At 45.3% G+C, this 60,948-nt stretch overlaps 2 protein-coding genes across 31 annotated transcripts in view; one reads left to right on the forward strand and one right to left on the reverse strand.

The window, feature by feature from the left end:
- Positions 1–19,183, forward strand: part of Palm2akap2 (PALM2 and AKAP2 fusion) — a 461,068-nt gene extending 441,885 nt beyond the window's left edge. For 11 of the 30 annotated variants that reach the window (XM_087547946.1, XM_087547939.1, XM_087547940.1 and 8 more), the window contains one exon: positions 15,035–19,183. In XM_087547946.1, the coding sequence (XP_087404072.1) occupies positions 15,035–15,057 (23 nt within the window). In that variant the 3' untranslated portion in view covers positions 15,058–19,183. 30 annotated transcript variants of the gene reach the window in all.
- A 12,049-nt stretch (positions 19,184–31,232) lies between these two features.
- C5h9orf152 (similar to human chromosome 9 open reading frame 152) lies at positions 31,233–38,581 on the reverse strand. Its single transcript, NM_001400939.1, is given in 2 exon segments — positions 31,233–33,679; positions 37,891–38,581. Coding segments are annotated over 2 exon segments (705 nt in total). The 5' UTR covers positions 38,090–38,581; the 3' UTR covers positions 31,233–33,173.
- Between the last annotated feature and the right edge of the window lie 22,367 nt (positions 38,582–60,948).

The following is a 60,948-nucleotide window of genomic DNA, read 5'->3' on the forward strand; positions in this document are numbered from 1 at the left end:
TGCCATTGAGCTACATACTCAGCCCGCCCTTCCTGCCTGCCTGCAGCCCGCCCTTCCTGCCTGCCTGCCTGCCTGCCTGCCTGCCTGCCTGCCTGCCTGCCTGCTTCCCTCCCTCCCTCCTCCTCCTCCCCCACCTTCTTTTAGATAAATTCTTACTTTGTTAGCCCGGTTAGTTCAAGCTGACCTTGAACTTGAGATCTTTCTGCTTCACCCTAGTACTAGGATTACAAGAATTTACCACCACACCCAACTTAAGCACTTTCAAGTCCACTTTGGGGAACTGCTTTTCCTCATTTCCCCTTAAAAATTCCTCTAAATTCCAGAGGTTAAAACATGGTTGGTAGTGACTAAATAATACTCCATCCCTAAATGACTAGTCTCCCATAGGCAGAGAAGTTGGTTTAAATATGAAAAAGAAAAACGAGGGGGCTGGAGAGATGGCTCAGTGGTTAAGAGCACTGACTGTTCTTCCACAGGTCCTGAGTTCAATTCCCGGCAACCACATGGTGGCTCACAACCATCTGTAACGGGATCTGATGCCCTCTTCTGTTGTGTCTGAGGACAGCAACAGTGTAGTCATATACATAATAAATCACTCTTTAAATAGAAAAAGGGAACGAGGAGATTCTGGCATACAGCTTTATAGCTTTATGCCTTTGTTTAGATATTGGCTGAACCTGAGCTTTCTTGGGAGCAGTATGGGTCAAGCAATATGCATTAGGCGATTGATTTATTGAGCCATTTTCCTTGTGATATTAATAGGAATCCCCTGCAACAGGCTTCTCCTGTTGGATGATTTTGAGTGATCTGCATTCCCGCTCATGTGTTCAAGGCTCACAGCCATACCAACACCGAAGCCGAGTCTTCTCATGAAGGCTCTCCCACACACCAACACACCTTTTGAATTATTTATTACATTTATTTATTTGCATAGATATGTGTATACATTGTCTTAGGTTACTATTGCTATAAAGAGACACCGTGACCAAAACAACTCTTATTAAAAAAAATTTTTAATTGGGGCCTGGCTTACAGTTTCAGAAGCGTAATCCATTATCAGTCATGGCAGGAAGCAGACGCCAGAGCAACAGAGAGAGAGAGAGAGAGAGAGACAGACAGACAGACAGACAGACATGCTGGGCTTGGCATGGGCTTTTGAAACCTCAAAGCCCATCCCCAGTGACACACCTCCTTCAACAAGGACACACCTTTTAATTTTTCTAATTCCTTCAAATACTACCACTTCCTGGTAACTGATCATTCAAATATATGAGCCTATGTGAGCAATTCTTGTTCAAACTCCCACATTTATGGTGTGTGGGTGTAGGTGGGTGCAAGTGTGCTCAGGCCTTGATGCGCCTGTGGAGGTCAGGGAACCGTTTGCAGGAGTCAGCTATCCCAGGCACTGAACCCAGGTCATTGGGTTTGACAGCAAATACCTTTACCCTCTGAGCCACCTTGCTGGCCCATACACAACTTAAAAAAAAAAAAACAAAAACTATTGTTTGACAAGTTTGTTTGTGTAATGCTGCTTGTAGCACTAAGGATTATTTCACACAGCCAAAATTATAGAGGATCAACCCAGCCATGTGGGGCTGCCTGCCCTCATCCATCTTCAAAACATGAGTTACAACTTTACTCCATTATTTTAGACAGGACTGTGTTTATGAAATAAGTTGAAAATGTTTCCTTTCCTCTACTCAGAACTGCAGGCTGATTTTTGTCCTGTTGGTTTCTTTGTGAAGGTTGCATAATATTATACCTGTCCCATGCTCTGTAAATGCCAACCCCAGCCTTCGGCCTAAACCAACACAGGCCTACCCTGAGCTCTGCCTGGCATGGTTTGCTCTTGTCTCCCAGGGATGCAGACATTCTGTGAGAAGGCCCTCTCTCCAGTCCAGGGAGAGTCTGATTAGCAGGATGCTAATCACTGAATAGGGAGGCCATTTTCAGTTACTCATCATTCACCGAGTGAATAGACAAATTCAAGGAGGGAAGGTTTGATGGACCAACCTGGGATGAAAGCCAAGGACATGGGAGCCATGATATGCACATAACACCCAGGATAATCCACAGTTTGTGAATTCTTCTGGGGTACGTCCTCTAGGTCACAGAACTTGTAGGGCTTTCATGAGGCCATAGATTGAGGTGACTGGACTATTCAGACGCATGCATTTCATTCTTGTACTGTCCCCATGGTCAGTGTACTGCTGTTGGGAGAGCACCTCAAGTTTCCCATCATCCTGTGAGAAGTCTCTGACTCTGAACTCAGGACCCTGAGGAAGGAGTCAGGTGTGGATCAGTCCCTCTTCAGCTTTTCAGTGGCTCGTGTGACTCCTAAGGTGGGGCATGGAGTAGAGTTCTAAGGCATGACTTGTACCCTACTGTAGGGAGGTCTTAGGGCACAGCATAGAAAGCTGAACGAGTTAGCCTCCTGTGACAACGTCAAGGCGAATGGCCAGAAGTTTGTGGATCAGAAACAGTTTTTCCTTTGTCTCTGGGGCCTGTGACAGCCCTCCCTTAGGTTTTGGATATCCAAAATCTCTTTGCCAGTTACCTCTTTGGAGACTGCTCCTCCAGCCCTGCTAAGCCAGCCTTGCTTTCTGCAACCTCTAGTGGCTGTCGCCGGTATTGCTTCCCGCTCCAGGGATGGGTTTTCTTCTGCTAGACTGCGGAATTGGTGGGCATTGTCTTTTCTGATGGCTGACTTGCTTCTCTATAGGAACTTTCTCATTCCATCGTATTGGAATTGGTTATAATTCCAGACTAACTCTGACCATTGTTCTCAGATGTGATGCTGGCTGGAATTAGCACTGGGCTTTCATGATCTGAGCCATAATTATCCAGTCTGTCTAGCCATCTACCCACTCACTCATGTAAGAATTGAATGACATGGGGGTTGTGAAGGACTTGCTGTAAGGACACCCTCAGTGTCACTCCTGAGCTGTTGAGTCCTGTAGTCTGTGGCTCCAGAGCCTCTTTGTTTATTTGTTCGTGTTTGCTTGCTTTGGAGACAGAATCACACTCTGTAGTCCAGGTTGGCCTGGAACTTATTGTCAAGCACAGGCTGCTTTGAACTCATGAACATTCTCCTGCCTCTGACTCCCAACTGTTGGGAGGGAAAGGCCTTTGACCTCTTTCCTGGGATTCTCTGGCAGTCGGGGAGTGTTGGTCCCAGCACACGAGTGTTTTCTAAAGTCATTGTGTGCATTCTACAATAAACGTATTGGCTTATTGTGTACACACCGACTCTCAACCTTGTGTCTTACTCTGCTGGGATCCAGGAGTCAGGCAGATGGACACCCCATTGTGACAGGCTCCTCACTGAAACGAGCGAAAAGGATTTATAGAGGACTGGAATGATCTGTGTCTTCCTGTGATTTTGCAGCTTCTTCCAGATGACAGGCACTTCAGTAGCCAGAGATGATACAGGGCACTGTAAGAGAATGGCTTTCACAGACCTTAAAATAAAGTCTTGTCTGGCAAAGACATCCGTGTGAAAACTAGAAGCTAAGCACGAACAGTTTACTCTGCTTCCTAGACATTTACTGTTGGAAGAAGAGTTGATGGGAGATGGTCTGGATATTTGAGAGGGAGGGTGGCAACAGTCATCAACTTGGCAACATGGGAAACAATGTTTCTGGCTTTCCAGACTTGCAGGAATAGTATGTAGAATGCCCAAGGGATTGCACAGTCTCACCCCATCCCCACGGTTTCATTATTTCCAGATTCAAGTCAAATAGCAGCTACAATCATTGGATGCTTTCTGTTCTGGATGCTACCAAGTGGCTATTACCACTTACCAGTGTTAACTTAGTCTTTACAGCAACCATATAATACTAACAGTAAGGAACTGGCCCAGAGCTATAGTGGGTTCAAACTCCAGCATACTGGCTCTAGACTCAAGCATGCAGGCTCACCACCCTTCTGTACTGTTTCTCCAAGCTTCAGCTTAAAAGACCACTGTGACTCTGGGGTTGTGGCCTGGTTGGTAGAGGTTTGCCTGGCGTACATGAGGCCCAGAGTTTGGTCCTCGGTACGACTTAAAGCTAGATATGGTGGCATATGCCTGTGATTTCAGCATTCAAGAGGAGTATAAGTTCAAGATTATCTTTAGCTACCTACTGAGTTCAAGGCCAGCATAGGCTACAGGAAATTCCGTTGAGCACCCCTCCTGGTCCCCTGAAGCACTGGGTCTCTCAGTGTAGATCTGTCTGTCTCTGCCTCTGCCTCTCAAGTGCTCCGATTAAAGGGTTATAAGAAAACTGCTCACTACTGCTCCTTCTCAGAGGTGCATTTGAGACTCTGTGGCACTAAAATCCAACCACACATGCCTTGACGATCCAGAAGTGAAGACCAGGATTTGAGAAGTGGGGTCTCTGAGCTTAGGGGCTCAGTAGGTAGAGCTTGCTGGGATTCAGTCACCAGCACTGCATGAAGCAGACATTGTAGCTAAGTTTATAATGCTAGCACCTGGGAGGTAGAGGCAGAAGCCAGTCTGGGCTATATAATGAGTTCAAGGCCATCCTTCACAACATGAGATACTGTCTTAAGAAACAAAGTGAATCTCCAAGGTGCCAGCTCCTCCTGACAGCCTACTGTTGGGATCTGTGTTAGAACGCGTGTCCCCTGGATATTGGGAGCCAGGGTCTAACTGTCTGACCTATGTTCAAAGGATGCTGATAGTTTTAGAGAATATGCCTAGAGGCCCCATGCCTCTAGGTTGAATTAACCATTGCTGTAATCTCCCCACCTGGCAACTGCTGAGGGGCGATCTCAAGAGCTAAATCTTACCCTCCTAACTCTGTTGTCACTCATTCCAGAAGGTCTAGGAGTGTCTTTGGGACGTTAGCAGGTAAGGTAAATGAAAGAAGCTGGCCAATTAAGATTGGTGTCTCCTGGGAAACTGGAGTCTCATTCTCATTCAAAGACTTCTAGATACCAGGGCAGGTCAGCTAATAGCCGGTTACCTCTGATGCAGAGAGCAGAGGATACTGGGAGTGCTGGGGACCGTTGTTGGCTTCAGGTGGCCTTTGTAGAATCTCAGTTTCCTCACCTGTGAGAAGTTGGACTCCACAGTGCTGCAACTCTGACAGCTTTATGATACGATCTGAGAGAATTAGTCTCCACTACCATGGAACTAATGTCTGTCTGTCTGTCTGTCTGTCTGTCTGTCTGTCTGTCTTTCTGTCTGTCTGCCTGCCTGACATGTTGCAAAGTGCCTGCCAGGGTATTTGAGTGAACTGGTTCTTTAGCTCTGGTGTCGCTGAGGTGTGCGTTGAACAGGCTTTTGCACTCTGTTCCTGTAACGAAACCCTGTGACTTAACCATGACTCTGCTCTGCCCTTGATTTTGCAAGTGTGTGTGCATGCGAGTGCGACAGTTTTTCCTCCTCCTAAAAGCAGTGCGTGCTGAGCAGATGAGCTTAGAAAGGGTGTTCTCTTCGTGTTGTTTCAGGGAAAATAGAGAAAGTCAAACCTCCTCCATCCCCCACAACTGAAGGTCCCAGCTTGCAGCCTGACTTAGCCCCTGAAGAGGCTGCCGGAGCCCAGCGGCCCAAGAACCTGATGCAGACCCTCATGGAAGACTATGAGACACACAAATCTAAAAGGCGCGAGAGAATGGATGATAGTAGTGTAAGTTTTTCCTCCTTTCCTTTCTCTTTTCTGAGGGTGACCTTCCGTGTGGCGTGCCTGTGTCCTGGTTCAGACCTGGATGTGTGTGTGATGTATCTGCCTGTCTTGCCTCATGACTCTGAAACCTACTTTCAAACGAGTGGTTTGATGTGCCTTGGGGAACGAAGTATCTATTGTCAAGAGCTGGTTGTTTGACACCTAAGCCAAGCTTGAGGTGGTGGGCAAGGCTGGTCCATGAGATGGGGTTTGGGGGTGGGGGAGGAAGATGATGTGCCCGGGCAATACAGCAGAGAGTGCGCTCACTCTGGAAGTGCCCTCAGGTGTCAACATCTACACTGTGATCAATCCTTGTCTGCTCAAGAGACTAAGTCTGTCTAGGGTTCTTTGTGTGCATAGTTGGACAGGAAAGACGCATTTTAAACGACAGCTAAAAGCCACACAACGAACCCTCTCCCTTCAACCCTCCTAACTCTATCCAGGTTGGTTGTGTGCCCCATGAAAGGAAGTCGTCTGCTGTGGTTTCCTTGTCCAGTAAGAGATTTAAGAGGTGTTCTGAATGGTCCCTGCAAGCCTCGGGGGGCAGCCCCAGGTTATGTGCAAACAGCCTAGAGTCTCTGGCATTAGTCTTTTCTCTTTTACCAAAGTACACTTCCCCATTACACTCAGGTCAAAAATAGCTTGGATTGGTAAACTACGTAGTTTCTGCCTGTTGGCCTGTGTGTTTATGACAGCATCACTCTTCCAAGTTTGGAAAGGCTATGCAGTTACCCTCAGTTCAAATGCTCCAAGGTTCACAGTAGGAAGTCCCTGCCAACTCAGTGACTTTCATGTCCTGGCTGGATAATCCCAAGTTAGAGTTTCCCGGGATGAATGCCAGATGCTGAAGTTAGAGGGATAAGGAAGACACACACACACACACACACACACACACACACACACACACACACACCCCTCTTCTTAATCATGAAGGAACGTTCACTTAACTCTGCTGTGAGGCCAAGGGCTTCTCTGTGGATGGAGCCCTGGCCTAGGTAGCTGCTGCAGACAGTTCTACTGGGTTCCCTGGGCAGTGCCAGCAGTAGCTTAATGTCTACTAAATCACGTTAGCAGCCCCTTTGGGGTGTAGAGTCCCCCTTTAGGTTTTGTTAGTTGCAGTCTGAAGTGCAGTCGAAGCATATGGTTTTCTTCTCTCCCCTTGATTCAACAGTGACTCTCAGCAGCTTTGCTGAACTCTAGCCGAAGAGCCATGGCCATTCAGTCGTGCCCCACGTAAATGCTTTCCAAGTGCATTCTGTGTTGGTTGTGTGTGCTTTTTTGCACTGGAGTGCAGATGTTAAGGGGGGGGGGGTAACTTCCAGGCCTGGTGTACAGGCCTGTAATTCTGGACACAGGGAAGCTGAAGTAGGAAGATAATATGGTCAAAGCTGCCTGGGACATAGTGGAAGGAGGCACTCATGTCATGGGCAGAAAACTCAGGAATGCCACTCTGACACTCAGGAATGCCAACCGGGCCCAGTTTTCTCCAAGTGCTAATGGCTTCTTGTTTCTATTTCACCCAAGTAAATAAACATGTTGGCTAAGGAAGAAACCTACTAGTAAATCAATTTGTTTTTATTTTTATTTTTATTTGAAGGATGGGTATTTTGAACTTTTCCTAGAATCACCATAGAACAAAATCTGCCAATTGCTGAAGAGCTTTAGAGATAGGACAAACTCCAATCCCCTATATCCCTACCCACACCTTTCCAATAGAGACCTAAATCTCAAAATCCCACACTCATATTGCTCCTTGAGAAATTATATGGACAGAAATGATTCCAAGCCACCTGCTAGCCTGTCTCCCAGCCCTTTTAATATAGGGTTCCACGGCTCTGTGTAGAGAACAAGCTTCGTTTCCCCCAGCTGTCCCTAGCCCTGTCTCCATTTCCCCTGTCTCTGATACCAGAAGGATAAGAAGAAGAGGATGGGTTGCTTGGTGGTGGTTATGGAGTTGGCCTCCCCATCCCTAAAAGCTAAAAGTGATTGTCTTCAGGCCATGCAATTATGGTCTCCTGAGCCATTCGTACTCATTGCTTTTAGGGTGACACATGGCCTCTTGGATTTTCTGTACTCTAAGGGCCTCCTATGGCTCATGTCACCTTCATTTGTCAACTGGCTTGGTGACAAAAAACAGAAAAAAAACACTCGCTTTTCAAAAGTGCCTCCCTCTTAGAACTTGGGCAAACTGCTCCCTGACCTCTCTACCACTCTTCACCGCTGGGACCAGCTACCTTGTTCTGTGTTCTCTCCAGCAAGCGGACCTAGGAACTTACAACATTCCGTTTCCGAGGTACCCACCCTAATCCTAAATGATCATCCAAGGACCGTCCCAAGCTTGGAGTCCTAGCCGGATGCACAGGTTCCAATGAGGGAGGCTGTGGTCTCCTTCACTGACAGTGCCGTCCTTAGGTCTGTTTTAGAGAAACTGCCTCCACAGGACCTGGTCCTTCCCCCCTTTCTCCTCCCCCATTCCCTCCCTCCCCTTTCCCTTTATGTCTTCCTCTCTTCGTTCTACTATTGGAGTCTTACCGTAATGACTCAATGGGGTACAGGACTGTTTAAGGCTCAGAGAAGCCCACAGGAAAAGAATCCATCAAATCCAGAACGGCCATCCGGCCATCCGGGTCCTTGGTGGTGGGCAACTGTTTAGACAACGGGGGAGAATAAATCTTGTTAATTCAACAGAAAATGAAAACAAGATCTTGAATTAACACAGCCGGGCTTATCTGATATTTTTATTAACGAGCAAGAGGGTATCTACTTTGCCTCAATAGATACTGACTTTCAAACGAACAAATATCAGATGAAGCCATACCGAGGTCGTTTAATGATTCTCCCTGCCCCAAGCCTCCTCCCCTTCTACTCGCTTCTGGCATGGTGCCAGAGCCCAGCCGCTGGGGGCAGGGGAGCCTGTGAATGTGCCTCTGCCATGTACTAACCCTAATCTTTTCCCTCTCTGCCAGTACACCTCTAAGTTACTGTCTTGCAAGGTGACTTCCGAGGTACTTTTCAAACTTGTCTGTCTGTGTCCCGATGCATGCTTGATCCTGGTGCACGAGGTTGTGGTTTGCTGTCTCCTGCTGTACTCAAAAAGAATGGCAAGGGGAAGGCCTCCTCTCCATGTGCATTTTCTGCCTGACCTTTCTGAATTGGGGAGCTGACTCAAATATTGGCATCCACGTGATAGCGAACATTGACTGCTGTGCTGTGCTGTGCTGTGCTGTGCTGGGAGGTGGGGTTGGAGAAGACCGTGGTCACCCAAGAATCTGGAAGATGTTGAACTTGAGGGCTCCTATTGGGAGACTGTGTGAATTCTTCCAGTCTCTTCAGGCACAAGTAGCAAATATATTCCAGTCCGGTTAGCGAACAGTGCCACGCCCACAGGCTAATCTTGTGATTTTGACTAGTCCTTTATTAACCTTATTACGAGTCCCAGAGAGTTCTCCACTATGTATTTAGGACAGCCTATTTCTAAGGCAAACCATCCCAGTCTCTCCTCTCTCCCTCCAGTCTTGGGACCTGTATTTTTGTTCTGGAAGCTCAGCTAAGCAGTGGTCTTTCCCCAAATCTTCTCCTTCCCCATACAAACTCCTTTAACACAGATTTCACAAGTAAATGCACTCCAAAAATGCAGTACTAGCGGGGCTGGAGAGACGGCTCCACAGTTAAGAATGCTAGCTGTTCCTGCCGAGACCAGGGGAGCTGGGTCCTGAGCACGAACAGCTGGTGTGTTACAGTCACCTGTGACGTTAGCTCCAAAGGTCCTGAATGCCCTCTTCTGCCTCTGCAGGCACCCGATGAATAGGTACTCGGTGCGCATGCATGCACACACACACACACACACACACACACAGACACACACACACACACACACACACACACACACACACACACACACACACACACACACACACACACACACACAGAGGATTGAATCCAGAACACATATATTTAAAAAGTTGTTTTAAATGTTAAGCCAGGCATGGTGGCACATGACTTTTTATCCCAGCACTCAGGAGGAAGAGACAGAGGCAGAGGCAGGAGGATTTCTGTGAGTTCTGCATAAAGACTGGTCTGCATAGAGACTTTCCAGACAGCCAGAGCTACACAGAGAAATCCTATCTTTAAAGTGCTATATATGTATACATGCATTAATGCATGCATGCATACAATTCATACATGCATACAATGCATGCATACATACATATATACATACATACATGCATGCTTGCCTAGGACTGAATCCAGGGAAATGTCAGGCAAGACTCTTTCTATAGTTCTAGTTCTTTTTTTATTCCTTTTCTTAAAGTTTTTCCTTTTTTTTTCAATTTTTTTTCTGTAAGAAAGCACAGCACTTTATATTTTCATTTCTACTGTACTGAATTTGCATTTCAAAAGAATTGTTTCAGGTGTCCAAAATTGTAGAGAAAACCATTCATCCGCACAGTTCATAGTTTACGGAGAATCAGCCCTGTATGGGGTACTAGAGCAGAGCTTGAGGAGGTAGCAGGCACATACTCCGGAAGGCATGGAGACAGCCTGCAGCTTCCCTCGCCTTAGTACGACAGCATCTGCCTCTCTCACTGCCCCATGCCTGTAGTTTCATAGTATTGGAGAGATGTTTTCCAGAGAGTTCAATGTGGCAAATCCTATTAAAGCCCTCTTGTCGCTTTTCCCAGCTCCCACTCCTCCATATCTGTCACTTTTTATCTCCTCTAAGGGGTCTCAATTAATGCAGTGGTGGTCATGTTTGTGCATGGTTTTATACTACGTATATATTATATATGTATAATACTACATATATATAACCACACATATATATGGGAAAACTTAGGCTTTTTTGCATGTTTTAAAAGTTTTTTAAACTGCAAGTCACATGATAGTATCCTCTTTTTTTAATGTCTTTCTTATATTTATTTATTTTAAATTTTATTCTTTTTTTTTTTTTATGTGTGTGAGGTTTGGGCTGCATGTATGTCTGTGCACTATGTACATGCAGTGCCCTTGAAGGCCAGAAGAGGGCCTTGGCTTAAAACTAGGGTTAAATGCTTGTAAGCTGCCATGTGGGTATTGGGAATCGAATCTGGGTCCTCTGAAAAACAGACAGTTCTCTGAAGCACTGAGCCTTCTCTCCAGCTCCTGTTTCACCATTTTTAGATGTGTTCCTGTGTACATGTGGTTCTAGTATATGCACTAGCATTGCTGAGCAGCGTTCTGTAAATCGTTAGTCACTTTCCTGTGTGGGCAATGTAGAGCAAGTTATTTTTGGTGAACTTTCTGGGGTTTTGCTTGTCTCTCTGTTTTATGGTGCTGGGGATTGAACTCAGGTCCTCTTGCATGGTAGGCAAGCACTAATGAACATTGCCACACATTTCCCCATGTATCTAAGAAGCAATTTCTGTACCTACAACGTACACACTTGCATTTATTTACCAGCTCTTGCAAATCGTTTTCTGCATGAGTTATGCCAACCTCCAGCACCATATGTATTTTGGATCTGGCTCATTCTTAGCAAAATAACTTATACTTTATAGCTGTAGACTTAATCTGCCAATGGCTGGTGTTTATATGATTTAAAGTGAATGTAAAGAGTACCATGGCATGGACCTTCCTCATTGCCTGACTCTGGCTCTCATTTAGAGAGTAGCTCCTGGAGAGGCAGGCTCCACTCCCCTATCCTCCCTGAGTCAGTATGGCTTGGAACAGAGAAACTCTGGTCAAGGATGTGCAAGGAAGATAGCGTTGGGCCCCATCAATCTCTAGTGAAGAAGCAGCAGGAGGATCACGTGTTAGCATGGATCTTAATGGAGTCACTCAGAGTTTAATCCATTTGCCCTTGCTTCACAGCCCTTATCCGACAACTGCTTAAAAGTTGAACAACTAGCTAGATGTCTCCAAGCATCAGAGAATGGATGGTTTTTCTTCCATCAGACCTCAAACTGAATTCGTTGGTGAAAACAATAACCATTGTGGAGAGTGCTTGCTGCTCCTGGTCTATCCTTGTCTACCACAGCTGTTGAGCAGCCAAGAGGCTTGATATCTCAAGCAGTGACTCCACCCCTGGAGAGCTGAGTTTAAACCTTGGCTTTTCTTCTACTGACTAAATGCTGGGCAAGTTACTCGCCCTCCCCGAGTGTCAGCCATAGTACTTGGGATTGAGACGCATGCACTTTGGGCCCAGAAAAGGGATTAGAAAGTAAAGTTAATGTATTGAGTACAGAGTTTACTAGTGACTTAGACACACACCCTCATCCGCATCTGAATGAACTGTAAAATGAACGAGAGCCCATTCATACCTTCCCTGAGGGTTGCCCTTTGAACTTTCCCAAGGCTTATTACAGGACTTTACTCCAAGTCCTCAGTCCTCAACTTCAGAAGCCCAAGGAGAGCTGTTCACTGAGGTTCCCAGCCATCTCAGTTCTGGTTCACTCGTCTTCTTCTCTGTGTCTTTACTGAGGGATTTTGATCTCAACAGAAACTCGGGATCATGGGAAAAGGACATTCAAATTAGAGGGAGCTCATTATTACACATAGTTATTTGAGCTCTTGATCAATAGATGTTTAAACCCAAGCTATGATGTTTCTATAACTAGAATTTATATATATATATATATATATATATATATATATATATATATATATATATATATAATTTTCCTGCCTGCTACACCTTTTATGATGAATTCTGAGGAAAGAAACTCTCATATCTCCCTCTCCCACTGTGCCCATGACTTGTTGGGGGTCCAGTCAATGTAAGTAAGGTGAGCAGATAGACAGATTTTAACTTGGGCTTCTGAAGATTAGAGCAAGGAAATTTGGCTGAGATTTATTATGCATTGAAATGAGACTTAAAGCCAGGCGAGGTACCCACATGCCATTAATCTCAGATCTCTGGGGGCTGAGGTAGGTGGATTGGGAGTTCTTGGATAGCCTGGGCTACATGACAAGAACCTGTCTAAAATGAAAAAGAAAAGAGGGCACTGGAGAGATGGCCCAGTGGTTAAGGGCACCAGTTCCTCTTTTAGAGGACCTGGGTTCAGTTCTCAACACCCACATGGCAGCTTACAACTGTCTGTAACTTCAGGTCCCGGTTCCTTCAGTTCAGTTCCTCTTCAAGATTCTGTATGCGGGGTTGGGGATTTAGCTCAGTGGTAGAGCGCTTGCCTAGTCAAGTGCAAGGCCCTGGGTTCGGTCCCCAGCTCCGGAAAAAAAAAAAAGACTCTGCATGCACCAAGTGTGCATGGGGAACACAACCATTTATGAAGGCAAAACACTCATCCATATAAAAATAAATAAATCTTTTAAAGAGAGAGAAAGGAAGGTAATAAAAAAGTCTAACAGCAAGACAAGAACCATAATAATATAATTAATAATAATATTTTAATAATAATTATTAATTTAAAGAAATCCTTTTCAGAACCCTGGCTTCACGTTCATACCCCCGAGAGTGTCTCAGTTTGTTTCTGGAAGGCCAGCATGAGCACTTTACACAACACATAGCTCACTGTGGAATCCATGTTTTTATTCCACTCCAGGGTCTGTAACCCTTTCAGATGCTGGGAGGAATTATTCGAGGACAGTCCTGTGCACTAGAACTGCCTGTCCCTTGGGCAGACTATACGCTGTGGCTTTTATTATGCCCATTTGACATGGGGATAGACAGGCACTGGAGTTGGTGACTTTTGCAAGGTCACACTGTCACGACAATTTAAAATCTGGATCTTGTTGAGCTGCAGAGGCTGAACTGCCTCCTGAGAAAGCCTTGGTGTTGGGACAAGGGCGAGAAGATGAGCAAGAGGCAAGGGTGAAGCACGAGGTTCGGGCATTACTACCCATGCAGAATTGTCAACCATTCCTCTGCTATCGCACATTGGCCAGAACACCCCTGTTTAGCTCCCAGGCCTGGAAACATGCGTTCTTGTGTTGTGTATGTCCGCAATGTGCACAGAGCTGGTCCTGCCATGGATATGGTTCTTAACACTGTATCATTCACACAGCAAAGGAGGCTGGCTGCATCCTGCCTGTAGCCCTTGCATTTGACCCAGAAGCAAAGAGCATGCTGGCATGGACCTCAGTCCTTCAGCCCAGCCCAGCACGTGCTTCCGAATGGCATCTTCCTACCTCTCTGGAGTGGGCAACATCACTGCCCAATGCCTAAATAATAATTTTTAGAAGAAACCACAGTGTTCAGTTGTGGCTCGGAAAAACCAACCAGGACTTTCCTCTGAAGTTAGAGACTCTGTGCCCTAAGTGAATGCCAGAGTGCCTGGCGTGCATGAGCTTGCACTTGTTCCAGTGGCTGACTGGAACCGTCTCATGTCTGGCCTCTTCTGTGCCTTTCATCTAGATCCATCCTATCCGAACTAAAACTGGGACTGGCGGCCTGACTGTCTCCTGACTGGTCTTCTCTCAGGAGCCCACAGACGTCTGTAATAGACGGGGGAGGGGTGTCCCACCTTCTGGGCGTGAGCCTACCTGGCCTCAATGTTGCCCCCTTTAATTTATTAGTTTAATTTATTAGTAGTGTTCATGACCTCGATGACGCACACACCAGAGCGACGGCGGCTTTTCACTGTCCTAAAAGCTTCCCCGTTCCCTCACTTGGTGGCCGTTTGTGTTTCATTCCACTGTGGTAGATTCTTGTGATATAAATATTTTCCCAGTGTCATGTGGGTTTGCAGACCTGCTGCATCATCAGCTCCACACTGGCCCATGGTTTGACACTCCTTCCCCATCTTTAGTTAAGAGGCAGCTAAGGGGGTCCGTAGTTGTGCTGTTCAAAACGGTGGTTGCTAGCCTCAGGAGGGGAGCTATTTAAATTTAAATTAAAATTCACTAAAATGGAACGTTTCTCAGCTGTCTGACTGCAAACTTCAAAGGCCTACTGGCCACATGTGGAGAGCGGCTGCCATTTTGGGTGGCACAGCGTAACAGGACCGGGCAGCTTGGAGAGAGAGAGTGTGACTTTAGAATATTCAGCTGTGGGATACGGGTGGAACTCAGCTGTAGTGTGTTTGTCCAGCATGCTCAATGCTCCGGGTTCAGCCTCCAGCACTGCAAAGCCAAAACCAAAGACACCTGAGGCAGAGTCAAGTCTCGTTTAAAGAAACTTGTAAACCTGTGAGAGAGAAAAAGGACATTGGAAATCATGCACCAGGTAGTATGTGGATTTTGGCTTTGAAATGAAGTCACCTGTCCCGCCCCTTTGTCCGGTCTCTGCTACTCATCACCTACCCCCAGCAATACGAGAGCCTGTGTCACCGTTGTCAGGGTGTTGAATGAGCGAATAGAGCAGAGGGAAGAAACAGAAGTTGGTTCATGTGGACTCTGTGCTAATTTTCCTCCCCATCTCTTTTCAGGTCCTGGAGGCCACTCGGGTTAATCGAAGGAAGAGTGCTCTGGCCTTGCGCTGGGAGGCAGGGATTTATGCCAACCAGGAGGAGGAGGACAATGAATAAACTTCCTTCAGCCCAGGAAACTCCTTGGCCAAAGAGTTTCCGCAAAGAAACCAAGAAATTATTGAATCAGACGCATTTTAATAGACTACTTATTAAAGTGCATACAAACTCAATAACCCTCATGTAGACCAGAAGCTGCAATACACAATGATAATAAAACAAAACGAAACACAAAAAAGCAAAGCGAAGCGAACAGGAAGTTCACCCATCAAACTCTGAGACGGGGCAGAGGAGAAAGGGTGTCTTTGTGACTCAAAGAAAGCCTTGGCTTTGGACCATTCCACAACTGATCCAAAGGGACACAGACGGGACAAGCAAGTCCACGTAGTTGCTGCAGGCAGAACTGAAGCCAGCCTCGGCTGGGCATTACGGAGGAGCAAACAGGCCATTCCAAGGCAACCAACAGGCCCCAGCCTGGTGCAGCCTACAGCACACAGGCTACCCCTCCACCAGCTTCCCACCCCTTTCTCCGTCAAGGCATCAGAAGTGTTGGGTTGACTCCATTTTCTCCAGCAGCCATAAAAACAAATGGTGTTCCTTTCCATAGTTGCCCCAAAAGGAGGCAACAAGGATTCGATCTCTCTTATATGTAATCATTTGAAATTGGGAGCACCTAATGGTCACAATATATATAAAGTCTGTATTTTTAAGGCAATATCTCTTCACGTTGCAGACGCAATCTATCCTACAGCAGGAGGTTGAGGACGGTGGGGGAGAGAGCCAAACCAAAAGGGTTATTAGCTTTAGGACCTTGTCTGCTTTTATCGTTGACTGATCAGTTTAGGGAAACACACTTTCACGGTTACGTTTCTTCATATGAAAAGTATATTTAGTGAGCAATGACTATTTTTATGATGGGATGGGGGAACAGGGACACGGGATAAAAGCTGTACACATTTGAACGGCTTGGTTCAAGATGGTAGGGGTATTTTTAGAATGGCAATAATTGAAAATAAAAGGGGGCAGACTCTGCCTTCAGGAAGGTAGATGACCAGAAATAAGGTGTTTGTAACTATTTTCTATTTTAAAGTGGGCCTTAGAGGTGGCTGTGGCATAGGATGAGCTGTTTTGGATCTGAGAAAGGCAACCTTAAACGCATGGAGATAGGAAGAGAAAGGGGCGAGAGAGACAAAGAATGGGAAAGGAAGGAAGGAAGGGAGATTATTTTTGCTGAACAACCAGTGTTTTCCAGGACGACAGAGAGAAAAATATAGCATAGAAATTTAAGTACACATGTGGAATCAGCTACAAATCCTAAAGATGGTGTGTATGCCTTTGTGTGCTTGTATAAGGCATGTATGTTGGTGAGTAAATATATGCCAGCGTGGGGTGTGTGTGTGTGTGTGTGTGTGTGTGTGTGTGTGTGGTGTGTTGACCGTGACACATGGGTGTACAGTATTTCCTCTGTAGCTGCCTGTCGACTTCAGGAGTGAGTGACAGTTTTCTTTTTTTATGAAAAGGCACAGGGAAGACACAGGGCTGATGCAGTATTCCTGATGTCAAGCTGACTGAACTATGGCATTTGCATGAGTGACAGTCGTGAAGTTTCCAGCAGTTTTGTATTGATAATTTGACATTTAGTACACACCCTATTTATTCTCATGCTTTCTGTCCGTGCCTCGTGTACCACAGAGGACACCGGCTTCATTCTTTCTGTCATTTCAAGCAATATGATAAGGACGTTCACTAATCGGGTGCCCTGAGTTTCTGAATGAGAAAATGTTTCATTTCTGGCCAGGAAGGGGAGGTGGGAGGAGGGGGAGAAGGCATGGAAGGGGAAGGAGGAAGAAAAAGAAGAACTAACCAGCCTTCATTATTTTTCCTTTATTTTTAAGCTATTTCTTACAAGCAATAATTAAATCATACCTTGCTAAAATTCATTTTTGTTTTTATGTTATTATGTTATAAGATCTAATATGTTATTCTAATGAGTAGCGACTCCACAATACTTATATGCACACTCCACACACTATCTTGGCTTTTTTGTTTTGTTTTGTTTTGTTTTCTTTAAATTAGGCTAGTGTGACTTTAGGGAAAAGCTTACTCACTAGTAAGTAGTGGGCACAAGGTAAAAAGATGGAGTTGTCTCATGGCTTATAGGGATGCTTAAAAACTACCAAGGGAACGTGTAACTCCAAGACAGATTCTGCAGTCGCTAGCCAAAATCGTACGCCGGAAGTGCGCGCCGTCTTTAGATGGTTCATTCTTTTAGACATAATGTTATTAAAAATGCTAGCCACTGAGGACAGAAAGCAAAGGCAGAGAACTGTGCTGCAAGGAATTTGCTCTTCAGTAAGGGAGGTGGGCCCAGAAGCAAATGTTCCGGAACAGAACGTGACATCCATGCCAGATTAGAAGTCCTGCTAGGTAGATGGGCACACGGGAGAAGGGCCATTTTTGTCGAAGGACTTCCCGCCGGAGGCTGTTTACACGGTGAGATGAAGGCTCCTTCCTTAGGGACACACAGGAATCAGGACTCGTGGGGGGCGGGGAGGAGAGGGGTAGCTGCAGTGTCCTGGGACCTCCGCCCCACTCTGGAGAGCAGGGTAGTACTGTGAGTGCTACAGAAAGCAAGCTCCTTCATGATTTCTGGTATGTGCTAGCGACTGTGGAAGCATCACAGACCAACTCGCCCATTTTTCACAAAGGGAAACCGTCCCCTTGGCTTCCTTAAATTTCTTGTCCTGTTTAGAAGGGAAATGTGGACCCTCGTGGAGGGTACACTGAGGAAAGACTTGGCAGCCAGAGCCCACGCACTCCTTGGAGTTCCTTCGGTAGCAGATGAAGTGGTCTTTTGACTGCAGTAGATTGGATAGGAAGTTCGAACGCTGAGGGATTAGGCTTGTCAGTAGGTGAGGAGACACAAGTCTCTTCCTGCTCACAGGGCTTTTATCACTGGCCTCTCCATTTCCAAGTTTTGCTGGTTTCCCTGAGCTGCCTCTAAAGACTGCCATCTGTTTCCTTGCTCCCCTCGATGACAGTTCTAGTGTATTTTGTTAGGATAGAAACCGCATCTCCATCAGAGAGAGGTATTTTTTGTTCTGTGTTCTTTGGGGTATTTTTTTTTTATTTGGGGTAGGGTGGGGTGATTTATTCGTTTTCTCATTCAGGAAACATTTGAGCCATTGCTTTGGACATATCACTGTGCTAGGCTCTAGGATCCCACGTGGGCCCCTGTCACCTTCCCAGTATGGAGCAGATCCCTGGAGGAAAAGTCTTTTCTGCCCCATAAGCCTGAGATGAAGAGGCTCCTGGTTACTTTTGCCTCGGATGCTCGGCTCTACCCTGCACCAGTACACAAGCTTGTTAGTCTCAGCTGTAAGAAATGTTTAGCTTCTGTAGATGTTAAAAACCTTCCTGAAGGAATTCCACACTGCAGTGTTTATACTCGCACTTCCCTCCAGAGCCTATGACTTGACAGCCTTGGCTTTCTCATCTAGAAATGAGGGATGCAGGGTCTGTCATCTGTGGCAGAGGCTGGGCGGCACTTGGATGACATAGTGCATGTCCCTTCCTCTTACCCATGCATGCTGCCCACCCTAGGCAATGGCATAGAAGCAGTATATAGATCAGTGTCCACACACACACACACACACACACACACACACACACACACAAACAAGGAACACCAAAACAGTGTTGATTGTTGTGTTTAAAGACATGTTTTTTTTTTCACCTGAAGAACGGACTTAAACTATGTATTGAAAAAAAATAGCCTAAGTGTTAGAAATGGTGAATGTATCCAGTTTCAGTTACAAAAACGATTTCCTGAATTTTAAGCATTCAGTGAGCTGCCAATTTTGATTTTGTGTTGCTCTTTATCCAAATGGCTTTTTCTTTTCTTCTTTCTTCTTTTTATAAATTGGAGGAAGTGGGGGTGGGGCGGGGAGCAGCAATATTGTGTTTGACAAATTATACTCTGTACCTGGCTTTCCTGTGTTCTGTTAACCACCGAGATGTTTCTATTCCGTTTTGGTTTTATAGTGTCTGTGAGGCACTCGATGCAACCATACAGTTATTTTCTCATTAAAACTCAGCGTGTGCAGTGTTTTTCTTTTTTTCCCCTTCTCCTTCTTTTTCCTTGAGGGAAGGATTGATGTTTGCTTTATTGTAGCGGGAAGTTGGGAGATTGGTTGCTAAGCTCTGAGGGGCCTTGATCCCTGTCTCCCCCATGTGCTGAACCGGAAGAAGCAATCGTATCTGGTAAAATACCCCAACGACGCTGCCGTTCATTGTCCGGCCGCCCTGCGTCAGGATCCACAGAAATGACTCGGTGTCTGCTGGTGAGGGTGCTGGACTTCAAAGTAAAAGTGTCTACTCAGAAAACAGAACGACCCCTCAGGCCATGCCTCAGGTACAGCCTGCAGCTTGAACGCGTGCACACTCCTGTGTATGTGAAAGCTGGAGGTCGGCTTCAGTGGTTGAACCTCAGGAGCTATTTTATGAGTCGGGGTTACTCCCTGACTGGAGCTGGTTAAGTAGTCTCACCTGGCCCTGCTCCACCTCACTGTCACTGGGTTCATGTGTGTGTGTGTGTGTGTGTGTGTGTGTGTGTGTGTGTGTGTGTGTGTGTATGTGTGTGTGTGGTGTCACCATGTCATCCTTTTCCTGTGGGTTCTGGGAATTGAACCCAAGTCCTTACATTTGCCCAAAGTGCTTGCTTAAGCACTTTACCAACTGAGCAAATTCCCCAGCGCTTGGTGCTAATCCTTATTACATTCCCAGCCTGCATCTGTACTTGGCTCTCCTTTAGGAAAGTCTGAGGAACCTAGGAGTTCTTCAGGAAGCCCCCTTCCTGTTCTATACCCACCTGCCCCTCTTCCTTCCCATCTGCTCCAGGTACTCATCTCCCCCCCCCCCCAGCCCCAGCACTCCCTGAACCCTATCCCCCAGTTTCCTGTGGCCCCCTCGACCTCCACCTCTTCCTCCTGCTTTCCAGCTGCCTCTCCATTTTCTCCTGACTTAGGACTCTTCAGTCTTTTCATCCCGTCCTGTCCTGTCAGATCCTTTTATCCTGAATATCTGGGAATCTCCTAGGGTACCCAGGGGCATCGACAGCATCTCCCCAGCTTTATGTGTTGAGAGTTCTGAATTTGGATGGGAAACTTGGCTGGGAATATGGCTGAGTGATACAGTTACTGCTTACTTAGTGTAAGTACCTGTTTCAGTTCTCAGCACTGCAAACACAAACAACAAAACAAGTCCATTAAGGCTGGGCCTGTTGTCACAAGCACTCAGGAGACTCAGGTAGGTAGATAGTCACATGTTCAAGGCAGCCTGGTATTCTAAGTCAAATACGGTTATAGCCAACCTATTTCAAAGAAGCAGCACCACCAAAATAACAAAAAAAATCTACAAGCCATGGGTGATAGTGAATACCTACGTGGAGGCAGGAGGCCTTGGCTACATAATTCATTTGAGATCAATCTGGGCTACAAGAGATCATGTCTCAGATCACAATACAAACAATATATTTTTTAAGAACAGAAAAACTGGGGTAGTGACTTCTGACATGTGCTTAAGACACAGTGGGTTCTGGGGAGCTTTAAATATTGCTGGGAGCTTTTGTGCATGGTTAACATCTGTGGGTTCACCATTCTCCTGCCTTGGTAAAGCTGCTTTGAGGTGCTACCTGGATTCTCAAGGGAAGGCCTCTAACCAAAGACAGCAGATTAAGAAGGAAAGAAAAATAAAAGGAAGAAATCATTGGATACATATATGTTCAGATTTTAATTTCAGGACAAGATAAAGGAGTTTGTTCAAACAGAAGAAATTTTTATTTTGTGGAGTAGTAGCAATATTAAGCAGCTTAACATAAAGATTCAACAGTGGGGACTGGAGAGATGGCTCAGTGGTTAAGAGCACTGGCTGCTCTTCCAGAGGTCCTGAGTTCAAATCCCAGCGGTTCATGGCTATCTGTAAGGGGATCTGATGCCCTCTTCTGGCATGCAGCAGATCATTTGAAAACAAGCAAACAAACAAAAATCTTTTTAAAAAAACCAAAACAACAACAACAGTGGGCTGAAGAGATGGCTCAGTGGTTAGGGGTGCATACTGATCTTACAGAAGACTGTAAGTTTCTAAGACTTCAGTTTCTAAAACCGAAATCAGACACTCACAATTGCCTGTAACTTCAGCTCCAGGGCTCGCCTATTCTGGCCTGTGGGAGCACCTGCACACATGTGTACTTTCCCATACACACACACACACACACACACACACACACACACACACACACGTACATGTAATTTTCAAAAATAAACTTTTTCCCTGCCAATAGATTTCTGATGCCCAGCACAGATGTAACATCTAGGTCTTCATGTGGGACTCCTGACAGCTGAACGCTTGGACCAAATTCTGACCCCATTCTTTAATATCTGGTCTTTTTAAATCATCGGATGAAGTCTATTTAATTTTTTGGCATTACTGTGGATTTGTTATCTCAGGAAGAGCACCCAGTCATTGTATGAAGTCAGGCAGGCCGACAGTGACAAAAACAGCCTGGGGAAATAATCATATCTGTACCTGAGAGTCACAGGTCTGAAAGGTGTCCCTGGGCAAATAAATCGAATGTGCAAGCCTGAGTTAGTGTGCAGACCTGTGTCTCCAGCTACGTGAGAGGCCGAGGCAGGAGGATCGCAGATTCAAGGCCAGCTTGAGCAACTTAGTAAGACCCTGTCTCAAAAAGCAATCGGAGGGCTAGGGATATATCTCGGTGGTACTCCGTTGGTGTCACACAGAAGGCCCTTAACCCAGTGGTTCTCAACCTGTGAGTCACCTCCCCTTTGGGGGTTGAACAGCCCTTCTACAGAGTCACCTAAGACAATGGGAAAACATAATTACATCATGACTCATAACAACATCAAAATTACAGTTATTAAATAGCAATGAAAATATTTTTATTTTTAATAATTAATTAAGCTACTTACATCCTGACAGAAGTTTCCCCTCCCTCCCCCCCAGTCCTTCCTCCCCACCTACTTCTCCCCCCATTTACTCCTTTTCTCTTTCTCTTCAGAAATGGGGAGGCCTCCCATGAATATCAACCAGTCTTGGCAGTAAGTTGCAGTAAGACTCAATAGACTTCTCCTACTGAGGCTAGAAAGAGGCACCCCAGTCAGGGGAGAGGGTCCCACAGACAGGCAACAGAGGCAGAGATGGCCCCTGCTCCTGCTGTCAACATGAAACCTAGATGCATGACTGTTAATGTGTGTGCAGTTGGCCTAGGTCGGTTCCATGTATGCTCTCTGGTTGGCAAGTCAGTCTCTGTGACCCCCTTGTGGACCCAGTCTAGTTGGTTCTGTAGGTTTTCTCGTGGTGTCCTTGATCCCTTTGGCTCCTACAATCAATCCCTCCTCCCCAAGCTCTGCCCAATGTTTGGCTGTGGGTCTCTGCCTCTGTTTCCATCAGCTGCTGGGTGAAGCCTCTCTGAGGATGCTTATGCTAGACTCCTATGTGTAAGCATGGCAGATTATCATTAGCGGTGTCGGGTGGACTCCCTCTCATGGCATAGGTCTCAAGCTGGACCAGTCCTTGGTTGGCCATTCCCTCCCTCAATTTCTGTTCAGTCTTTATCCCTGCACATTTGTAGGCAGGACAGATTGTGGGTCTAAGGCTTTTTGGGCTGGGCTGGTGTCCCGATCCCTCCATTGGAAGTCTCACCTGGTTACAGGGAATGGCCAGCTCAGGCACCATATCTCCCATTGCTAGGAGTCTCAGCTAGCTAGGGTCACCCTCATAGATTCCTGGAGTTTCCAATGTCCCTAACGGCTTCTAACTTGTCCCAGAGATGACCCCACACTCCATTTGTCTCTCTCAGTACTCTCTCCTCTCCCCACATGATCCCTCCTGTTCCTACCCCCATCTCCTCCCCCAGACAGTCTTCCCAACCCCATTCAACCCATGAAATCTATACTATTTCCCTTCTCAGTGAGATTCAAGTTCCCCACCGCCACCCCAGCCTTCCTTGTTACTTAGCTCCTACAATTCACAGACCCAGTGAAAATAATTTTATGGTCAGGCGACACCACAATTTGAGAAGCCACATGTATTAAAGTGTCACAGCGCAGGAAGTCAGAGTGATAAAGGGAAGGGTGGAAGTCTGTTGGTTTTGGTTAATGTTAGAAGCTCGCCTTTGCCTGCAAATGGCCACACGGTGGCAGTGGTGTTAAAGTAAAAGCAGCCCCTAGCCAAGAGCCTTCCGTGGAGTTTCCCACCCTTCAGAATAGACAGGACTTCTTCAAAAACCTCACGATAAAACCAGCTTTGGCCACTCAGTAACCCAGTACTTAACCTGTGTGGTAGACACAGGAAGGTGACCGCAGGTTCAAAACCACCCTGCCTACATAGTGAGTTTCAGGGTAGCCTGGGCTACATAGATACTGTCTCAAAAATAAAACAAGCAGTTGAGAAGATGACTCAGCAGTTACGAGCTCTTACTGCTCTTAAAGAGGCTCTGGTTTCAATTCCCACACCTAAGACCGATATCCTTTAGTCCAAAATATGTAAGTTACTAAGTCAGTTTGTAAAAATGGTATACTCTCTTCACAACTAATGAGCACTTTTCCTCTGTCTTTGTCAAAGTGCTAGGGACACTGATACCATGTGTTTTGCTTAGAGTGACTTAAAAATCTAGCAGATGTGACAAATCTATACTGATCATTGGAGATGGCATAGACTACATTCCAGACACTGGGTCTCTGTAACCCAGGCTGGCCTTGAACTTGCAGTCCTCTTGCCTCAGCCTCCAGACTGACGGAATAATAAACCTGAACCACTCTGCCCGGCCATAGTGGTCCTTACCCTGAGCTTGTCTCAGAGCATCTTGGGAGGCTTGCCGAGACAGGCAACTGGGACTCAACTCCCAGAGCTTTTGGAGTCTGTAGGTATGGATAAAACTCAGAGAATTTCCCATTCCCAGGTAATCCTGATGTGCCTGGGCTACAGAACATAACTTAGAGAGACCAAGCAAGCTGCAGTCTAAGACACTTAATGGGGATCCACTGGTGATGTCCAAGCCACTCTGAAATTAATCACTTGGCCTCCCCCTTCATCGCTGGTTGAGCACTGCAGCTTTCCAGGAGCTTCTAGGGATTTCCAGGTTCTCCCCGATTGACCTCCGCACACCACACTGTTAGTGCATTGGATAACAACGCTAGCTGAAGCTAGAATAGAAGCACAGGCCTGTAATCTCAGTAATTGGGAAGCCAAGGGGCTGAGGCAGGAGGATGAAGAATCTGAGGTCAGTTTGCTCCACACAGCCAGAGGAAGGCACTAACAAAGCACTGACAGTGAAATGGAGACATCTTCCAACACACCCAGTTCTCAGTGTGCTTCTGGGATGCCATTAGGACGGACAGTGGCCCCGATGAGGAAATTCAGAGATTTTTCTAGTCCTGTTACTGCACCACAAAAGAAAGTCCATGGAAATGGGTCCCTAAAGCAAAGCAGGGGCTCCCGTCATGACCTACGTGTTGGTGGGAGGAACTCAAGCCTCTTCAATTGGCTTTTGTCCAAGTGGACAACTTCCAGATCATTCTGCCTACAGAGCCAATGTAATGAAATAAGATTAAGGCTGGCCCCTTAAACGAATCTCCCCAGCCTTGGAAACCCAGGTCAATAAAAGTGAGACCCAAAGGTCCGTGGGGCCCCTGACAAGATGTCATCAACCTTGGAGTCCTAGCTTCCTCCTCCAGAACTAAACCAGATGTGGCAGCACACGCCTATAATCCCAGCACCCAGAGACACAAAGATCAGAAGTTCCAGGTCATTCTTAACATCATAGCAAGTTCAGGGCCAGCCTGGGTTTAATGAGACCTTGTCTCAAAAAATTAAGACTAACACAAAAATACAGTCGTGCTCAAGTGAAGCCAATCCATGCAGACAGCACATAACAAGAATCAAGTCAAGCCTGGTAGAGCATGACTACAATACCAGAACTCTGTGGAGACAGGAAAATCAGTAGTTCAAGGCTAGCCTGGGCTACAAGTGAGGTGTTTGTTTGTTTTTGTTTTTTGTTTTTTTCAACAAAAAGAAAAAGGATTAGAAATGTCCTCTGTGTATAGTTTGTGTAGCAGAGGCCACAGCTTCTCCCCACAGCCAGTATTTTCTTTCTCTTGTTTCTCAGCTGGGGCCAAGGGTCCTTGCAAGCTATCAGGCCTTGATTATGAACCTCAGTTTAGGGAATTCAGGGGTGGGTTCAAACGTAGCCTGGTGAGGGAGTCATCAGGATACAGACAAAGGAGAGATGAAAGGATGAATGGTACCCAGTAGATGAATCATCTTTCTGGTTGGAAACTATAGGGGAAACTTCATGTAAATGCTATTAAACCCAAGGTCGAGAACTAAAATCACTGATTCGGTTTCCTTGAATGCTGTATCAAGGAACTGTACTCACGTGCCTGAAAAACCTTCATAGCCATCAAAAAGTCTCCAGGAAATACAGCACTAAAAGTGATCAAGGTGGGCTAAAGGGATGTTAGGAGAGATCAGAGATGGTTCAGAGGCTGGACTGAAGGAAGGAGTGTTCACAAGACATCCCGTGGTCTTCTTTGGCTTCTAGTTAGCAGCCTGGATCTCACTATTGTTTGTTCCAGTTTAAAAAAAATGCCTGAAAGAGGCTGATGTGGTGCCTTTAACCCCAGCAAGACAGAGGCAGGAGGATCTCTGTGACTTTGAGGCCAGCCCGGTCTACATAGTGAGGACAGCCAGGACTATGTAAAGAGACCAAGAGACCAAGCCATGGTCATATAGCAAAACCAGAGAGAGAGAGAGAGAGAGAGAGAGAGAGAGAGAGAGAGAGAGAGAGAGATATTTTTCCAGCTATGACAGAATAGAACTAAGAAGAAGGAAAGGATCAGAAAGAAATAGTGGGCTGGAGAGATGGCTCAGTGGCTAAGAGCTCTGTCTGCCATTTCGGAGGACCTAGGTTCTATTCCCAGCACCCAGGTGGCAGCTCACAACTGTCTGTAACTCTAGATCCAAGGGATCCAACACCCTAATACAGACACACATGCAGGCAAAACATCAATATATAAACAACAACAACAACTAAGCAGGTAGCCAGAGAGAATAAAGCAGAGTTCAGCCAGGCGCGGTGACGCACACTTGCAATCCCAGCCCTGGGAAGGCCGAGGCAGGAACTTCACTCCCAGTTTGAAGCCAGCCTGGTCCGTATAGTTAGTTCGGGACCAGCCTATAGCTACGTGCTGTCAGGCCTGGCTTACTGCTGTCCCTTATCATGGGTTCCGAGAGATTGAGCTTGCACAGCCAGCACTTTACTGAGACGTACCCCCAGCCCTGGTTTTTGAGACAGGATCTAGTGGGATTAGGTTGGCCTCAAACTCACTATGTAGCCCAGGCTAGCCCAGGCTAGCCTTGAACTACTGATTTTCCTGCCTCCACCTCTGGAGTTCTGGTATTGTAGTCACGCTCTACCAGGCTTGACTTGATTTTTGTTTTGTGCTTGCATTGATTAACAGCTCACTTCTGAGAGTAAAATTTCCCTTTCACCTGGAGGTCCACTGCAGAGTTAAATTCTTACTGGAAAGTGAGAGGGGCTGTGTGTGTGTGTGTGTGTGTGTGTGTGTGTGTGTGTGCGCGTGTGTGTGTGTGTGCGTGTGCGTGTGTGTGTGTACACCTCTCACTGAGCAGAGGCACAGTCAGAATAATGTCATGGTCTTTAATCTCTGCCCACAGCTCTCTCCGTCTCTCAGCCTAACCCTGGATAGGGTGGAGGTACACCACTACTACTGTACCTGAGTACTGAAAAACTACTGTAACCAGGAAGGTTTTTGCCAATGAGAGTTTCCCTCTTTTCCTCAAAACAGTCCCTATAATTCACCACTGCAAATGAAAGTCTCAAAAACAAAACAAAACAAAACAAAACAAAACCCTACATTCTGAAAATTGCCTGTTTTGGCCACGTTCCCAAGAACAGTAGCTCTCGGTGTGGTTCCCAGGTCAAAAAAACAAAACGAAGCAAACAAACAAAACAACAACAACAACAAAAACAACCAAACAACAGCAACAACAAAAACTGATTAAGGTCACTTGGGAACTGGCTACAAACGTAAATCGCCACATTCCCCCTCCCCCACCTTACCCCCCAACCCCGCCCAAATTTCAGCCCGGCTGCTCTGATGGCAGAGGCCTGCGATCCTTTAACAAGCCTTCCAGGTGGGCCCAGGGCATGCCAAATGCTAGCGCTTACTTGGGGTTTCACTGAAAGCACAGGTATGTGCCAAATCAGCCGGTTTGAAAAGGAGTTTTAAATTCAAGTCTTAAGAGTTGGGTGCCAGATGTGTTGGCTCACGTCTTTCATCCCAGCACTCGACAGGCTGAGATAGGCAAATCTGTGTGTTTGAAGCCAGCCTGGTCTACATAGTGAGTTCCAAGACAGCTAGTGCTTTGTAAAGAGACGGTGTCTCAAAACAAAAGAAAACCAAAAGAGAATACACAACCTCACTACGGGACAGTCCGAAGTTGGGCGCTCTGACGGAGACGTGGGGAGCCTGCCCCCTAGTGGGGAAAGATAGGTCGGCTTCTGCTTCACAGGCAACTCTTAACGATTTTGGATTTTCGTTGCTGTTGTTATTATTTTTTTGTTTCGTTTTAGACATTTGTTTCTAGCTTAGGGAAAACTCCCTTCTCCCACCGTTCCAGAAATCTTATCACCTCCAATTAATTAGAATTGGGAAAACCGTCTCAGTAAGGGTCACCGGGTTTCCAGCCCCAGAGAGATTGGAACCCCAACTCCCTGCTCTGAGCCCCGGAAGTTGGAAGCCTGTGGCAGTACCGACATGAGGAAGTCGTGGAATTGGCAGACAAGGATCCCCTGAGTGTAGGTTGCTCGCCTCGTGCAGAGTACAGAGTACAGAGAGGTGGTGGTTTCCTACCTTGGGAAAGCCTTCTGCTAATTGAGAAGAGTACAAATGGGCTTCTCCCAGTTCTGACCAGCACAAAAAACAAACAAAAAAGCAAAAGAAAAAACCAACCAACCAAAAAAAGAACAAAAACAAACCACTCAGAGAAAAAGCGGTGGGGTGTGCATTTGCGTGTACGAGTGCATGGACGTGACGACGGCTTAGCAGTAATCTGAGCCCTGTGCTTGGAGCAGGTTTGAAAGCCCAAGACTCGGTGTGTGAGTGGCATGCTTCTGCTCTACTGTTCTTAGCTAAAGCAGCCATGTAAGGAAGAAGGGGATGGACACAAAGATCAGCCCTCCCCCTCCCTCTCCCTCAGAACTCAATCCTCAGCTCCCTTCTAACACAGGAATGCAGCCCCAGGCAAAGCCAGACTTCCGTAGGCCTTGGTGGCACGCTGGAGCCCAGATAGTGAAGGGCAGACGTAAACTGACTTAAACTGAGACCATTTAGCTATGTATACCTTTTGCCTCTAAATGTAAACCTCGTGTTCCCACCCTGAAGATGGATCTGAGGAGCCATTGTTCTTCCTTCGAATGTGGCCACCTAGAATAAATCTTTTTTTTCCACATTTTGCCGTCACTGGTTTCCGTGATTGAAGATGCATGGAAGAGCCTTGCTTGGAGGGCCCAGGCTCTGGCCCTGACATTTCCGGTCATGTTTCTATTTCTTCATGTCTCTATTTCATTCACACAGGGTGACTATACTTATGCACATGGTGGGTAACTGTGTGGCTGACTTGGACAATGAAATGTGAGCAAAAGTGATTTACGAGCCAGCACAGGACTAAGAATACACTGCCTTCTGCTAGGGAACAAGTAGTGATTCAGTGCTAGCACATGGCTGGGGACAACACTGTTCATGGAAGAGAGTTCTGTGCACAGTGGAGTGAAAAATTAGCCTCTGTGTTGAGATCTGTGGTTGCTTGTTAACACAGCAAATCCTGATGGATGGACTTCCAGTCTGTTCCCACCCTTCTGTACTGTGTTTGGGTCACCTGGTCTCTTAGCTCCTAAACACATCGCCATCTACTGTCCTTACGTCCAGAGAAATTTTACTGCTGCCCTAGCAGGAAACACAGAAGGAAAAATAAGTCTGGAAGAGTCTTTGAATTAAAGGCTGAGGAGAGTTAGCCGAGTGGGAGGGGCTAAAGGGATGTGGCACACATTTCCTTACTCGTCCAACAGGTCCACGGGTGCAGAGCACACACAGTCTTTACTGAGTGCTGGCTCCATGTACCAAACTGTATTCAATGGACTTGGACAATAAGATAAATCAGATATGAAGGAGCTAATAAATCACAGGAGGGGAAGGAGGAGGAAGAAGAGGAAGAAGAGGAAGAAGAGGAGGAGGAGGTGGAGGTTGTTCAAGAAATTAAGGGCAAACACCATGGATGCTGCCGGGGAAAGAGCTGCAACATTTAGAAGAATGGATTGAATTTGATTAGGGGGTGTGGCTAAAGGCCGTCCATCTTCAGAGCAGAGGCCAGTCAGTGTGTCTGAGGAGGAGGATGCTGGAGAGGAAACTTAAGGAGAGAGATGTAACGAGCCTTAAAGCATGGAAGCCATTCCTCTTACTGAGAATGTACACTATTCTCAGCCCTTCCAAAAGGTATTGTGTCTCTCACTTCACAGATGATTGAAGCCAAATGGAGGGGTTGAGTAACCTGCCCCGAATCTTACATCTAGAACAGCTGGATTAAGACCCAGATTGCTAACTCTGTATACCACATGTTCTTCATTGACTTGTAAGCAGGACATGAGTTGACAGATGTGCTTTGGAACATAGGCATGGGGTGGGGGAGGCAGGTGTTTTAAAGCTGTACAAAAAGTAGTTAACTTGTTTAAAATGAAAGCAAAGCATCTGGGGGGGGGGACAGCTCAGTGGATAGAGGCTCACTGTGCCGGTCTGAGCAGGCAGGAATAAGGCCCCAGATGGTGAGGCTTTGAGTGGGAGGACCAGGGCTGAGAACACAGAAGCTGGGACTCGGAGGTCTTGCACGAGCTGATGACTCATTCTTATTAAGAAGCACAGCATCTAAGCTGGACAGGATGGCCCACCTTTAATCCCAGCACTGGGAGGCAGAGGCAGGTGGGTCTCTGAGTTTCAGGCCAGCCTGGTCTACAGAGTGAATCCAGGACAGCCAGGGCTATGCAGAGAAACCCTGACTGGAAAAACAAAATAAACAAATGAAATAGAAGTACAGCACCTTATACACTATCTGAAGTGGGAGAGTGGACCAAGGTCAGCAGAGAGCTAAATGGACCAGTGTTGGCTAAGAGAACACAAGATACCAGACACACAGCCGCCTGAGGACTGACAACCACAGCCCTTTAAGGGAGAAACCTGGCTTACCCCAGCTGGCTTAACCCGGGAACAGAAACCTTAACTCCTTTGAGGACCAGACCCCAGTCCCAGACCAGACCTTGCCTAGTCTGTCTCTGGGCAAGGACACAGAACTAGGTTTCCTTTGTCCCTTTTGCCTGGGTCTCTGAGAAAGCCATGGGTCAGCCTGGCTCCCAACACAGTGAAAGCATGAGGGCCTAAGTTCAGATCCCTCGCACTCACAAGAAAATCTGAGCTGGGTAGCACTTGCTTTTCATCCCAGAGATGGGGAAGCAGGGATCAGGGGATCCTGTAGTTTTGCTAGCCAGCCAGTCTAGCCTAATGGGTCCCAGAGAGAGACCTTGTCTCAAAGAACAAGGCTGCGGCTGAAGATGCGGCTCAGTGGTTAAGAGCACTTGCTGTATAAGCCGGAGGACCTGAGTTTGAATCCCCAGCACCCATGTGAAAAGGCCACGCACACGCATAATCCCAGCTCTGTGGGGATCATTGGTCCTGCCAGTCTAGTTCTAGGTTTAGTAAAAGACACAGTCTTCAAGGAGCAAGGCAGAGAGGGATAGAAAAGGACCCCTGGCCTCCTCCTCTGGTCTCAGTGCACATGCACAGGTACACAACTGCCACACTTGCCCCAGCACACGCTGATGTACACAAAACAGAAAACCAAAAGCCACCAAAACCCCAAAGTGGACAACTCTGGAGGGATGATACCTGAAGTTGACCTTCAACTTCCACACACATGTGCACGCGCTTGTACATGAAACACATAATACCAGCATTAGGAAACCATTACATGTGAATGAGAAGCAAAAAAATTAAGACGGAAAGACAGAGACTTTTTTTTTCAGAAAGTGTTCTTGAATTTTATTAGACTATTTAAAAAATAGTATCTAATTCACTGTTCAGCAAAGGAACGGAAGTGACTTCCTAAAGCTAAGCGGATCTCCAGAGGCCTCGGAGCTTGGAGATACAGAATCTGATTCGAGGGAAAGGTGCCTGCGGTGCTAAAGGTAAACCGGAAAGAATGGTCCCCTCCCCCAACACACACATTCAAGAACGGAGACTCCACTTTGTTTAAAAATGCATATTTTTCATCCTGGCGGGGGGTGGGGGTGTTGGACTCTGGGTTGGGGTTCACAGAAGACTTTCCTTTCCACAGCCACTGGCGAACCCCTTTCAGGTTGAGTTGGATCATAAATCTGTTTGAGACTCCAGGAAAGAACTATGAATTCACATACCAGACGGACACTGCCCAAGTTAGGGCCATCCTCAGCCTCTTTATCTCCACAGTTGATTCAGGAATCCCCGCTGCCACAGGGAGAGACAGGTGCCCCACCTCCACACTGTGGAAGGGGGCCATGAGGCTGTAACCGAACTCCCCAAGTGCCTAGATTCCAGGTGAATCACAGGCGCCATTCTCATTTCCTAAGGAAGTTCTTGGAGTAGGTTGCCAGTTTTGGGGACACCAGAGGCTACCTGTGGTGACACATCTGCCCATCATAGATACACCTCAACTAGATGTGTCCCTTCCTCCTCAAATCTTCAGAGTCCCACATTCCTACTCCAGAATGCCCTCCCCTCCCCATGCCAGCCACGAATCAGAGAGAGACTGACCACGTGACCTGCCGCTTCCTCTGAGATCCACAAGATAGGGGCACCAGCCCTGGTTCCTGTGCTTGTGACCCCTTCAAGAGCCTCACCTGCTCCTGCCTGTCTATCCGTCTGTGGTTTTATCTTGGACTCCAGATGCTAGGCCTTTCAGGAGGGAGCTGAGTGAGCCACCAGGCTGCAAAGGAAGTAGTTTGTGGAAATACCTATCTCCCGAGCATGAGGCTCCTCCCTCAGGCCGCGATTACCATGTGTTTTCAACACTGGCCGCTATTTGGGTTTGTTCGCTGTTTAGCTGGAGACAGGGTCTCACGTAAGCCAGGTGTGAACTCCCAGTTGTCTTTCCCTCAGCTACCAGTGGCTGGGATTCAACATATTTGCCACCACTCCTGGCTAATGGATTTTAAGAAGAAGTTAATCAACAGAACGGAACACACGGGTACAAAGAGTGGAAAGAAAAAAAAAAAAAAAACCAGAGAAGGAAAGGCTGACCGGAAGTAGATCTGAAATGACGCTGGGATGTACCATATCAGTGACTGGTGAAAGAAAGAAGCCATCCATTCCCAAGGACTCCTTGAGCCCACAGGAAGGTAGGAGGGACTGTCACGCCCTTTTTACCCAGGCTGACCACTGTCTGGGAGTTGCAGATGGGAGGACCACTACTATTGAATTGTCTCTTAAGTCCCCCGGACAGAGGAACTAGAAAGGAAGGTGCTAAATTCTCGGAGACCCTCCCAGCATATACAAAAAACCAGAAAGTATTGGGGGAGGGGGAGGAGAGCTCCTCTAATCATTGACTCCCAGTCAAGATAACCCACTGGCTAAAGGTCCTGCTTTGCTTCTGGGACCAAGTGTTGTACTGGTCCTAGCCACAGAGGAGCATCTAGGGTTACTAGATTAAAATTGGGTTGGTGGTTAAGAGAGCATTTTCATCCTGACTTGGGTAATCTCTTGAGTTTAGAAGGGAAAAACAAAAAACAAAAACAAAACAAAACAAAACAAAACAAACAAACAAAAAAAAACCATTAAGAAACTCATTTCCCATGATTCCAAAATCGAGGTGCTCCAACTGTTGCTCGTTGTTCCAGGCTCTGGTTGTGGCTTTGTGTGGTTCCATGATGAGTCAACAGGTGGCCACATGGATGAGATGTCTGGCTGAGTGGAAAGCTTCAAGGTGGGCCGTATAAGCCCAGGTTCCGGGCAGCTTGGGAGATCCTGGGAGGTTTCCTCTGGGGAAATGGATAGTGAGCTGGTTTTCCAGACCTGTGTAGGTTCTTTGTGGAAGCAAGGCCCTGCGCACTGGAGCCTGCTACCTGTAGTGGGGCACGGTCCCCCTGACCTTGCCGCTGAGCTACCTCTGAGATTTTGATTTCCTGATGTGTCTTCTGACTGCTTTTCAGAACATCAGTGTCTCCCTCCGGAGACAACCTTGGTTCCGGCTCCACAAGGTATCCCTTGGGGTTGCCTTGGTGACCGGCTTCCAGATGGAAGGTTTGAACCAAGCGATGCAGCTCAAGGTATGTGTGCCATGGAGCCTGACGGCAGCTTCTGTCCGCTTCCTCCAGCATCCCCTCAGCCTCAGAGTCGGTCTCCTCTGGTGACAGTGAGCTCCTTCTCTCCTTGTTAATCCAAACAGTACTGGTCATCAATTCTGCTGGAGCAGGCATGATCCCTTCTAAGAAGAGAAGGCACAGCAGTGTCATCGGGTGTGGGAGGTCTCTGGATGGCTCCCTTTGAGGAAAACTCATAGCTTTCAGATTAAAGGAAGACCAGACCCTGAAAGCCAAGGGGATCAGATACCCAGAACATTGCATATGTGAACCCACACATGCAAACACACATGACCTGACACGTGAACTCTCCCCCAATATATAATTCTAACTATTCATAATTCAACAAACATTTACCAAACACTATGTCCAGGGCATTGTTTTGTTTTGTTTTGTTTTTTGTTTTTTTTGTTTGTTTGTTTGTTTTTGTATTTATTTTTGTTTTGGAGCTGGGAGCCTTGTGCTTGCTAGGCAAGGGCTCTACCACTGAGCTAAATCCCTAACCCCTCAAGGGCATTGTTTATTCGAAGTTCCATATATAGCAGTGAGAATACTCACAACCTTATGAATGGGTCCTAATAGAGGAGAAAGGCAGCAAACAAATAAATATATTAAAAATCCAGGTGCTAGCTGGAACACGTGCAGAGAGTGAGAGATTTTTGTCACTCATTTTTGACATGGATGTCGTCGTCCCGGCCCTCTCAGGCTCAGAGAGCTGTGTAGAAGAGGAGTGTGGAAGATTATAAGAGCTGGGGGAGACAGATGACTCCAAGGAATCAGCATCCTCCAGACACAACAGGGCTCTGATGCACACGTGAACTCACAGAGATCATGGCAGCGCGCACAGGTTCAAGTCAGACAGGGTCCCAGAACGGAGAGAGGGAGGCAGACATGGGCCCCCACTCCTAACCAAGAAGCTATCTGCAATTGGTACACGAGTGCATAGGAAATCTTAGTCTTGTCCAGTGATGTCTTATTGGGTATATTAACCACATTTCAGGGCAGGCCCCAGGCCCACAGTAGATCGCCAACACAAAGGAGCTCAGTGGTGGTTATGTAGACATTTGTCTCATGTTGCTTTGTTTGGGATTTTGTTGTTGTTTGTTTGTTTGTTTGTTTGTCTTACTGGTCTTTTGCTTATATATTTTTGTTTCCACTTTTATGTTTCTGTGAGGTTTTCTTCTTTTGTGTGTTTTCTTGTTTGTATTTTAAAGAAAGAAAGAAAGAAAGAAAGAAAGAAAGAAAGAAAGAAAGGCATGGAGTTGAGAAAGGGAAAAAGATGATCAGAATGTATTGTATGAAAATAAATTTTTCAATAAAAAAACTGAATTCAATTGCTATCCAGTTTTATTGAAAAAACTAAAGCATAAATGAAGGACAAAAACCTTCAGTGAGGGAACTGGAGATTTGGCTTGGTCATTAAGAGACTGCTCTTCCAGAGGACACAGGTTCCATTCCCAGCACCCACATGTCAGCTCACAACTTTCTGTAATTCCAGTTCCAGGTAATCTGACTCCCTCACACAGACATACATATAAGCAAAACAACAATGTACATAAAATAAAATACACTTTTTAAAAAAAGTGCTTTGGTTCTAGGAGAGTCTTAGTGTCATTTCTATTAAAAACAAAAAACAAACAAACGAACAAAAAACAAACAATGACCAAATAAAACTTTAGTGAGAGTGTGTGAACTCTGTCTGGGAACAAGTGAGAGTTAGTATTTAAATATGGCAAGAATTGGGGTTGGGGATTTAGCTCAGTGGTAGAGTGCTTGCCTAGCAATCGCAAGGCCCTGGGTTCGGTCCCCAGCTCCGAAAAATAGAAAAGAAAAAAAATGGCAAGAATTGCCAGGAGGTGATGGTGCACACCTTGGCCAGCACCGGGGAGACAGAAGTAGGCAGATCTCTATGAGCTGGAAGTCAGCCTGGTCTATGGACAGCTAAGTTCCAGGACAGCCAGAGCTACACAAAGAAAACTTGTCACCAAAAACCAAAATCCAAAAGCAAAAACAAAACAAAAAAATTGGCAAGGATCAAGGATATACACACAAAAGGATAGACACACACACACACACACGCACACACACACATGCACACACACACACACGCGCGCACACACACTGCCGTGATTTAGATCTTAAATGTCCTAAAAGTTCTTTGCTAAGAGCTTGGTCCCAGGATTAGGATGAGCGTCTTTAGGAGCTTATGGAAGCTTTGCCTACTCAAAGGACGTTGGCTTCACAGACGTGTGTTATCTAAGGGGGTACTGGGATTCCAGCACCTTGCCCTACTTTTTGTTTCCTGGTCACCAGGAGGAGAGCACCATCTGTCACCACATGCTCCTACAGGATGGAAGTGCTGGCAAAGATCCAGAACAAGAGATGCAAGTGGCCCTGGAATGACAGCCCTGAGAGCATGAGCCACAGTAAACCTTTCCTCTTCTGAAGTTTATTCCTCTGACACTTTGTCTCAACACACGGAGCTGACTAACAGACCCCCCTCTGAATGTCGTCCTTAGCTTATGGGGTTTGTGTCCTAGGCTTCTGGTAATGGACAGAGGAGAGAGCCCATGGTCACTTTATTGAGATGTTTGCAGTGTCTCTTTCTTCTCTGGACGGGCTTCTAAGCTGAAGATGCAGATGGATGCCTTTTCCTTCTCAAGGGTTTTTTTTCCCATTTGGTGGGATATGAAGCTCACTGTGAACTTTTAGAACATCAGGAATTGTTTACCTACAGAAACCAGAGATCCATGCTGAGCCTGGAATCCCGACCTGGCACTTGTTAGTACCCTCATTGCATCAAAGTAGACTGGGGCGGGGGGGGGTGATGGTACTACAGGAATGATGTCATCAGGAAGCCCCTCTGAGTCCCTGCTTGAAAAATGAGAAGAACAGATGCAGCCAGGCCAGTTCTGCACACAGGTGGCAGTTCTGCACACAGGTGGCAGTTTTGCACACAGGTACCAGGTCTGCAAACAGGTGTGGCCATTTCAGCACACAGGTGCAACCAGTTCTGCACACAGGTGCCAGTTGTGCACACAGGTGCAGCCATTTCTGCACACAGATGCAGTCTTCCACGTGGCCCCAGGTAAGAGTGATGGTCTGTTTTGGTCATACTTTCACTACGCTTTTAGCATAGCAAGCACACTAGTCTTCACAGAGCTCGGATACTCTTCAGGAATTGGAGAACAAGAAAAGAGGAGAGGAAAACATAGGAACCCTCTCTCATCCTGAGTCTACCAAGAGAGGGCTTTGGAGGCCTGGGGGGGGGGGTAGTCGAAGGGTCAGGCAGGTCTTCAGAGCAGGACCTCTTAACTTTCAGTTCTAGTCTATGGTCCATACAGGATAAAGAGAAAGAGAGAAACACACACACACACACACACACACACACACACACACACACACAAAGGGAGGGAGGGTGGGAGGGGGGCTGATGCCCCTAGCCAAATGGAACCTTCTGCTAGGGCCCCGGACTGCAAAGACTTTAAAATAGGGTCTTCCTTCTATCTTCAAGCAAAAGAGAATATTCAAGAACACAGAGAAGTTAGTTGTACACTGAAAGAAAAGCTTTTCAAGATTAATTTTATTTTTACCTGTAGAAATGTTTTTGCCTGCATGTACATATGTGCATCTTATGCATGCCCAGTGCCTGTGGAGGTAAGAAAAGGAGTAGAACTGGAGTGGGAGGGTTGTGAGCCACCCTGTAGGTGCTGGAATGGACCCCAGGTCCTCTGCAAGAGCCACAAATGCTCCTATCCACAGCCTCCCATGTTTTTTCTTTCCATCTGCTTTGGTTTAATTTGGTCTGGAGGGGGATGGGGAAGGTAAAGTCAGGCTTTGTCCCAAGCCTGTGTACATAACCACTCCATCCTAAGGTGTGGTGCGATACCTACCACTGTAGAATGTAGAACTTTGCCTGCCTGAGCCCTGAGTCCTGGCCCCGTCAGCTGCCATCACATTGGGAGTCCCCATCTTTCTTCTCCAAAGCCATTCTCTCTGTTTTGCCTGTGGATCCAGTCAGGACGCTTACCCTCCATCATCCTACTTAGCCTAGCGATGGTGCCAAGCCTGCTCACCTGACCGACCAGTCAAGCCAGATCAGAACTAGGAGAAAAAAGGCACAGAGACCAGGAATGGTGGCCGCTAGCCAAACGCCTGGCAGGGGCCTCTGTTCCTTTGACTAAGGGACAGGCTGGGCACAGTCACCCTGATCAAGCTTCCCTGTCTCAGTGCTGACTGGGTCAGCAAACAGCTCTTTTCTTCCTCTCCTTGGCCGTTCAGTCACCCGGTTCCACCCACAGAAGTTCCCTCCTCCCCAGCATTTGCCCAGTCCTACCTTTAGGGAACACCATTAGGTGAGCCTGGGTCCTCTGCTGTCTCTTCAGCCCTTCATACTGGGCACGAAGAAATTGGATGTTTATAGGAGGCCCTTGACCTGACGCCTGAGCTCGGGAACCCTCAGCCATTAAGCTGGTCCCCAGTTCCAAGAACTTGGGTAGGGCAGGGCACGGGCAAGCCAACCCTTTCATCCGCATCCGGGAGAAAAGCAAACACTGAGGGCTGAGGCAGGGGGAAGGGAGGAGAAAAGAAGGGTAGGTGGTAGAGTGAAAGATTGAGAGACCAACAGGGAACCCGGGAGCAAGGAGAGAAGCTGGCAAGATAAAGGGAGAGAGAAGGAGAAAGGAGAAGGTTGGGGAGAGGAAATCTGAGGAGCAGGAAAGGTTGGTTCTTAGCTACAGAGGAAGATTCGGGGAGGGCCCGAAAAAGGGAGAGCAGAGAGAGAAGGAAAGAATGAAGTGAGAACTGGTTTAGAGCGGAGGAGGAGATGGGGAAGGAGTGGGTTGAAGAGCTGCAGGTAGGAGTCTAGTGAGCCGGTGGCGGGGCGAGCTCAGCTGCTGCGCTCTTTCTCAGTCCAGGGAGCTTTTATTCCAGCCGGCTTCCTTGAGCGATGGTCAAGCTTAGAATGCAGTTCCAAGAGCTACAGTGAGATTCCAGCTTCCTGGCAGAGCCGAGCTGCTCTGAGGAGTGCCAGGTGCCTTGCCTGTTCAGTTCACATATTTTGAACTTGACTTAGCAGGTCATCAAAACCTGCTGCTTTAATGAGCAGCCACCACAAAAAGAAACAGCTTCAGCAACTTCAAAAGCTGGGTCTCGATGTGTACAGGATCACCCTAAGGTCTCCATGTGGCTCCCTGCACACCTCCCAGATAAAAACTCTGTCGCAAAGTCTGCTATAGCAAGCAATAGAGTCCAGGGGAGCCCTGGATTCCCGCCAGCCCCACCTCTTTGACATTTGAGCAGCCTTTGCGATCTTGGCTTTTCCAACTAAGCAACAAGTGGGTGTTTATTTTGCCCACAGCTACATGCACCCTCACCCCCTTTATGCCAGCCCTACCATTTCTGCGAATGGCAGACACTGCCTCTTCTTACACTAACCTTGACCTATTCTTGCTCTGCTTGCTCAAGTAAGTCCAATTCTTTCTCCTAAGGCAATGCTTAACCAGCTGGCCACCTGCCCAGTACTCTTGCAGAGCAATGGGTGGGGAGATGGGGGAGGGTAAATCTTCAATGAGTAGTGAAGGGAGTTCACAGGGGCTGCTATAACAAAGTCTCACAAACTGGGTGGTTTAAACAACAGATGTTGTTCTGTTTGTTTCAGAGACTATAAATCCAAGATCAAGTGTGAGCAGAGTCGGTACTTCTAGGGTCTGTGTGGGAGAGTCTGTTCTATGAACCTTGACTAGCTTCTGCTGACTTGCTTTTGCTACCTGGTGGCTTTGTTTTTATGAAGGAATCACTTCACCTTTGTCTCGTCATGATCTTCTCATGTACGACTGTTGAAATGTTCCCCTTTTATAAGGACGCCAGTCATTGGAATAGTGCTTAAACTGATAACCTTATCTTAATTTAACTAATTAAACTGGCAGTAAATCTACTTCCAAGTAGGGCACATTGTAGGCTCCAGATTTAAGATTGCAGCAAGTGAACTGGGGTTGGGGTGGCATGAGTTAGCTCTCATTGGGTAGAGCTATTTGGGGGGGGGGAGAGAAGAGACCGGGGGAGGGGCAACAGGGGACTAGTTTTAGATGCTACAGTTGGGGTGTCTTTGATCTTTCTGGCAGCAGGCGGGAGCCAGGTGCTTGGTGGGGAAATCTCATTTGAAAATGCCATTGGTTTTGAAAATGATAATTTATTATTGGAAAATTTTTATTGTTAGGAATATATAGAATCAAGAGGTGATTCTAGCTTGATCTCTTCCTCCCTCCCTCCCTTACTTTTAGGAGTTATATGTACAGATGCACATGTGTGTGTACGCATGTGTACATGGAAGTCAAAGGTTGATGGCAGAGGTCTTCAACCCTCTCTCCATTGCCTCTGAGACAGTCTCCTGCTGATCTTCAAATACTCCAATTTGGCTAGGCTTGCTGGCCAATGAGTTCCAAGGACCTACAGGTTTTATGCTCCCAGTGTTGGGCATATAGACCTGTCACCTGGCCATGCCTTTATGCTAAGCCAGGGATCTACATTTGGCTCCTCATGCCTGCACACAAGCACTTAAGTAGCTGAGGCATCTCCCCTCCCTCTATCCCTCCCCCCTCCTTCTGCTTCCCCTGAGTTCCTTCTTTCCTTCTTTTCCTTTGCCTTGTTTTTCTAATTTTTGTTTTTTAGACACTTTCACTTTGTAGACAAAACTGGTCAGGAACTCCTGGCTATCCTCCTGTTTCAGACCCCCATCCCCATAGTGAGTAGGAATTATAGGCACACCGCCAAGCCTGGCTTTCCTTCTTGTTAGTTTCCCATTAGCACATGTTGGTATTCTGTCTAAACTCCACCCCCACAGCTATCAGGCAACAGCCAGGTATGCTCCGCCCCACAGTTGCCTGGCAACGGCCAGCTGTGCCTGAGACTATGTAAGGGGCTCCTTGGCCCCTCCTCTCTCTCTTGCGCTTTGCTCTTTGCTCTCTTCCCTTCTCTTCCCCTTTGTCCCTTCTCTCCCCATCCCCACCTCCTTCCCTCCACGTGCTCATGGCCCTCCTTTACTTCTCTCCTCTTCTACTCTTCTTCTCTCATTAAACCTCTCCACACGGAACCATGTTGGCTTGATGTGCTTTGTCCGGACGCGAGCCGAGACTTAAACCCCAACAGCACACCGTGTTCACATTTAGCACACAGAGACGCCCTCCTTTATACTCTCCTATTTTCTTCCTCTGCCTCTCCTATCTCAGGTCTTCCTTCTCAGGCTTTGTTCACATTAAGGCACATCAGGAAGCAGAGAGGAACGGGAACCAAGGGTGGGTATAGCCTCCAATAATCATCATCTCCCCTAACAACCAATCCCCAAAGACTCTGGAACATAACCTCATCTGTTTTTGTTTTTGTTTGTTTGTTTCTTTTCAGACAGGGACTCATTATGTAGCCCTGGCTGTCCATGGAACTTACTCTGTAGACCAGGCTGGACTCAGTGGCATAAGCTGGAGACCATGCATTAAAGCATGAGCCTTCAGGGGACAATTCAGATTCAAATCTTAAGTGATGGACAGAGACAGGGAGCGCCGACCTCCTTATACCGCACCCAAGCCTTCTAGGTAGCAGATGGTTATCTCCCTAGTGGCTTGTAAGAACTGCGCTGTTGAGTGCCTCCCCTGGGCATTCTGATTCAGTTAGTCTGGGGTAGTATGTGGTGTACACTCCTAAAGCTTCCTGCGCTACAGGGAGCTCACCAGAGATGAGTACTCAGACACAGCCTATAGCCAATAGGTCTTTGTTCCAACCAGCTAGGGCCACTCTCAAGGGTCTCTGGACCCGAGTTTAGCCTCAAGTGTCCAAACCGTGTTTTTTGTTTTTTAGAGACTGTGTCCTGATATCTCGCTCAGGTGGCAGCTGCAGGGGAGCTTAGCAGAAGTAAGCAGTGTAAGGGAGCCAAGATAAGTTAGCTAGGACATCCCGAGCTTTAGTTCCTAGAGTGGAGTTGGGTAATTTTCTGTGGGATTCTCTATGAAGGAGATAAGGGTCTAGTTAAACCTGAACTGGCCACAGCGAGAATACAAGATGGAGGAGGTTCTGTATGGTCTTGGTCATCAGGCTTGATGTCCTGGAGAAGCATTTACCCTGTTTCCTGGCTTCCTGAGACTCTAGTTAAAGGACGGGGGTAGGAGAGGACACCAAAGCTTCATTATTCCTATTTCTCTCTATCTCTTTTTAAAGTGTGGTTTCTGGTAGCCCAGGTTAGCCTCAAACTTGGTAGGCAGTCAAGGCTGGCTTGAACTCCCAATCCTTTTGTGTCCACTGAAGAAGCAGTTGAATGTTAATCCACTCTAAATTCCTGTGTGTGCCTCCTCTACACCCACCCAAAAGCTTTGGATTCACACACACACACACACACACACACACACACACACACACACACACACACACACACACAGCCTTATTTTTAATATTCCCTAAGCAGCCGAACAGCTAGACCACTCCCACACCCCCCTGTAGCTAACACACTCTCCCCTCTGATACTCCTGAGTTATTACTTTCTAAAATCCAAATTTCATCTCAGCTACCACAGACCCAATAGGGGCAGTGGCCCTTGGGGCTACCTTTCCCTGACTCTTACCTGGCTGGTTCTGTCTTCCACAGCTCTCAGGCTTGCATCCTATTCCTTTCCTGGCATGGTGATTCTACCCCCTCCCCCTTCCAGGACCTAAAGTCCTGCCTGGGTCTCCCTGCCCAACCATTGACCACTGGCAACTTTATTTACCAATTAGAACCAGCTCAGGGCAGGGACCGCCGGTGTCTCACAGGTGATTTTGGGAGCCAGCTTAACACAAATAGCATTAAGAACCAATCCACAACAGTCTATCTTCCAAGTGCTGGGATAGCCATCATTTACTACAGACCCAGCCTTGTTCCTGTCTTTCTTTTACCAGCCAAATCCTTAACTTATACCCTGTAGATAATTTTCTAACTGCCACACTATTGCTTACTGAATGAACTTCCTTTTCCCCATGGCTTGTGTGGAAAAAAGGGGGGTTGAGGGTCATATACTTCTCAGGAGTCTTTAGAAATACATGACAAGCTAGGACAGAGGCAGGTGACCTTCCAGCAAAGTTGCAGGACTGCTGCCCCCCCCCCCCAGCAGGGTGCCCTTCATTGTCCCAGCAGACCCTACAGCAAACCAGGAAATATGGTCAAAGCTGCTGGGGTGTTAGGCCTGCAGGAGGAATGAGATGACATGCTCTTTGATTAAACATCTTTTCCTGTGTGAGTTTAAAGTCTATTGAACCTGAGCTGGACTTACTGATTAGGGTAAACATAGTTAGGCATCATGGTCCTCCTAAGAGGACACCCATTCCCATAGCTATAGCACTGGTATTTATAGTAAAGACAATTAGTCACTACCTCCCCCTTCTCCCAGGTCTCAGGGCCACTCTTTGGAAATGAATTCAGCTATTAAGTGAGGTGTGGGTAGCAACTGATGTCCCTCACCACTGGGGACCTTCTACAGAGAGAATGATTGCTATGGCTGGCATGGAAAGGTCAGCCTCAGTGGGTGGAGGAGGGTCACAGGCTTGAAGAGGAAGCCCTTAGGGAAGCTGGTGTGATGGACAGCCAGAATTTCTGCGGGCATGGTGTGTAGACCCTGCCCTGCAAAAGGACTTCATCTTTGATGTTTCACTGGAGACCTCGGGAAAATTCAACAACTCTGATTTTAGCTTTTCCTCTCCCTATAGCAACTTTATCTGATATAATCCCATTCCTGCAGTACAGTGAGGTAGCCTTAAAGAACCCCAAAGGGCAGGATCATGAGGCAAGGAAGGCCTCCCTTGGTCCTGGTTCCAGTGAGGAAGGGGGTCCTCATCCTCTGGTGGACTGTGGGTCTCTGAGGTAAAAGGCAGGGTCTACAGGAATGTTAGTTGTGATATGGAAAGACTCAGCTGTCAAGAAGTACACCAGAGCTGACAACCTCTAAATGACAAGTTCTCAGTCTTCCAGAATAAGGCAGATAGATGTCTCTGCGATGAGGATACAGCTGAGCACACATGGGAAGACAATGGCCATGTGCACTGAGCTCAAATATGCATTCCTCACTCGGGGTTCACAAACTGTTGTTGTGGGAACATGTGCATAGAGATTTAAGTGTGTGTGTGTGCATGTGGGTGTGTGTGCATGTGGGTGTGTGTACATGTGTGTGTGTGTGTGTGTTTGCGTGTGCATGTGTGTAGGAGAGGGAGGGGATGGCACACACCACAGATGGAAGCCAGATGGTGGATTTTCCAGAGTGGATTCTCTTCTGCCTTTTTTTTTTTCTGAGGCAGGGTCCCTTTGGCTGTTTCTGTCATCATGTTGTGTACCCTAGGCTAGCCCCTACCGATTCTCCTATCTCATCCTCCTATGGAAACACAGGAGTGCTGGAGTTACAGAGTAACGCTGCTGAATCGAGCTTTTAAATGGATTCTGGGGACAGAACTCAAGTGATCAGACTCGCAGGACTGGTGCTTTCTCTGTTGAGTCAACCTCTTCTTTTCCTGTGTGTGTTTAAACTCTATCGAACCTGCGATGGACAAACATTGTTAATTGCTTTATACATAGTATGTTGTCTCAGAATATCGATTGCTGTGATAAAAACACCAAGACCAAAACCAAGTTCAGAAGTAAAGGGCTTATTTGGCATACACTTCCTCATTGTAGTCCATCACTAAAATAAGTCAAGAGAAGAACTCAAGCAGGGCAGGAGCCTGCAGGCGGGAGGGGTGCTGCTTACTGGTTTGCTCATCATGGCTTTCTCAGCCTGATTTCTTATAGAACCCAGGACCACCAGCCCAGGGATGGCCCTACCCACAATGGGTTGGGCCTTCCTCCATCAATCACTAACTACGGAAATGCCTTACAGGCTTCCCTACAACTCGGTCTTATGGGAGCATATTTTTTAATTGAGGTTCCCTCCTCTCAGATGACTTTACATTGTGTCAAGTGGACATGAATCTATCTAGGACATGTATATTTCAAAGGTGTTAAATATATTCACAGCATCACACCTTTTAAAACACAGAATAATAGTCAATTGTGTGAGCATACCATATCTCATTTATCCATACATGAATTGATAGATATTGTATTGTTAACATCTTTTGGGAATTATGAATGATGATCTATGAACACTAATACACTGGCATCCATTTGAGTCTTTGTACTCAATTCTTTTGGATATTCTGGATCAGAATTCTATATTTATGGTAATTTCTATATCTAACTTTATGAGGAAATATACAAATTAAATTTAATTTTCAGTAAGAACACTGTGAGATCCAAGCAGTTGATCTGGGTTCAATTCCTGGGCAATGTACCAAAACCAAACCAAAGCAAACCAAAGCAAACCAAAGCAAGCCAACCAACCAACCAACCAACCAACCAACCAACCAACCAACCAACTAACCAACCAACCAACCAACCAACTAACCAAAATAACAAAACAGTTTTCCTTCCTTCCTTCCTTCCTTCCTTCCTTCCTTCCTTCCTTCCTTCCTTTTTTTCTTCCTTCCTTCCTTCCTTCCTTTTTTTCTTCCTTCCTTCCTTCCTTCCTTCCATCCTTCCTTCCTTCCTTCCTTCCTTCCTTCCTTCCTTCCTTCCTTCTTTCTTCCTTCCTTCTTTTCAAGATAGAGTTTCATGTATCCCAGGCTGGCCTTGAATGTCTATGTAGAAAAGAATGCCTTTGAATTTATTTATCTTTTTATTATTATTTTTTAAATTTTTTTCTTTTTTTCGGAGCTGGGGACCGAACCCAGGGCCTTGCGCTTGCTAGGCAAGCGCTCTACCACTGAGCTAAATCCCCAACCCCTATTTTTTAATTTTTATAGGATTTTTATTTACATTTCAAATAGTATTTCCTTTCCACCACCCAACCACTTACCCCTTTCCGTCTCCCCACTCTGACAATCCCCTACATGTGGGGTCCAGCCTTGTCAGGACCAAGGGCTTCTCTCCTTCCTTTGGTGCCCAACAAGGCCATCCTCTGCTACATATGCAGCTGGAGTCATGGGTTTGTCCATGTGTTCTCTTTGGATGGTGGTTTAGTCTCTGGGAACTCTGGTTGGTTGGTATTGTTGTTGTTTTTTTTTTTTTTTCTTTTTTCTTTTTTCGGAGCTGGGGACTGAACCCAGGGCCTTGCGCTTGCTAGGCAAGCGCTCTACTACTGAGCCAAATCCCCAACCCCGGTATTGTTGTTCTTATGGGGTTGGAAATCTCTTCACCTCCTTCAATCCTTTCTCTAACTCCTCCAATGGGGACCCCACTTTCAATTCAATGATTGGCTGCGAGTATTTAACTCTGTATTTGTCATGCTCTGGCAGAGCCTCTCAGGAGACAGTTGTATCAGGCTTCTGTCAGCATGCACTTCTTAGCATCAGCAATATTGTCTGGGTTAGGTGGCTGTATCCCAAGGTGGAGCAGGCTCTCAATGGCTAGTCCTTCAGTCTCTGCCCCAAACTTTGTCTTCATATCTCCTCCTATGAATATGTTTGATCCTCCTCCTAAGAAGGACTGCAGCATACACACTTTGGTCATCCTTCTTGAGCTTCATGTGGTCTGTGGATTGCATCTTGGGTAATCCGAGCTTTTGGGCTAACATCCACTTATCAATGAGTGCATACTATGTGTGTTTTTCTGCGATTGGGTTACCTCACTCAGAATGATATTTTCCAGTTCCATCCATTTGTCTATGAATTTCATGAATCATTGTTTTTGATAGATGAGTAGTCCTCCATTGTGTAGATGTCCCATATTTTCTGTATCCATTCCTCTGTTGAAGGACATCTGGGTTCTTTCCAGCTTCTGGCTATAAGACTGCTATGAACATGGTGGAGCACGTGTCCTTGATATATGTTGGAGCATCTTTTGGGTTTGTGCCCAGAAAAATTGGGTATGTCCAATTTTCTGACAAACTCCAGACTGATTGTACCAACTTGCAATCCTACTAGCATTGGAGGAGTGTTCCTCTTTCTCCACATCCTTGTCAGCATCTGCTGTCACCTGAGTTTTTGATCTTAGCCATTCTGACCGGTGTGAGGTGGAATCTCAGGGTTGTTTTGATTTGCATTTCCCTGATGACTAAGGATGTTGAACATTTCTTTAGGTGCTTCTCAGCCATTTGAAATTCCCTAGCTGAGAATTCTTTCTTTAGCTCTGTACCCCATTTTTAAATAGGGTTATTTGACTCTCTGGAGTCTACTAACTTCTAGCCCTGTATTGGATGTAGGACTGGTAAAGATTTTTTTCTGAATCTGTTGGTTGATATTTTGTCCTAATGACAGTGTCCTTTGCCTTACAGAAGCTTTGCAATTTTGTGAGGTCCCATTTGTGGATTCCTGATCTTAGAGCATAAGCCATTGGTGTTCTGTTCAGGAAAATTTCCCCGGTGCCCATGTGTTCCAGGCTCTTCCCCACTTTTTCTTCTATTAGTTTGAGTGTATCTGGTTTGATGTGGAGGTCCTTGATCCACTTGGACTTGAGATTTGTACAGGGTGATAAGAATGGATTGATTTTCATTTTTCTATATGCTGACCTCCAGTTGAACCAGCACCATTTGTTGAAAATGCTATCTTTTTTCCACGGGATGGTTTTAGCTCCTTTGCCAAAGATCCAGTGACCATAAGTGTGTGGGTTCATTTCTGGGTCTTCAATTCTATTCTATTGATCTACCTGCCTTCTCTGTTCCAACACCATACAGTTGTTTTTATCACTATTGCTCTGTAATACTGCTTGAGGTCAGGGACAGGGCTTCCCCCAGAAGTTCTTTTGTTGGTGAGGATAGTTTTCACTTTCCTGGGTTTTTTGTTATTCTAAATGAATTTGCAAATTGCTCTTCCTAACTATTTGAAGAATTGAGTTGCAATTTTGATGGGGATTGCATTGAAACTGTAGATTCCTTTTGGCAAGATGGCCATTTTTATAATTTAATCCTGCCAATCCCTGAGCATGGGAGATCTTCCCATCTTCTGAGATCTTCTTCAATTTCTTTCTTCAGAAACTTGAAGTTCTTGTCATACAGATCTTTCACTTGCTTGGTTAGAGTCACACCGAGGTATTTTATATTATTCGTGACTATTGTGAAGGGTGTTGTTTCCTTAATTTCTTTCTCGACCTGTTTATCCTTTGAGTAGAAGAAGGCTACTGATTTGTTTGAGTTAATTTTATACCCAGCCACTTTGCTGAAGTTGTTTATCAGGTTTAGGAGTTCTCTGGTGGGGCTTTTGGGATCACTTAAGTATACTATCATATCATCTGCAAATAGTGATATTTTGACTTCTTTCCGATCTGTATCCCCTTGACCTCCTTTTGTTGTCTGATTGCTCTGGCTAGGACTTCGAGAACTATATTGAATAAGTAGGGGGAGAGTGGGCAGCCTTGTCTAGTCCCTGATTTTAGTGGGATTGCTTCAAGTTTCTCTCCATTTAGCTTTATGTTAGCTACTGGTTTGCTGTATATAGCTTTTACTATGTTTAGGTTTGGACCTTGAATTCCTGATCTTTCCAAGACTTTTTTTTTGGAGCTGGGGACCGAACCCAGGGCCTTGGGCTTGCTAGGCAAGCGCTCTACCACTGAACTAAATCCCAACCCCTCCAAGACTTTTAATATGAAGGGTGTTAAATTTTGTCAAATGCTTTCTCAGCTTTCTCATCTAATGAAATGATCATGTGGTTTTTTCCTCGAGTTTGTTTATATAGAGGATTACATTGATGGATTTCTATATGTTGAACCATTACTGCATCCCTGGGATGAAGCCTACTTAATCATGATGGATAATCGTTTGATGTACTCTTGGATTCGGTTTGTGAGAATTTTATTGAATATTTTTGCGTCAATATTCATAAGGGATATTGTTCTGAAATTCTCTTTCTTTCTTGGGTCTTTGTGTGGTTTAGGTATAAGTGTAATTGTGACTTCATAGAAGGAATTGGGTAGTGTTTCTTCTGTTTCTATTTTGTGGAATAGTTTGGATATTATTGGAATGAGGTCTTCTATGAAGGTCTGATAGAATTCTCCACTAAACCCATCTGGTCATGGGCTCTTTTTTGATGGGCGACTTTTAATAACTGCTTCTATTTCTTTAAGAGTTATGGCATTGTTTAGATGGTTTATCTGATCCTGATTTAACTTTGGTATCTGGTATCTGTCTAGAAAATTGGCCATTTCCTCCAGATTTTCCGGTTTTGTTGAATATAGGCTTTTGTAGTAGTATCTGATGATTTTTTTTTTAATTTCCTCAGATTCTGTTGTTGTCTCCCTTTTCATTTCTGATTTTCTTAATTTGGATACACTCTTTGTGTTAGTCTGGCTAAGGGTTTATCTATCTTGTTGATTTTCTCAAAGAACCGGCTCCTGGTTCTATTGATTCTTTCTATGGTCCTTTTTGTTTCTACTTGGTTGATTTCAGCTCTGAGTTTGATTATTTCCTGCTTTCTACTCCTCCTGGGTGTATTTCCTTCTTTTTGTTCTAGAGCTTTTAGGTGTGCTGTCAAGCTGCTGACATATGCTCTCTCCTGTTTCTTTCTGCAGGCACACAGCGCTATGAGTTTTCCTCTTAGCCCCGCTTTCACTGTGTCCCATAAGTTTGCATATGTTGTACCTTCATTTTCACTAAATTCTAAAAAGTCTTTAATTTCTTTCTTTATTTGTTCCTTTACCAGGTTATCATTGAGTAGAGCATTGTTCAACTTCCATGTATATATGGACTTTTCTGTCATTTTCTTTTTTTTGTTATTGAAGACCAGCCTTAGTCTGTGTTGATCTAATAGAACACATGGAATTATTTCAATCTTCTTGTATCTGTTGAGGCCTGTTTTTGTGACCAATTATATGGTCAATTTTGGAGAAGGTACCATGAGGTGCTGAGAAGAAGGTATATTCTTTTGTTTTAGGATAAAATGTTCTAAAGATGTCTGTTAAATCCATTTGGTTCATGACTTCTCTTAGTCTGTCTATGTCTCTGTTTAATTTCAGTTTCCATGATCTGTCCATTGATGAGAGTGGGGTGTTGAAATGTCCTACTATTATTGTGTGAGGTGCAATGTGTGCTTTGAGCATTAGTAAGGTTTCTTTTATGAATGTAGGTGCCCTTGCATTTGGAGCATAGATATTTAGGATTGATAGTTCATCTTAGTGGATTTTTCCTTTGATGAAAATGAAGTATCCTTCCTTATCTTTTTTGATAATTTTTGGTTGAAAGTTGATTTTATTGGATATTAGAGTGGCTACTCCAGCTTGTTTCTTGGGACCATTTTCTTGGCAAATTGTTTTCCAGCCTTTTACTCTGAGTTAGTGTTGGCATTCTGTCTAAGCTCCACCCCCACAGTTACCTGGCAGAAATCAGGTATGCTCCACCCCACAGTTGCCTAGCAACAGCCAGCCATGCCTGGCTATATAAGGGGCACCTTGCCCCTCCTCTTTCTCTTACCCCCTCTTACTCTTTGTTTTTCTCTGTTCTTGCCCCCTTCCCCATTCCCTTCACTGCCCATGGCCAGCTGCCTCTCCTCTCCTCTCCTCTTCTTCTCTCATCAAACCTGTCCACGTGGAACCATGTTGTCTTGGTGTGTTCTGTTCGGGCACCAGCCAAGATTTAAACAACATTGGCCCTTCAATCAGATATGCAGAATTTCAAGGAACTTTCTGTTACAGGATTACCAGCTGCTGTTCATTGAGGTGCCTGATGCGAACGTCTACCAAGTGGGCCCTGATGGTGAAAGTCAGCTGTACCCCGACATTGACAATGCCCCAAGACAGCAGGAAGTAGTAGCCTAAGAAACATGGCACCCCATCCCCCTTTCACCATCAGCTTCCCCCTCCCCTTTTCCCTTCTTTTTATGATAAGAAAAAGGGAGGTATGTTGAATTGCCTTCAGCAGTGGCACCATTTGATTACTGTTGCCATGGCAACGGCCAGACCTTCCCAGTATTCCTTTGGTTCGATTTCCAACTCCACCTGGGAGCAGTTATGTCATATTCCAAATAAAAGGCAGACATCTTCTGCACTCTCTCTTTTTCTCCTCTTTTTCCTCTTCTTCTTCTCTCTCTCGTTCCTTTCCCTTGTCTCCATTGATGTTAAGAGGTATTAAGAAATAGTAATTGTTGTTTCCTGTTATTTTTGTTGCTAGAGGTGGAATTATGTTTGTGTGGCTCTCTTCTTTTGGGTTTGTTGCAAGATTACTTTCTTGCTTTTTTCTAGGGTATAGTTTCCCTCCTTGTATTGGAGTTTCCCATCTATTATCCTTTGTAGGGCTGGATTTGTGGAAAGATATTGTGTAAATTTGGTTTTGTCATGGAATATCTTGGTTTCTCCATCTATGTTTATTGAGAGTTTCACTGGATATAGTAGCCTGGGCTGTCATTTGTGTTCTCTTAGGGTCTGTATGACATCTGTCCAGGATCTTCTGGCTTTCATAATCTCTGTTGAGAACTCTGGTGTGATTCTGATAGGTCTGCCCTTATATGTTACTTTACCTTTTTCCCTTACTGCTTTTAATATTCTTTCTTTATTTTGTGCATTTGGTGTTTTGACTATTATGTGACGGGAGGAGTTTCTTTTCTGGTCCAATCTATATAGAGTTCTGTAGGCTTCTTATATGTTTATGGGCATCTCTTTCTTTAGGTTAGGGAAGTTTTCTTCTATGATTTTGTTGGAGATATTTACTGGCCCTTTAAGTTGGGAATCTTCACTCTCATCTATACCTATTATCCTTCGGTTTGATCTTCTCATTCTGTGCTGGATTTCCTGGGTGTTTTGGGTTAGGAGATTTTTGCGTTTTACATTTTCTTTGACTGTTGTGTCAATGTTTTCTATGATATGTTCTGCCCCTGAGATTCTCTCTTCTATCTCTTGTATTCTGTTGGTGATGCTTGCATTTATGACTCCTGGTTTTTTCCTTAGGTTTTCTATCACCAGGATTGTCTCTCTTTGTGATTTCTTTAATGTTTCTATTTCCATTTTTTTTTTAGATCCTGGATGGTTTTGTTCAGTTCCTTCTTCTATTTGGTTGTGTTTTCCTATAATTATTTAAAGGATTTTTATGTTTCCTTTTTAAGGGTTTCTACTTTTTTACCTGTGTTATCCTGTATTTCTTTTCTTTTCTTTCTTTTTTTTTTTTTGGTTCTTTTTTTTGGAGCTGGGGACTGAACCCAGGGCCTTGCGCTTCCTAGGTAAGCGCTCTACCACTGAGCTAAATCCCCAGCCCCCCATCCTGTATTTCTTTAAGGGAGTTATTTATGTCCTTCTTAAAGTCCTCTATCATCATCATGAGATGTGATTTTTCAATCAAAATCTTGCTTTTCTGGTGTGTTGGGATATTTAGTGTTTGTTTTGGTGGGAGAACTGAGCTCTGATGATGCCAGGTAGTCCTGGTTTCTGTTGCTTAGGTTCCTGTGCTTACCTTTCACCATCTGGTTGTCTCCGGTGTTAGGTGGTCTTGCTGCCTCTGACAGTGGTTTGACCCTCCTATCAGCCTGTGTGTCAGGACTTCTGGAGACCAGCTCTCTCCTGGTGGGATATGGATACAGAGAGCTGTGTCCCAGGGTCAGCTTTGGTCACAGGCAGAAACCAGAAGGATCCTGTCCCAGACTTCTCCTCGGTTCCTGTGTCCAGAGGGCTCCAGGTGGGTTCCTCTTGAACCAGGAATGTGAGCAGAAGATCTCCCCTGTGCTCTCAGGATTGTCTGCACTTCTGAGAGTTCTGTTTTCTTCCCAAGGGATCTGGGTACAGAGAGCTGTGAGACTGGGTCAGCTCCGGGGAGAGGCAGAAGCCAGAAGCTTCTCTGATCTTTCTGTACAGGCCTAAATGCCAGGTTTATAATATGTGTGCTATGCCTGTTTTATGTGGTGCTGGAGATAGGGAGCTGTGGGATTTGCTCATGCTAGGCAAGCTCTCTACCAACTGTGCTACAGCCCCAGACTCTCTAGAATACATAATAAACCCATCACTTCTACCTCAGCCCAACCCTCAGCAGCATTTGTATCTACAACTCCTGAATTGGCTCCTTGGCTAGGTTCTTACTTTCCTCTCCTGTCCTTTCCCAACTGTTCTCTTCAAACAGGTCGGTGTTCCTGGGAGATACAAGGCAAACAGAACTTACAGCTCTCCCTGTTTTAAAAAACTCCTGGGGTTGGGGATTTAGCTCAGTGGTAGAGCGCTTACCTAGGAAGCACAAGGCCCTGGGTTCGGTCCCCAGCTCCGAAAAAAAAGAACCAAAAAAAAAAAAAAAAAAAAAAAAAAAACCAAAAAACAAGAAACAAAAACAAAAACAAAAACAAAAACAAAAACAAAAAAAACCTCCTGCGGCCTCTCAATACACTCAAACTGGCATCCAAGTCCTCTGGCCAATGAAGTGGGACTTTCAGTGCGTTTGTCTCACCTGCCGGACTCCATGGCAACCTGTTTAAAGATTTCCTAAATGGGGGTTGGGGATTTAGCTCAGTGGTAGAGCGCTTGCCTAGGAAGCGCAAGGCCCTGGGTTCGGTCCCCAGCTCCGGAAAAAAAAAAAAAAAAGATTTCCTAAATGGGTTACAAACCTGCCCAAGATTAAGAGTCACAGACCTGGGGTCAGGTGTCTCCAGCCCCAAACAGCTCATTCACTTGCTGTGGCCAACCACACAAATTGTATTGTGTTTTAAGTGCACGGGGAGGACAAAGAGACAAAGGAGGATATTCTCTTCCTGCTTCTGCAACACACACACACACACACACACACACACACACACACACACACACTCATCTCTCAGATTCTAGATAAGATATGTCAGGGTTAAGACTGTGGGTTAAGCAAGACAAGGTGAGTGGGCTTGTAGTTGATCTTCCGTACTCTTAATAAGATACTCTGAGTGAACTGCTTCACTTCTTTGCACCTGAGGAAAATGCAGTCCCCAAAGAAAAGGGTAGCAGCTGAGGTTGAGCAAGCAAGTGGGCTAGATCTTACTGAGCACTGAGGTTCTAGGACAACTAGCACAGTCTAATGAATGTACCATTATTGGTGAACAGAGTAACCATTGTCAAGAAACTTTAGGGCAACCTCTGGCCCATCAACCATATGGAATCATGAGCCACACCCACCGAGTGGGTGCCTACATCCTGTCTCTGTGTCCACAAAATTTTACCAAAGTATATTTTATTTGTCAAGCTAGGTGTCCAGTATCTTTGTTTCGAGGAAGTCTGAGAAATGCATTTTTCAAAAGTTTCACAGAAGCTGGTGTAGTGACACATGCCTTTAATCCCAGCATTCAGGAAGCAGAGGCAGGTGGATTTCTGCGAGTTCGAGGGCATCCTGCTCTACATAGTGAGTTCCAGGAAAGTTGGAGCTATGCAGTGAGACTTCATCTAAAACAAAACAAAACAACAAAACAAAACAACAAAACAAAACAAGACAACAACTTGAAAACAAACAAACAAAACCCCACAGATTTTAAAACATTTACTTTATTTTAAATCATGCATCTCTCTGTGTGTGGGTATGTATGCACAAGTACAGGTAAACAAGGCATCAGATCCCCTGGAATTAGAGCTATAGGCAGTTGTGAGCCACCCTACATGAGTGCTGGGAACCCAACTCTTCCAGAGCAATAAGGAGCCTTCTCTCTAGCTCCAGCATCATGGCTTTTAGAAGATAAAAGAGGACAGAAATAAATAATGAGGGGATAAATGCATCCCTTGAGCCGCCCACCCTGCTTGACTCAAGAAAACTCAAGAGCGGCCATGGTGGGGAGGGACCGTGCGGCCCTCTAAACCTCTCATCTCAGCACTTGAGAGGTGAAGGAAAGAGGATTTGGAGTTTAAGGTTTTTCCTTCCCTGCGTGGCAAGTTCAAGGCCAGCCTACCCTATGCAAGTCCCTGTCTCAAATAAAAGAAAAAGAAACGTAGGAGAGTGTTTTAAGATACCAGAGTGGTGCATGCTTTTAGTACCAACACTCGGGAAGCAGAGGCAGGCAGATCTCTGTGAGTTGGAGGCCAGCCGGGTCTACAGAGCGGGTTCCAGGACAGCCAGGGCTACACAGAGAAACCCTGTCTTGAAAACAAATAACGATACCATGGCACATAACTAACTGCCCCCAAAGTGACTTTTTCTCATTTCAGGTCTTTAGCGGCACATTTTATCACAGGAAGTTACTATAATGTTCAAAGAACTCTTGTCAGTGTCCGTATGAATATCCATATCTGATCGGAGAGCTTTTGATCCTTGTTGTCTTTTCGGCAAACACAAAGAACAATAACACTTCAATGACTGGTGACGAAGTCTTTGTAAGCTGGATCCATCATGTATGAAAACAGAATGGTTTCGAGTCTTAAAAGGAAGGTGAATTTTATTTTTAAGTGTACTTATCTCCTGCATCTTTGTACAGACACAAGTTTATATTCTTTTTTTTTTTAATTAACTTGAGTATTTCTTATATACATTTCGAGTGTTATTCCCTTTCCCGGTATCCGGGCAAACATCCCCCTCCCCCCTCCCCTTCCCTTATGGGTGTTCCCCTCCCAACCCTCCCCCCATTGCCGCCCTCCCACCACCAGTCTAGTTCACTGGGGGTTCAGTCTTAGCAGGACCCAGGGCTTCTCCTTCCACTGGTGCTCTTACTAGGCTATTCATTGCTACCTATGAGGTCAGAGTCCAGGGTCAGTCCATGTATAGTCTTTAGGTAGTGGCTTAGTCCCTGGAAGCTCTGGTTGCTTAGCATTGTTGTACATATGGGGTCTCGAGCCCCTTCAAGATCTTCTAGTTCTTTCTCTGATTCCTTCAACGGGGGTCCTATTCTCAGTTCAGTGGTTTGCTGCTGGCATTCGCCTCTGTATTTGCTGTATTCTGGCTGTGTCTCTCAAGAGCGATCTACATCCAGCTCCTGTCGGTCTGCACTTCTTTGCTTCATCCATCTTGTCTAATTGGGTGGCTGTATATGTATGGGCCACATGTGGGGCAGGCTCTGAATGGGTGTTCCTTCAGTCTCTGTTTTAATCTTTGCCTCTCTCTTCCCTGCCAAGGGTATTCTTGTTCCCCTTTTAAAGAAGGAGTGAAGCATTCACATTTTGATCATCCGTCTTGAGTTTCATTTGTTCTAGGGATCTAGGGTAATTCAAGCATTTGGGCTAATAGCCACTTATCAATGAGTGCATACCATGTATGTCTTTCTGTGATTGGGTTAGCTCACTCAGGATGATGTTTTCCAGTTCCAACCATTTGCCTACGAATTTCATAAAGTCGTTGTTTTTAATAGCTGAGTAATATTCCATTGTGTAGATGTACCACATTTTCTGTATCCATTCCTCTGTTGAAGGGCATCTGGGTTCTTTCCAGCTTCTGGCTATTATAAATAAGGCTGCAATGAACATAGTGGAGCACGTGACTTTTTTATATGTTGGGGCATCTTTTGGGTATATGCCCAAGAGAGGTATAGCTGGATCCTCAGGCAGTTCAATGTCCAATTTTCTGAGGATCCTCCAGACTGATTTCCAGAATGGTTGTACCAGTTTGCAATCCCATCAACAATGGAGGAGTGTTCCTCTTTCTCCACATCCTCGCCAGCATATGTTGTCCCCTGAGTTTTTGATCATAGCCATTCTCACTGGTGTGAGGTGAAATCTCAGGGTTGTTTTGATTTGCATTTCCCTTATGACTAAAGATGTTGAACATTTCTTTAGGTGTTTCTCAGCCATTTGGCATTCCTCAGCTGTGAATTCTTTGTTAGCTCTGAACCCCATTTTTTAATAGGGTTATTTGTTTCCCTGCGGTCTAACTTCTTGAGTTCTTTGTATATTTTGGATATAAGGCCTCTGTCTGTTGTAGGATTGGTAAAGATCTTTTCCCAATCTGTTGGTTGCCGTTTTGTCCTAACCACAGTGTCCTTTGCCTTACAGAAGCTTTGCAGTTTTATGAGATCCCATTTGTCGATTCTTGATCTTAGAGTGTAAGCCATTGGTGTTTTGTTTAGGAAATTTTTTCCAGTGCCCATGTGTTCCAGATGCTTCCCTAGTTTTTCTTCTATTAGTTTGAGTGTGTCTGGTTTGATGTGGAGGTCCTTGATCCACTTGGACTTAAGCTTTGTACAGGGTGATAAGCATGGATCAATCTGCATTCTTCTACATGTTGACCTCCAGTTGAACCAGCACCATTTGCTGAAAATGCTATCTTTTTTCCATTGGATGGTTTTGGCTCCTTTGTCAAAAATCAAGTGACCATAGGTGTGTGGGTTCATTTCTGGGTCTTCAATTCTATTCCATTGGTCTATCTGTCTGTCTCTGTACCAATACCATGCAGTTTTTATCACCATTGCTCTGTAATACTGCTTGAGTTCAGGGATAGTGATTCCCCCTGAAGTCCTTTTATTGTTGAGGATAGCTTTAGCTATCCTGGGTTTTTTTGTTATTCCAGATGAATTTGCAAATTGTTCTGTCTAACTCTTTGAAGAATTGGATTCGTATTTTGATGGGGATTGCATTGAATCTGTAGATTGCTTTTGGTAAAATGGCCATTTTTACTATATTAATCCTGCCAATCCATGAGCATGGGAGATCTTTCCATCTTCTGAGGTCTTCTTCAATTTCCTTCTTCAGTGTCTTGAAGTTCTTATTGTACAGATCTTTTACTTGCTTTGTTAAAGTCACACCGAGGTACTTTATATTATTTGGGTCTATTATGAAGGGTGTCATTTCCCTAATTTCTTTCTCGGCTTGTTTCTCTTTTGTATAGAGGAAGGCAACTGATTTATTTGAGTTAATTTTATACCCAGCCACTTTGCTGAAGTTGTCTATCAGCTTTAGTAGTTCTCTGGTGGAACGTTTGGGATCACTTAAATATACTATCATATCATCTGCAAATAGTGATATTTTGACTTCTTCTTTTCCGATCTGTATCCCCTTGACCTCCTTTTGTTGTCTGATTGCTCTGGCTAGAACTTCAAGAATTATATTGAATAAGTAAGGAGAGAGTGGGCAGCCTTGTCTAGTCCCTGATTTTAGTGGGATTGCTTCAAGTTTCTCTCCATTTAGTTTAATGTTAGCAACTGGTTTGCTGTATATGGCTTTTACTATGTTCAGGTATGGGCCTTGAATTCCTATTCTTTCCAGGACTTTTATCATGAAGGGGTGTTGAATTTTGTCAAATGCTTTCTCAGCATCTAATGAAATGATCATGTGGTTTTGTTCTTTCAGTTTGTTTATATAATGGATCACGTTGATGGTTTTCCGTATATTAAACCATCCCTGCATGCCTGGGATGAAGCCTACTTGGTCATGGTGGATGATTGTTTTGATGTGCTCTTGGATTCGGTTTGCCAGAATTTTATTGAGTATTTTTGCATCAATATTCATAAGGGAAATTGGTCTGAAGTTCTCTTTCTTTGTTGGGTCTTTGTGTGGTTTAGGTATAAGAGTAGTTGTGGCTTCGTAGAAGGTATTCGGTAGTGATCCATCTGTTTCAATTTTGTGGAATAGTTTGGATAATATTGGTATGAGGTCTTCTATGAAGGTTTGATAGAATTCTGCACTAAACCCGTCTGGACCTGGGCTCTTTTTGGTTGGGAGACCATTAATGACTGCTTCTATTTCCTTAGGAGTTATGGGGTTGTTTAACTGGTTTATCTGTTCCTGATTTAACTTCGGTACCTGGTATCTGTCTAGGAAATTGTCCATTTCCTGAAGATTTTCAAGTTTTGTTGAATATAGGTTTTTATAGTAAGATCTGATGATTTTTTGAATTTCCTCTGAATCTGTTGTTATGTCTCCCTTTTCATTTCTGATTTTGTTAATTTGGACACACTCTCTGTGTCCTCTCGTTAGTCTGGCTAAGGGTTTATCTATCTTGTTGATTTTCTCAAAGAACCAACTTTTGGTTCTGTTGATTCTTTCTATGGTCCTTTTTGTTTCTACTTGGTTGATTTCAGCTCTGAGTTTGATTATTTCCTGCCTTCTACTCCTCCTGGGTGTATTTGCTTCTTTTTGTTCTAGAGCTTTTAGGTGTGCTGTCAAGCTGCTGACATATGCTCTTTCCTGTTTCTTTCTGCAGGCACTCAGCGCTATGAGTTTTCCTCTTAGCACAGCTTTCATTGTGTCCCATAAGTTTGGGTATGTTGTACCTTCATTTTCATTAAATTCTAAAAAGTTTTTAATTTCTTTCTTTATTTCTTCCTTGACCAGGTTATCATTGAGTAGAGCATTGTTCAATTTCCAAGTATATGTGGGCATTCTTCCTTGATTGTTATTGAAGACCAGTTTTAGGCCGTGGTGGTCCGATAGCACGCATGGGATTATTTCTATCTTTCTGTACCTGTTGAGGCCCGTTTTTTGACCAATTATATGGTCAGTTTTGGAGAAAGTACCATGAGGAGCTGAGAAGAAGGTATATCCTTTTGCTTTAGGATAGAATGTTCTATAAATATCCGTTAAGTCCATTTGGCTCATGACTTCTCTTAGTCTGTCTACATCTCTGTTTAATTTCTGTTTCCATGATCTGTCCATTGATGAGAGTGGGGTGTTGAAATCTCCCACTATTATTGTGTGAGGTGCAATGTGTGTTTTGAGCTTTAGTAAGGTTTCTTTTACATATGTAGGTGCCCTTGTATTTGGGGCATAGATATTTAGGATTGAGAGTTCTTCTTGGTGGATTTTTCCTTTGATGAATATGAAGTGTCCTTCCTTATCTTTTTTGATGACTTTTAGTTGGAAATTGATTTTATTTGATATTAGAATGGCTACTCCAGCTTGCTTCTTCTGACCATTTGCTTGGAAAATTGTTTTCCAGCCTTTCACTCTGAGGTAATATCTGTCTTTGTCTCTGAGGTGTGTTTCTTGTAGGCAGCAGAATGCAGGGTCCTCGTTGTGTATCCAGTTTGTTAATCTATGTCTTTTTATTGGGGAGTTGAGGCCATTGATGTTGAGAGATATTAAGGAATAGTGATTATTGCTTCCCGTTATATTCATATTTGGATGTGAGGTTATGTTTGTGTGCTTTCATTCTCTTTGTTTTGTTGCCAAGACGATTAGTTTCTTGCTTCTTCTAGGGTATAGCTTGCCTCCTTATGTTGGGCTTTACCATTTATTATCCTTTGTAGTGCTGGATTTGTAGAAAGATATTGTGTAAATTTGGTTTTGTCATGGAATATCTTGGTTTCTCCATCAATGTTAATTGAGAGTTTTGCTGGATACAGTAACCTGGGCTGGCATTTGTGTTCTCTTAGGGTCTGTATGACATCAGTCCAGGATCTTCTGGCCTTCATAGTTTCTGGCGAGAAGTCTGGTGTGATTCTGATAGGTCTGCCTTTATATGTTACTTGACCTTTTTCCCTTACTGCTTTTAATATTCTTTATTTTGTGCGTTTTGTGTTTTGACTATTATGTGACGGGAGGTGTTTCTTTTCTGGTCCAATCTATTTGGAGTTCTGTAGGCTTCTTGTATGCCTGTGGGTATCTCTTTTTTTAGGTTAGGGAAGTTTTCTTCTATGATTTTGTTGAAGATATTTACTGGTCCTTTGAGCTGGGAGTCTTCACTCTCTTCTATACCTATTATCCTTAGGTTTGATCTTCTCATTGAGTCCTGGATTTCCTGTATGTTTTGGACCAGTAGCTTTTTCTGCTTTACATTATCTTTGACAGTTAAGTCAATGATTTCTATGGAATCTTCTGCTCCTGAGATTCTCTCTTCCATCTCTTGTATTCTGTTGGTGAAGCTTGTATCTACAGCTCCTTGTCTCTTCTTTTGGTTTTCTATATCCAGGGTTGTTTCCATGTGTTCTTTCTTGATTGCTTCTATTTCCATTTTTAATTCCTTCAACTGTTTGATTGTGTTTTCCTGGAATTCTTTCAGGGATTTTTGCGATTCCTCTCTGTAGGCTTCTACTTGTTCTCTAAGGGAGTTCTTCACGTCTTTCTTGAAGTCCTCCAGCATCATGATCAAATATGATTTTGAAACTAGATCTTGCTTTTCTGGTGTGTTTGGATATTCCATGTTTGTTTGGTGGGAGAATTGGGCTCCGATGATGCCATGTAGTCTTGGTTTCTCTTGCTTGGGTTCCTACGCTTGCCTCTCGCCATCAGATTATCTCTAGTGTTACTTTGTTCTGCTATTTCTGACAGTGGCTAGACTGTCCTATAAGCTTGTGTGTCAGGAGTGCTGTAGACCTGTTTTCCTCTCTTTCAGTCAGTTATGGGGACAGAGTGTTCTGCTTTCAGGCGTGTAGTTTTTCCTCTCTACAGGTCTTCAGCTGTTCCTGTGGGCCTGTGTCTTGAGTTCACCAGGCAGCTTTCTTGCAGCAGAAAAGTTGGTCTTACCTGTGGTCCCGAGGCTCAAGTTCGCTCGTGGGGTGCTACCCACGGGCTCTCTGCAGCGGCAGCAACCAGGAAGACCTGTGCTGCCCCTTCCGGGAGCTTCAGTGCACCAGGGTTC

The sequence above is a fragment of the Rattus norvegicus genome, chromosome 5 (assembly GCF_021556685.1).
Source record: "Rattus norvegicus strain SHRSP/BbbUtx chromosome 5, alternate assembly SHRSP_T2T, whole genome shotgun sequence".
Classification (NCBI taxonomy): Eukaryota; Metazoa; Chordata; class Mammalia; order Rodentia; family Muridae; genus Rattus; species Rattus norvegicus.